This window comes from Wasmannia auropunctata, unplaced genomic scaffold, assembly GCF_000956235.1.
Source record: "Wasmannia auropunctata unplaced genomic scaffold, wasmannia.A_1.0 LD336071.1, whole genome shotgun sequence".
NCBI classification, from domain to species: Eukaryota; Metazoa; Arthropoda; class Insecta; order Hymenoptera; family Formicidae; genus Wasmannia; species Wasmannia auropunctata.
Window position 1 is genome coordinate 1,950,296 of NW_012026819.1, and position 72,089 is coordinate 2,022,384.

General features: G+C 37.8%; 1 protein-coding gene and 2 long non-coding RNA genes across 4 annotated transcripts in view; 1 reads left to right on the forward strand and 2 right to left on the reverse strand.

The window, feature by feature from the left end:
* Positions 1 to 27,787: 27,787 nt before the first annotated feature.
* On the reverse strand, positions 27,788 to 28,906 carry LOC105449914. Its single transcript, XR_974386.1, has 2 exons — positions 28,518 to 28,906; positions 27,788 to 28,373 (listed from the first exon to the last, which is right to left on the reverse strand). It is a non-coding gene; the product is annotated as an uncharacterized LOC105449914 (long non-coding RNA).
* A 14,258-nt stretch (positions 28,907 to 43,164) lies between these two features.
* LOC105449913 lies at positions 43,165 to 58,732 on the reverse strand. Its single transcript, XM_011689373.1, has 5 exons — positions 58,087 to 58,732; positions 50,819 to 51,057; positions 44,762 to 44,902; positions 44,402 to 44,539; positions 43,165 to 43,768 (listed from the first exon to the last, which is right to left on the reverse strand). Exons 1-5 carry the CDS (start codon positions 58,400 to 58,402, stop codon positions 43,565 to 43,567), a joined length of 1,038 nt encoding a protein of 345 aa, XP_011687675.1. The 5' UTR covers positions 58,403 to 58,732; the 3' UTR covers positions 43,165 to 43,564.
* Positions 58,733 to 68,646: 9,914 nt separating this feature from the next.
* The window catches only part of LOC105449912, a 3,483-nt gene continuing 40 nt past the window's right edge, over positions 68,647 to 72,089 (forward strand). The window contains exons 1-3 of one of the 2 annotated variants that reach the window (XR_974385.1): positions 68,647 to 68,945; positions 69,195 to 69,901; positions 71,791 to 72,089. The exon at positions 71,791 to 72,089 is cut by the window's right edge and continues 40 nt beyond it. This is a non-coding gene — a long non-coding RNA (uncharacterized LOC105449912). Of the gene's footprint in view, positions 68,946 to 69,194; positions 69,976 to 71,790 lie in introns of those variants that run through there. The other variant, XR_974384.1, reaches the window with a different exon arrangement.

The window sequence follows — 72,089 nt, forward strand, 5'->3', positions numbered from 1 at the left end:
GAAGATAACGTTTGTTTTCACAAGAGATGCTGGCCCCTCCCTGATGCTATCTTCGCAATCTCTTCTTTTGTCTCTATCTTAATTGCATGCGATCGTTGCGTACGTGCTTGCCTACCGCATTACTTCGACGATCGGGCCTTCGCTGACTGATATATGGCACAATGGAACGACCGAGTTTGTACCTAGGCTCCGAACCAGGCTAAGATGGCACCAAACGTCAAAGCCTGACAACCTCGTTACTTTTATTTTCGGGCCAGCCGTTCGGGCTTTCGTGCCGCGCTGTACGTTTTTTCGTTTCCTCCGCGGGTGTGGGCCGGCTGGTAATTATATAGGGCCCGCCGGCCGACGAGAGCCGACTCCCACTTAAACATCGCACGCGAGTATTAAATATTAATACGTATTTAAATAAACCTGCAATGAAACGAAGACATCCCTCCAGCAGTGGATCTAATCTCCGGCCGCCGAGGCATCGCCGGGCATCTCGTGGTCTGGCTCGCACAGTGTTCGCATACAAGCGAATATGAATACACGCGTATGATGGTATTTGCACTTTTCCCATCGCAGGTCTCTCGCGCCGTTGCTCGTAGAAGCGACGGTTAGATTCACGTCGTTTCTCGTCGGGAGTTTTACATTTTTATTACACGGGACGGGATTTTGTGGCAAGCATGTTAAATACAACGACGATAAAAGATGCGTGCATATATTCGTTGAAACTTTCAAGGTAGGCGGATATATACCAGACATAATAACGAACAAATCGACTGGAGATACACGTATTGTGAAAAGAAAATGACGCATATTTACTTACGACATATTCTTTTCGAATTCGAAAGTACACGTTTTGCGTGAAAAAAAAATCGACTAGTCATCCTTCGGCAGGACGATTGCACGCGATGTTGGGCACGAAAATTGCGTTCTCCAGTGACGTTCTAGGAAAGACCAGTGGTCTTATGGAATGACGTGCAATCGTGAACAATAAGCGAAATAATTGCATTATGCAATGAATTTGAGATTTTATCTAACAATAAGGATTTCCCCTATTCTTGCTGCTGAGCGTTAGAAGTAAACGAGGCGCGCGCGTTGTTTAATTTGCAGTCCTGTGACGTCAACGACGTCTCATTGAATCTTATTAAACCTTAATACTCTATAATATTTTCTGTTATTTTGCACATAAAATTTTCATAATTACACTCAGTTAATGTATACAGGTATTCTTCAATGCGATCGTTAGGCTTTCATATTGGTTGAATACGATACAACGCATAACAATTCAGTATTTATAAATTGCAAGATAAATCGCGCGAAAAAATATTATATACGCCCGTAATGCATTGTTGATACTTGATTAATGAAGAAATGATTTTGTTGCCCCGTCACTAAAGACCGATCGAATGATAGCTATAATTACCAACGACGCGTCAAGATTTGTATCTCCAGGCGCGTTTCAAGTCGCGGTTAAATCTATGTGATGTCAGCACTTAGATCCCTATCCTCATCGCGCATTTAACGCTGAATGAGGCTGTCTGATTCCCGAGTCTGTCGAATACGAAGATAATAATTAATGTAAACAGGACGTGAAGGCGATCGAACAGTCGCGTTTAGCCGCTGAATGCACGGCGGGAATGTAGACTTTAGTACTTAGTTGGATGAGTACGCGGCTGATTAATAACATGGGATTTCTCCTGGTCAATGGCCGTTGCCGTTGCGACTCCTTCACGATGAAGAAACGGAAACGTAAAGTCAGCTGGCGGGATAATCGGAGAAAGCTGATCGGGAAATTTGCTGCGATAATAATTGGCACGCTGGTGCTTTCTTCTACTACAACTGCAGGCACATTCGCAGGCACGAAGAGCAACAAGAATATATGTAATAACAGCAATTGGTGGTAAATGACACGTTGCCCGATTCAATCCGGGACTATTGATTTTCTATCTAGATGCAATCGGTATTCTTGGTAGAATGTATCTGTCGGGTTATCGACATGTTTGTTAATCGTGTTCCAGACTGAACGACTGACGCCGCGAACACTATTATTACTCTATAGATACGAAACACTAATGCGTAATTATTGTCAATGCAGACAAAACACTTTCTCATTTACCAAATAAAAATCTTTTTCGCAAATATCTGCCGAAAAAGAAATATGATAATGTAGTTTGATAATTGTAAATATAAAATTTTTATATTGATTTTCCGGAACAGAGAAAGAAAGACAATATTTTAACATGTGTGTGTATGCGTTTGTGTGTTTGTCAATCAAATACATAATTCAAGTGTAATATAAATATTTTATTATAGAGAGAAAGTTATAATACATTACAGATATTTTAAATAAATATATAAAGTTACATACATAAACAGTTTCTCTTTCATATATAATGTTTATTTAAGTGACTACATTATACTCTCGTAAATAAACTCACTTCATTGATCACTTTCTATCTGTCGTTTGATATAAATTTCACGGTAGAGAAGGAAGCAGGAATGTGTATTTACAACTCCCGTAACATCTGGCGAACATAGTCAACATATTTATGAGCAGCTACCACGCGGGTATATTCGAGTATCCTCTTTCGTCGAAGATGACGGCCGTAAGAGGTGACGTTGATACGCGGATCCTATGGTATACATCCGCATAAATGTTTTCCAGCCAAGCTTGGTGGCCAACAAAAGCGAAAATCTGGAGCCACCTACAATCCCGGTAACCTCCTTGCCCATTGCGAGTGCCCATAGTGTGGCGAGCGTATCGTGAAACGCAAACCCGCTGCGTGTCGCTGAAAGTATGCGTCTGGTGAAGCAAGGTAGTAGCGTTGATACAGAGATATGTAAATTAGGGCCGGCGCAGCGGAGTGTATAACAGAATGGAAGAGGAGAAGAGGATGCGAAAGGCTACGCGCGCGAATCGCTAGGTGCCTTCCTGGCGCGCGCAAGGACTAAAGGATGAGCTCGGATAAGCGCGCACTTTATTACCAGGACGCGCCCACACGACCTTATTAACCTGCTAACCGTGACGTCACGTCATTAAAATATTTCCTTCCTTGCTAGGCGATTCCGTTCCATGTTCTACGGTCTCCAGCGGCGACGATAACATATTAATTTAGTGCCCTGGAACTGCACATTCGTGCGTGTATTTTTTGCAGCTCTATAAAGCAACGTATATCTGATACTTTAAACGATTCCACGATTTTAAATTTCATTGTTGTCATGTTGTGAAACAAAAGATATTAAAAGATTGATATTAGCTAAATTAGAACGTTATAAATTATAAAAATTGTAAAAACATATTTATTTACTGATAATACGAGTAGTTTCGAATATATTATGCACGATTTATAGCACCAAACAGGAGTTTAGTAAAAAAAAAAACACACATTCTCCATAGCAGATAAAAGATACTCAATTGAAAAAATCATTGTATCATTTGTCATGTCGTTACGTGAGACTTGGTAACGGCGTGAGTATCGATCAATTAAACCGGCATCAAAACGTCAGGCCCAATGGCGGTATGCGCAAAAAGAGCACGCGTGCCAAGCCGGTACTCGCTGTCGCCGGCGTGAAATATCGTAGCGGCCGATTTTTACGCGCCGGTAGAGCGTTTTTTGCTCCCGGCAGCGGCGACCTCGGCAGAACGGCAACGGCGAATCTCATTCTTATAACGAGGCAGCCTCGACGATCGCCGATTGCCGCCGGAGGAATAGGTGTAACGCTCCTACCTCACGAGTGTCGTAGCGGGAGTTTACGGGCGGACAGTTATTTGTGCGCGGCCCCGGAGGCGAGAGACGGTCGGCAGACGGAACGGAAGAGCGAGAGAGGAAGGATGGAGAGAAGGGTAACTGCAGCACGTGTGCACACCCCCTTACGGTACAGTACATGGGTATCCCCCCTGTCCGCATTCTAGAGATTCTGCAAAGAGTAAACACCAGGCGTGCGCATGCAAGCGCCATTGTGCTCCTCGCCGCCGCCGGGCCGATTTCTTCTCTTCCCTCGTCTTCGCGCGAGTTTGCGTTCCCCCGCTTCCTTCATCCCCCTGCGACACCCAACGTACCTCGCTTCCTCCCCGTCTCGTCGCCATTCTCTTCTACGTTCGCTGATCTTCGCGGTTTCTTTTTCTTCGCGTCGCCCTCGCCGCGATTACACGCGAAGGCAAACACGACGCTGATTTATCTGCCTGGTCTCAGCGGGGACGCGCGTAATTTACTGCGACTTAATTGCATTTAATTCAAGCGGCGCAACTGTAAATCACAGAGCGTCGCGCATTGCGCGGGTCAGGCACGCCTGTTGTCGATACGATGTAATTACGTCCATCTGCGAGTCCGCGATGAGCATGCAGCGAATGGCGATAGCGATGCCGCACCATGCGCTCGTTAACGGATGACGTATGATTTTTCCTACCAACACCAATCTGTCGCGCGCAATCGGCGTCTTCAAAGCGATTAAAATCTTGGAAGATTACACGGACGTTCTACAGATAATAGGCGCTTATTTTTAGTACCGAAATGGAAAACGATATCGTGTTCTTGGAATATTATTATTAAATTGGTAAATATCAGTTGATTCACAGGGGAGACCAGATTAATTCTTTTAATACTTTCGCACTCATTTTTTATGCATTATTTTACACTTTACATTATCAACATTTAAATCTCTCTCTTCAGGATTTGGATAGGATCAACAAAGAAATGCAGAGAATGGTGATAAGATAAATCGTTAATCGTAATTATACATTGCAGTAAATATTTAAAATATATATAAATATAAAATCTAGAAATTCTATTCTTTAATATAACATTGCAAATTATAATATAATTACCGCTCGTATAAAATGTATAAAACAATAAAATAGAAAAGAGTTAGTCCAATAAACGAGCAAAACTTTTTTGGTTGATTAATTGATACGAAAAATTTTTTAATAATTAACGAATTGATGGAACGTTTTGGCTTACTTAGCCATCAGCCATCATACAAATTCACATTACAATTAAAATTGACATCGACGCAGATGTGTTCTTACGTTTGTCGCAGTTATCAATTTTAATTGTAATGTGAATTTGTATGATGGCTATAAGTAAGCCGAAACGTTCCATCAATTTGTTAATTATTAAAACATTTTTCGTATTAATTAATCAACCAAAAAAGTTTTGCTCGTTTGTTGGCCTAACTTTTTTCTATTGTAACATTGCAAAGTTAAACAAAACTAAATCTTGATTAATTTCAATTTGTTTTATAAAAAGATAAAAAGTATTATATATGAAAATTAGTATCTATTATATAGTATGCGAATTAATTTGGTCTCCCTTGTGTGAATCAACTGATATGTACCAATGTATTAATAATATTCTAAGAATATGATATCGTCTACCATTTCGATACTAAAAATAAGCACTTATTATCTATAGAACGCCCGTGGAATCTTTCAAGATTTTAGTCGCTTTGAAGACGCCGATTGCGTGCGACAGATTGGCAGGAAAAATTTATCGATTATTATCAAATATGATTTTAGATAGAAATAAAATAAAATCTCTTAGAAAATTAAATACGAATTTATTTAATTTATTATTAATATATTATAGTATATTTTATTTAATATAAATCTCTCTTTTGTGCACCGTACATTAACGATGGCTCGTTCGCAACAAGATATAGCGATACAGTCTCGGAATTCGTGCGCAATGAAGATTCGCGCGGTGAGGAACGACGTAGCTCAGCGCGCTTATTAAATTTGCATATTGCAATTTATAGCGCGACGCACGGGCGTCCACCTCCGATCACGATAGTATTGTCCCAACCTCCCTGAGAGAAGAACACGCATCGTCGTGACACTCGGCGCGAGCCAAGACGAAAGTTTATCGTCGAATGCGAACGCGCCGAGAGCTCGCCCGGTTCCCGGGGCGAGTTCGCGAATTTTGAACGTCTTATCGGCTGCCCGTTGTCGGCGAGTCGAGGCGAGCGCGCGACAATAATTTCAAGACAGTCTCCTCGTAAATCTAGTCAGCGAACTGGTACCGCGCCTCCATTATGCGCCAATTTCTCTTATGGGCAAAAAGCGTTGGGATTGGCAACCAATAAGGCGATCTCACGGGCGTTACCAAGCCACGAGCGTACACGCACGTGTCCTGACACGCGCGGACGGCCACGCATGTGCATGATTTTCATTCGTATACGCACACCACGTAACGGGCCGCCCGCCGATCTCGATTCGAGCGCGAACGTCGCCTATGCCCGCGAGAGGTTTCTCGAAGTAATTCCGTATCACCGCCGAACCGCGGCAACGGTGTGTCGCTTTAGATGGCGAGGCCTGACGGCGTGCCGGAACCAGGGTGACTTTCAATACGTTTTAACGAGCTTCAACAGTTTTTTTTTTCGGGGAATCTAAAATCAGATTACGCTTCCAGGAAAGATATACGCGCGCACGCTTGTAACCATAATGACGTTATTTTCGCATAATAATTTTGCGGTGTTAACGTGCGCAAGCACCAGCGTTACGTCGTTACATCCTGTATCGCCACTGTGTTTAATATATTTGTCTTGAATTAACTTTTAGCACAGGATTTTTGGTATAACGCGCGTGTGTATCACCGAATGATCTTAGAAAACTAACGGTGAAAATTAGCATATATGAACTGATATCTAAACGTATCAGAAAGTTCCTTACGACTGTGTAACTACTGTGTAACTATCTAATATTAATTAGGGTTCGTGTACCATATAATATCAATAATTGATTCTTGATAGTCTCAGAATGTAGTAAAACCGCGCTCACGCAACATGATTAGCTGAATACTGTTCGCGAAAAGGTGAAATGTCTCGTCGTTAGTATTTATATATCAATTAGCAATCTCAAATAGATATGAGAAACGCTTTTAATATTCTCATTCCGCGGGAGGAGAACGTACGACTTTTTTTTTATACATAGATAAATATATTTGTCACGAGCTTATATAGGGAATTATTGATATGGTAACGAGTGCGCGGAGTCGCAAAATATCATTAGCGCGTGCAATGGCGTAGAACGGAAAGAGACGGCGGATAATTCGTTGGACGCCGAAGGGGACGTAGGCGGCCTCCGGTACCATTTGTTTTGCTCGAACGCTGCGCGCGCGATAGGACGCGTACTATTCATCTTATCCTTTTCCTTCTCGTCGTTTATTCCTTAAGAAGACCGAACGAGATAGCTGTCGGCGTGTGGCAATATCCTAAGGTAAGATGCAGTATCGCAAAAGAACGGAAAGTTAATCGCGGACGAATTAAAGACGCGTGCTTTCCTTTGTACGCACACACGTTCGAGAGGTCTTTTAGTATTCGCGGATGGCTTACTCATCCTCGTCGAACGATGGAAAGTCGGTGTATCGCAATGTTATCAGGAGTGAAATGCAATAAGATGATAAATTCGACTGATACGGTGACCGAGGTGACGTTAATCCCCGGTGCGTGATTAACTCAGTGTTTACTTTAGTGCGACGTGACGCGCAAATTTATATCCGTTTACTGCCTAATAATTTTGTTAATACAAATGCAAATATTTATCTTCCATGCGGTGTTGTTACGACAAAGGAGTTGTTCTCCGGCGTAACAAAGAAAATCTTTCGGCAAACTTAGATAGTACTGACGAGATGACTTTATCTTATTTTTGCACCTGTTCAACAATAACCGGATGTCGGACAGACTACAGTAAAGTCACTAAAGATAGAAATGAGGAGGTAGTCTGCCGAAATTTTGTATGGTTCCAGAATTTGTTTGTAAATCGATTTTTTTGCACCTCAAAATAAATGAATATTATATCCGTATATTAAATTATCGTTGATAAATATGAAACTAGATAGATAAAGATACTTATTTGATTTCTGCAAAACTATACTTGTCCTTTGATATTTAATATACTTTATTATTGTTTCTAGTTTAGTTAATATTTGGTAAGTAGTTTAGTTAATAATAAATTAAAATTTATAAAATTGAGACGAATAAATAAACTTTTTTGAGCGTACGGATATATGAAAGTATAAATGAGGAATTTTGTGTTGCGTCATGTTTAATAATTACTCTTATGCATTAATATCGAAGTAAGGTGCAGACTGATAGCATTCGTAAATCAGACATAAATTAGGTCATCGAGCGGCACCTTTCGCGGCAGCAGATTATTTTCACCGATCGCGCGGTGGCCTCGATTGAACCTTAGACCTTGGGCCAGATGTTACCTTCCAGGATCTCGCGGATCGATCCCTCAGACGGATGCGACCTTGTTCGTAGGTGCTCCACAAGGTGTAAGGCGGCTCGAGCTAAAAGGGTCGATGACGAGAGAGTTCGGAAATGCGCGTCCCACGTGGGTGAGTTAGTGCAGAGCCATCCTTCCCTCGGCGAGTGCAGTCCTCACTCCGCGCACGGTATCCAAAGCTGAAGGACTCGGTGCGATTCGATAGGTGCCGCTGGCTGGCGGAGGTGTCGCGGGGGGAGGTAGGAAGAAACGATGGACTGGCGAAGGGGCGAGGAAGAGGAAGGCTGGGACAGGACGAAAGCTCAGGTGTTCCGTTTCTCGTGCCCGACTCATCTGCGCGACGGTTTGGCGAACCCGTTGTCGGTGAACCGGCGGCTCACAGTACCCGTCCCCATCTTGCCCCACTGCTGCATCTCACGTCCGTCTGTACGCCCACGCCCCAGGAGAAGTCCTTAAGGTCTTTCTCACAGTCGTACGTTGAACCGTTCGCTGCGTCATATACGTGTTTCTGAGATTTGTAAGCGTGGAAGTATCTCAATCGTATAGAAACATCTGCATTGCATCGTTTTTCAATTTACTTTATTTATTTATTGATTTTAATACATTGGAGCATAATTCAAATATAGATATGAGCGTATCGATATACTGAGTGATTTTGTAATATTTATCATAAACGATTATCGCCGAGGAATGAAATATTGCGAGACTCAAGCTTTTAATTACGCATTACGATCATTAATCGCACGAGGCTTTGTTACAATCCGCTACGTGATCTTGAGAATACAAGTCTCCAGAACAAGTGTAACAAAAACTGCTGGCTGTGAGCGGAATACATGAAAATAAATAGCAAACATGCCTTCGACCAGTTCTTGCAAAATCAATGCGCCAGGTAAAGTCCCAGTGGGTTTTATTAGGTTTCAATCCACATGAGTACTGGCACATGAGTACTGGCAATGCCCTCTCATTGATATGGGCAACCATATTTCTGCTTTGACAAACGATTCTATAGCGGACGTACTAATTACTCCCCACTATCAATAACGTCTTTCACGTTGTGCTCTATACCGGATGTAGCGGAGAATCGATTTCCTCGTCGGATCGGGCCTCTCCTTTGTCCGCGACTGTCGCTCGTTAATTTCTTAGCGCGCGCGCGCGCTGCCCGCGAGCCTTCCCGGGTGTGTAATGTAATAAAATATATCACCTGATGTCGATCGGACCTTAGCCTCCAACAAATCGTACATACGCCAGCGTCGTCGCAACACAAACACTAACCGATGTGCAAGTACGCGTTCGTGGAGTGTGGGTCCATCGCGCGCGGCGTGTGGTTCAATGCGGCCACGGGGCACGGGACATCTTTGAGTAAGGCACGGGCGATTACAACGATGACTGCTCTACATCATACAACTAACGCGGTGCCACGCTATCGCGTGATACAGCATAGTCCTGGACTAATACCGCAGGGGGACACGTATCGATAATATACACGTCTCGGCGAAGCCGGCTGCCTTTCGTATACGCGTAACATATTGCGCCGCGCTAGTGACAGATCCGCCGAGGCGAACACCGTTCGAATATATTGTATATGAACAAGGTATGAAATATTAGTGAATAGGTGCTTAATGCTAACAAGGCGGCAAGCGAGATTGTGCCGCTCCATATACGTTGAAACTTCATAAAGTAAATGCGTCATTTCAACGCGTCATGACTGGCGATCTGATAGAAATGAAAGCGAAAGCGCCGTTGCGTTAATTTGTTCTGCATTGAATAGTCATTTGGATTACTATCTCTCTCAACTTTCCTTATTACACTCTCGGGTCATTTTCCCAAGCACGTTACGACGTAATCTTCAATTTGTAATTTGCAAAAAAAAAAATAAAATGCGACTTTGTTAAGTGTGTACGTACGCCATTTTTTTTTTTTAAAGAAAAAGGAAACATTTATAAATCAATTAATTCTTTGCTTAATTTATTTTATTCTAATAACCTGAATCTTAAATACAATCATGTTTACAATCTGAATACTTAAAAATCACTTCTATTATTTATAATATGCATATTCTTTTTTATTAGCCTCTAAAGTTCTCAATAAATATAAAAAACATATGTCTCTCGTAATAATATCTTCCGAAGATCGTGGAATTTGATCTCGCGTGGCATAGCGTCGTATCCTTCTACGAATATTTCTTTTGGAACACTGTCAAACACGCTTCGGACCGTCGCGGACCGCCCCTTTTGTACGTACCCGCGATCATTACACGCCGAAATCGTCGGTAGGTGCTTATCCTTGCAAATTGTAATACCCACAAAAGTTCCGAGGCGGGTCTCTCGGGCGTAACCCGAAACCGCGCGCATCGAGAACGCTTAGAAGGCGTCCGTGAGTCGTCCGCATTTACGAGTATATGAATATAAGATGGGTCGGGGCAGTTTGCTGGATGCATGCGACGAGGTATAATCTTTGTCCCGCACGCAAGGGGACTTTTTGAAGGAATGAAGGGCGCGAGGTTCCGATGAGAGTCGAGGCTTGTATCCCGTGTATCACGTATCTTGTAATCGATTCTGGACCACGTCTTATCAACTAGTGCAGAGTGCATGATTTACATCAAACGTGTATGTAGCTCTTTAGCTCTGTACATAGAAAATGCACCAGTTTTTTTTTTAGAGGAGTCATAGTTAAACCTATAAAGAGTATTATATACTCCTCATTATTGCTTTTTGCAATTGTAATTTATTGAATTACTTCATGTCGATAAGTCCATATATTTTTAGTGATACTTCTGTAGCTATTTCGTGGTTTTACTGAAGTCGATAACCTGTCCACCTAAGGCAGTCGAGTCATATATCACATCAGTGTCCAAAATAACATCTCGCTCGGCTTTATTGTCCGATTTTAACTTGCGTTTGTCATTTGGCGCGTATTTTCTGGCCGGCCGATTCATAGCCCCGCGTATGTCTAAACGCGGCCGCTTTCGGTTTTACGATCAATCGCGAGTTTATGTTGCCATTACATATACGATCATATCAGACGTACACGCGTCTCGATGCCGCTACGCAGCCCGGTGAATCACGGTGTCCTATTAGCCCACGTGGTTGCCGCCGCTGGAGGAAAAGGTTTCGTCGCTTCTTCGGCGGTTGAGAGAACCCTCGTGATCTTGATCGGCGAGTCAATTTCAGCGCGCCGGGAACGTTATTAAGATGTCGATCGTTGATGCGAGTATTCCTCCTACAGGACGCAGGTTGCATCCGCAATTTACATCGCTGTCCGTTATGGTGTTCACTAGAGTGACAGAAGTAACACGGTTTCCCCGTGGTGCAAAGCTGAAGGCGGACGTAGATGTATCGTTGGCCGATGAAGATCGCCAACGTGCCGTGTCGGTACGCCCGCATTAGGGCGACATCGAAAGTCGTGTGAAAGGAAGATCAGTGAATTGATACACGGAAAGAACAATTTTGCTGGATCCAGATCTGAAAATAATTTGTTCAATAATCAAAATAATTTTGTTGGAAAGTCACAATGATTGCTAGAATATCAAAACGTTTTACAGCAACAATGCTTATAATTTTTAACTTTTATACAAATTATTTTGATGATTGAACAAGAATTATTTTCAGGTCTGAATTCAACCAAATTTTTAGACCTTCCAACAAAATCGTTCTTTCCGTGTATAAATGTCGACAAGTGAATAAAATTTTCGCTTTTTGGATATTTCTGTAGCCATAGTACAAATTAACACTAACAGCAGCGGGTTAATGTAATTAATATATTTCGGATAACTTGGAAAACACGTAAAATAATTTTGTATTGTCTTAATTAAAATTAAGACCTACGAATATATTGCTTTAACCTGAAGTGTCACCGATATTTTCCACAGCATCCGTTTATGAATGGGAAGAATTGTAACGAAGAGAGAACGAGGAAATCATGAGAGGTGCAGTAAAAGGAAGAACGGAAGAGAGCGGACCGACCTCCGCGAAAGTTGCGACGCCGCCGCGAAGGTACGTGATATCATGTCGAGGGAAATTATAATACCCTCGTTTACCGCGGGATACTTTCTACGGCCGACGACGCGTCCGACCGACTGAAGTGCAGAAATCGCAGTTATACGCGCCGACGTGATCCAGTAACAGAAACGTCGTGAAAGTCCACGACGGCGGTCGCGGCGGCGGCGGCGGCGGCGGCGGCGGCTCTCTTAATTGACGGTTTTCCCGAATAATGAGCAGCTGGCGCGTAACCGCGTATCTCGCGGTAAGCGGGATAATCATCCGTCGTTATTAAAGACGGGTGATCGCGCGCGGCGCGGGGTTGAGGGCGCGCGCTCTTGGGCGACGGACTGGCCCATATCCTCGGCGCCCACACGCCGGTCCTCCCCCCCCCTCTGCCCCCCGCCGCCGCTTCGGCATTGTCGTCGCCGAGTTTTACGTCGGGCCATTAACACTTCCCCGACAAATGAAGGGCCCCTTCTCTTCCTGTTCGTGACGCGCACGTCATGCACCGGCACGAATGCAGCGGAGCCGCGCTCGCTGCACCGCTGGAGAGGCGACCATAATGCGACGCCCGCCCCCGGAACGAGTAATTACGAGGACCGCCGTTCGCGGACACCTCGCCTCGGTATGTGTGTACGGCGAATTATGTCGCGGCAGCGTGGATACGTTACGCTCAAAATTCGCCGCGGTAATGAGCGGCGCGGGCACGCGATAACTGCATCTTATGCGTATCTTATGACCCGATTTTATGGCTCGAGGGCCGTGCCCAAAGAGCGACGCTGCCCGTAGGTGGCGGTCTCGCACTATTGTATGCTTAAATGATGCTTAAAATTCCAGAGGGTTTGTACCATACGCCAAAGTCATTTGTCGCTTGATGCGGTTCATGTAATAATATGCATGTAGTTCTCTAGTAGCTTACTAGCTTGGTAACTAATTTATAAAATTGTAAACCTCGAGATACCTAAGCCTGTATTTCCATAGGTTTTTTTTTATAAAGAGAACTACTTAATTTTCAGAAGAAAATAGTACTAGTTTGATGTAGAAATTTTATTTAAAATGATTTAAAAGATATATATGATATTAGATACCTCGCATTACCATAAATATGCAAAATATACTTCAATTACAGTAGTTAGGTGTTATCGTTCGATGATGGTAGAGATCTATTCTGCACGGTGGATTAAATTGTGACTCCTCGGCTAGATATCGATAGTGTTACATTACAAGCGACGCAACTAATGACATTATTTTGGCTAAGTATTAGTTTATTAATGAAGTTATTAATAGGGCTTTGATTACAAACAGAATCCTCGCGGTATAATCTGGTTAGAAAAGTGACTACTGCAATAGCTTACGTGCTTATTAACATCGTGATTATAAACTAATGAAGAAATAAATGAAACTGTGTTTTCCGATTAATGAATCCAATTATATAAATTATAATTTATCGATTATATTGCCGAACTATTGCTCTTTCATGCCTATCTCGTTTTATTGTATACGATCCGTGAGTGGAATATGCCGGTTATAATACTTTCTTTTCGACTATTGATTAACTCACAAGAAAAAAAGATGAAAGCTTTGAGTTTTTATTTGGACATTTATTTTTTTTTATTAATTTTTATATTTTAGAAAATCAGTTTACACACTTACACGTGTCTTTTTAACGCATATTATTCTTACATTATTCTTTGCCAATGCTTTGCATTTTTGTTAAACATAGTTGTTAGTAATGATAATTATTTTCTGCACATTAATTCACGAATAATAAAAATTCTGATTTTATCTGAAGTAATTTATAGCTACAATGCTATTTTGAAGCATCAAAAGAAGAGATTACTGTTATTTCTTCTGATTGTGAGTAAATTTTTGTATTGCAAATGATATTTCGATATTGCTTTACAAGAAAAGCTTGTTTATTTCTTTTTTTTTGGATTGCGTATGTAAAATTATTACACATCTCTTATCGTGTATCCTTATTTTTCAAGTACCAAATTTGGTTCGTGTCAGTGTTCGTATCAGGAGAAAGCGATACATTATTTGATGCTGTATAAAAAAAATTTATTTGTGCATCGAACCGGAGCAGGAACTTATTTTGTTGCAGTATGTTATAGCTTTCTGAAAGCGGGGGAAAATACTTTCATCGGGTTTGTCGATAGTTGTGTAATGACAAGGCGCTCTGGATGCTGCAGTTGGTGCATACCTGTGTAATAAGTAACAAGTGATCCGTGCACATTTTCTGCGCCGGAGAAACGTTAATAACGCAATGTAAGAGGGACCACCACGCCTTCACTCTCTACGATGCAATCGTTGGAGCAGTCAATTCCACTCTGAGAAATTAAAGCCACGAATATTACGTAATTTTATATTTAAAACAAATTTGTGAATGAAAATACAGTACACAAGATAAAAATTTTAAAAGGACAGTAATAATTTACGCTTATAATAAACACACTAAATTTTGCATCTATATATAAAAAGTCAACTATTTATATTTACTTGTTTGTAATTTGATTATCAAATATTAATTAGATTTCCAAAAATATTATTTAATATTAAAAGCTATAAAAACATAATTGAAGAGTTATGAAGATATTTAATTACTGATTTTTAATCGTGTAAATACACTCGTAATTCTCGTTCCTTATCTTATTAAAATGCCATTTGAAACACCTTGTACGTTCTTATACATACCATTCAAATAAAAGATCGAGCCAGTTTGTCGTTATTACGTAATTAGTTGCAACTTTCACTGCAGTTTATTAATTATCAATTGCTGCCAGTTAGTAAATTATAATCGAGTTTAGAAAAAAATGATACATAGGGATTTAGTTCCTATCAGTAATATTATTTATGAGCGGTGTTTTCGATTTAATCACTCCCTCAAGGTTTTTGCGTTAAAACATAGATTCGTGGATCTACTTCTTTAAATATAGCCTGTCTTATCTGAACGTATTGCAATCGCCATTTCGATGAAAATTCGCAAATTCCATTACAATTATTGATTGCAGCCGATAATCACGATTGCACCGCCTATCTGCTCGCGCTTGTATATAGGAGGTGTCAATTACCTGAAGCGACGGCTTAAAGCCTATACCCACGCCTGATAGGATCACAGGTTTTTTTGTTATCGAGGATCACGACCGGCGATCTGACCAGACAGGCCGGCAACACATATCCCCCTAAGCAAGTGACGTCACTCCTTGTAAACACACACTTTGAATTCTGCTTTCCTATACGTCGGTCAATCACGGCAACGACCACGCACCGCTCCGGTGATCCTTGTACATCGTATATCCATTAGATCCCTTCGATAATGAAAGACTACAGATTAATTTGGAAATAAGATGTGATTTGCATGGTTATCCCGCGCGATAATTTATTTTTCAGCGGGGGCTAATAGCTGTGACCAGAACGTCAAGCGGGTTTTGCGAAAAATAAAGCTAGCGGACGAAACCTGTCAAAATGCTTCATTATCGCGAGCTTGTAAAGCGGAATTGGCAAGACGCGTGTCGAAAACAAAGTTTTACTTAGTGCGCGAGTGCGCAAAGCATTCTCAATTATTACGAATACGTTTTAGGCAGACGATTAAAATATAATTAATAAGTGAGATAATGAAATAAAGAGAAGCGCACATGATAAAAAGTCGAAATTTATTCAAATAGTTTTTGTTGTGAAAGTTTTATTTGTCATCAAAAAACGAAGTTCATATTATTTGTCAGTCACGTTCGCATTTTCTTGAAAAAATTACTCTTTGATATTTATTGAAAATATTTTTTGCTATTCTATAACCCGATAATATGTTAATCATTATTGATACAAGTTTGTTATCACGAGCGAATAATAATTATTTAGTAATATTAATTGATAAAGTTAATTGATAACGTCTTTAAAATTTCATTCTAGCGTTAATAAAAAATTTGATTAATGTTTTAATTTCTCCTTTGAGATACATAATAATAATTATTATTTAGTAGGTACTATTAATCTAGTGACACGAGACCGAGACGGTCGTGACACAATGAACTGACAAGTTCGAAATGAATCGTGCGGATACAACCGCGCGTGTGTCTGCCGGCTACCTTTGGTACCTCGTAAAATTAGAGCTGATCTAACCGGACAGGATCCCGGTGGCTCCGGTGTGCCTACGCACAACGGAATCCGTGGCCGATCGCGGCACGGTTATCGGACGTATTGAGTATCAATGATTCACTCTTGGAATCCTCGGCGCGGTGGTCTCTCGATGAATCAACCAGTCGCAAAGCTGATTTACACGTTCCCGAAAACGCGGTCGATAAACTAATATTAGATTTTATTAGGATATCCATGCTATTCGCATGACGTTACCTCCTTAATCGCTTCTATATCTTCTATATAGATTTCGCGCGAATCCTTTTACATGTCTACAAAGTAATATTTTTTTACGGGTTCGGGAAGTTACTTCTTTGATCCCACCGCCTATCGGTGCGTATGTTGATGCTATCTAGCGCAACAATGTAGACAAGTATAAGTTTGTTTTGTCTGAAAGGATTCATTTGGATGAGAATTAATTTAAATTGCATGAAGATTTGTGGAGCCTAAAAAAAAACTGACAGTTTAATAACGTCGAAGATGCAAGGTCAGAAGAGCCCAGAGGCCATTGAAAATATTAGCACTGTTACATAAGATATATTAAATAGAAAATTGAAAAGAAAAAGTATTTTTTATATTTATATTGCCATAAAATTTTTTTGTAGACAGTAACTATCTTCTTTAAATTTTATTATAAAAAGTCAAAATTGATATTTTATTCCAATGCGTATCTTCAATTATTTTGAAAGACGTGTAAGAATTATTTTGGAGAAATAACAAGAACTATTTTGTTTCGATAAGTGTTGAGAACAGATCGCGGATTTTGTAATTCATTAAATTCTTGGGTTTTAAGACGATAATCGCGTATTCCCGCGTCTCATGATGAATCATCCGATTGTAATTATTGCGGCAAGATCAGATACGACTTTCTGCGCCGTTATTTATCTACGAAAACAAGAATCTGGTGCAACATGTGTTTACGAAGCGGGCCGCGTCGAGTGCACCGTATTATATAGCCATGTCCTAATTGCAGCGATCGTCCCGCCTCCTCGGCGTTGACAGGTTACTGATACGGGAAATATCTAAGTGCTATCTATCTGGCGAGCGACGCGTGATGTGCTCAGCACGCCGCGAGAAATGGAAAACCTCAAGCCGGGTATCCCTGCCCGTTATTACTTGGAAAAGGGTCGACTTTTTGCCGTGCATGCACTTGCGGTGATAACGATCATGCAGGTGACATAGTTCGGACGTGCCGCGATTATGTCATCGGTCGCTCCGGGAACGTTGCTGCTATGGTTATACCGCATCAGACTTCCCGTGGATCAGCATCGAGACACCTGCAAGCGTTATCGTCTCAGTTTACCCTCTTCTCCGCTTCCTCCCACCCTCCGTGCAGGAGCCCTTATCGGTGATGTTTACTTTAACTGCGTCATTCATAGCGTTGCACCTTAGGCGTTTGCGAATAATCTCGCCGAGGGGAATCACTACATTCTCATCGGGCTCGTATACAATGTTACTAAGAAATCGGCCTGATAATTTCGTGATTTAAAGTAGTTTATCGTTATCAACATCAATGAGACATAAATAGTTTTGTTATGACGTTTTATATAAGATTATATAAGATTAACGCAATTTTCTGAACGTTTCGATGAAAACGTACGAGCTTTCTGAGTAGAACAATAAAACGAATAGATTTACGATCCAATGCTATTTGGCTGTTACAAGATTGACGTAATAATAAAACAAGATGTCGAATGGAAATAGATTTGATTAGTTATTTATTTTCTACGACATAGACCGAATTGTATTGGATTGCTGTCAGCTTTATTTGTAACATCTTCATGTTATCCGTTTTAAAATATCAGAAATATTTTATATATTTGATATAGTTTATCTGTAAATTCAACTGTTATTAATATTATATGAACATAAATTTATTTAAACTTTTATAAAGATGATACGTAATATCAAAATTAGTCAATGATGGTTTTATTTATATTAAAAATGTTCATATGTTATTCGCTACTTCATGATGTATACAGTGCAGTTATTACACAACCGATACCATCAAAAGCTCAAAACATTCCGAAATACTGAGATCATAGCTACATCGCATCTATTCATCGATCTTGTCAATATTTCGTATCAGCGATTGTTGTACTGGCGCTGTGGAATTTATTATTTGTCATCCGTCGAGTGAGATTTGCAATTATCACTCTGGTAAGCGCGGGGATCACTGTGGAGCGCGGGGAATTTTCTTTATACGGTGAAATATACTTGCAAACTCATTATTTGCTTAGTCCCGGTAAGGTTCACGTTCGTAAGAGAGATATATCAAGCCGAAGTCCGATGACAAGCGACGGAAGCCGCGATTTCTTTCTCCCGACTCACCCGCGAACGATGACGTCGATGCATCGCGAAAACAGACAGCGAAATCCGTCCGGCATTAACGATCAGTTTATTCGCTCGCACCAAGAATAGGTAGGAATGCGTGGAAGGGAAGCTTCTCGCCCTGTTTCACCTGGCAAGTTTACACGAAGACACACCGTGGGCGGTGTTCACGAAAAGAAGTCCACCTGACGTGGTGCTAGCGTGACGAACTGGTTATGCTCACGAAGCGGTACTCGATGTCGCTCTTTGTTTACTGTTTAAACATCTTAATATCGCGCGTAAGTGCTTCATCCTATATCAAACTCTCTGTCTGTCTCCACGTCTTGTCTTTTTCTATTTCTCTCACGCTATTTCTCTTACGCTTGCAAACAGAAGTTTATATATGCCTCGAGATAGTAATCGCGGGGCGTGCTCTCTCTTTGTGCCGACGATTAACGGAGCATGTTATTTGCTATTTGCACATGAACATATACACGCGGATTAAGAATATATCCAACATAATTTAACTGATCCGGCTGTATATCAGATCCGGCCGTATCGCGCCAAGTTGAAACAGAGAAGCGACGCGAAAAGAGTACCGAGGGAGCAATAAAATCTCATTCTCCATCTACCCACACCCAACAATACGCTACCACAGCCGCTATGACGTCATTGTCGTGAATGCATTCACCCATCCCACATTCCTCGTGGCTCTCGTCCCTTTTGAGTTCCCCCATGAGTGATTATCAATATAAAAATGCGGGCCGAATTTTGCACGATAAATCTGGAGGGGCGGAGGAGAGGGGGGGAGTGAGGAGCCGCGTACCGTCAGGAATACCAATCAGCCGGTCGGACTAGATGTTTGCTCCCGATCTGCATAAAGATCGAGGCACGCCGAAAATTATGCCGAAACACACCGGTTACGATGCTCTCGCGATCCATCTCGCTCGACTCACTCGCCCCTTTTCTTTTTATCCGTCGAAGGGTGCGTCCACCGAAATCGTTTTCTCGAGCAGCGAAGTTGGCGCCCTTTTTATTTATACGGACTTTTTGATTATACTTTTCCACACAGAAAAGGAAAAATTCAATTTCTTTTTTTTTTATATCTAAATATATCTGTACATTTTCGTAATTTGCAGATTTATTTAAAATGCATTGTTACGCGGCATTATTTAATATAAGAAGAATAAATTTATGCAAGATGTAATTAGCATGCAAACGAATATCATTGTATTCATTTGCATGTAAAAAGACAATTTAGCAAGTTTTATATAATGGCGATGACTAAGTTACATAATTGTTTAATACTTTTACATATTCGACTGTTCGCATTAATGTGCGCATTCATGGGGCGGTACGCGCGAGACAGGCAACTGTAATCGCGAGTATTCGAAGGCGGTGCCAGGCGGTTTGAACTCTTTCCTATATCCCACCGATGTACAATTATCCAACAGCCGTAGCATGCCGCCGAAGGCGAACATCTGGAGCTGTTCGGGTCTATTTGTCACTGAACGGTCATTAAGCAACGCCGCAGAAGAGAAGTGTAAGCAAGGTGGAAATAATTCTCAGTCGGATAATCGTGCGAGGAAAGAGCGAGTAAGTTGCCGCAAAAACGTAACGCTCTTCTTAGAAAACACTTTTGCGCCGCAGAAATGCCGGTCGTCATAAGTAACTTTCGTCTCACGATCCGTTAATGATTGTAGCGAGACAGCGATCGCGACAAAGATAAACAATTTGGATTATTCAAGAGCAACTTGGCAAAATATCTCTTATTCAAAGATAAGCAAAGTGTCCGTTATAATTATCTAATCTAATAGGGTCTTGAAGAAAAATGACAGGGCCCGAGGCTAAGTCATTAGAATGTATCAGATCGACATTATCGGATTGGAAAGGAGCTCGTTGTAGGTGGAAATTATCCTCTGCGCACTACAGGGGTACAAAACATTAATTTATCTGGTTGACAAGAATTATTAACGTTTCACATTTGATCTCATCTGAGATCTAGGACATATTTGACGTAATATAACGGAATGTATCATACGCACTTTTTTGACTTCTTGAACTAGACATATTGTGTGTGGCATTAATCGAATGGATGATTGAATAAAATATAAATCAAGGTATACAACTTATATCGAAGTTGTAAGAGCTATTTCAATAAACGTAGTTACTATGTAAAAGTTGGAATATAACTCTGATAGAAATAGAAAAAGAGTATCTACAAATTATTGGTCAACAGCATGTTTTTATGGAAAGGCTTTTCGAGATTTTATAAGCTAGTCGTAACAACGTTTTATAGCTTTCTGCATTTTATTTCTCTTTTTTAATTTAATTTTCTAGATTTTATTTGACAAATTTATTAGTTCGTTTTTGTAATTTTCAAAAGAGAGCGTGTTATTTTGCAAATATATATGAGTGTTGCGGATAATGTTTGCATCTTCGTTATAGAATGTGAAAAGTGCAGTAAAGACGTCGATTTAAAATCCCTATAAATCATATGGTACATAAAGAAGTGATACTTTTATAACCCACTTGAGGAGACCATCAACGTTCGAGCGGATTAACTTGATCACCGAAGAATTCATCTACCTGCGGTTTTCAAAAGTCGACGCGCGACCATTCGCTAAATCCTTACGATTGACGCAACTGTCAGGGTTTTTCTTCAATGATGCAAACATCCAACGAGCAACAAGCCTGACGAGAAGTTGCCAGTCGCAAAATGCATACGCGAATAACAGCTGTTACAATATCGGGTGCGTTGCGCGCCATTTTCGGTGCAGGCAAGCCGTATCGTTTAAGTATCATACGCCGTGCAATGAAAGTGGATTAGCATTACGTGTACATTGTCATCCTGAAAAATGTGCGATCGTACATTCGACTTTTCAACGCAGAGGAGATCGAGGCCGACTCAATGGTTCGCTGATTTTATCCTAATCTCTCTTTACGAAGTTCACTTACTCTTTGTATCGCGAATAATCTTAGGGCTCGTCTTCTTTACAAAGTACTTCTCCTTGTACGTGCGATTCCTACAAAGTCAAGCTGTCCGCGCGGCTGCATTGGCATTGAGAATGCAGTTGTAAAAAGTAGATGCGTAAAATTCAAATTAAATAATGCGAACATTACGAACTTTTTATATCGTTCATATAATTTTTATTCCGCATTTTAAGCCTATAAATTAATTTATCCTGTTATTCAGCTATAGAGTTACTGAAAACAGAGGATATATCATATTACTGAATAATTTTTTGTCATTAAATTTTTTTTGTGCTTCAATTTAAATATACCAATTAATTATTATTAGTTATTACTGGTAATGTATCGTCTATGAAACCGAAGAACTCAATCCCCGGTGCATTCTTTAAACTTGAGCGAACACGATAATCGGATTGGAAATTCATGTGTTAGTCACCAGAAGCTAAAAGAACGACGTCGACCTGATTCTGGGGTAAAATTCGCTAAGCGGTAAAAAGTTGTTGATTAGAAAGCGGCGTCTTATAGGGCCAATTCCGAGTTCGGCCGGCGAGCTCTCGTTTCGATACGGGGAAGAGTCTCAGTTCCGCGGGAGACCAACCGCAAAAGAAGACAAGACCGGACGACTACCTTGGTCCAAGGACCAAGGACACGGCGGAGCATGGCGTAGACGGCCACCCATACCGATCCATCCGTGGTCCGGGTTATGTTCCCACGTACGGCGCCCCGGGCAGCGGGTTCTGGCAAAACTTCCAGAGACCCAAATTAAAGCCGCTGGCTGCCTCCTACGAACTGTTCGTGGCCGGTCCATCGATGCTGCATAATTAAAGGAACGTCATGTAATTGGAAGCTGCCTTTGTTCGCCATTCTTCTGCTGCTATTACGCACCTCGCTCCGAATTGCGCGCATTCGCGATCTATCGGTGCATGAGATTGTGAATTTTTAGCAGTGTAAATATACGCGAGTCAAAGTGAAATTACATGAGCAAGATGAATTATAACTTGCACGATACGAACGATAGATAGACAAAATGACGAAAGGCTTATATAGAATTACAGAGGCCTCTGATCTTGCCGTTCCTTTGTCAAGTACAGGTCCGATTCGTGACTGTATAAGGCAGGTCGTCGAATGTTTCAACGATTAAAAAGGAGCGCGAGAGCATTCTACAAATCATAAAATATGAAATATATCGTCAGGAGACCATTGAGTCAGGAATCTATTTGGTTGCGGGCCGCTGGAAGACTCGTGGAAGAATTCGTGTTCGTTTGAAGGGGTTAATACTGGCCGAAACAGCAGAAGACGGCAAACGATCGCGGCTAGTAGAAAAGGATCACCTACTAATATTTTTATTGGCCGTAAAAATCGCGCTGTAACCGAGCATCGGACGCGCCATGAAACGGGATTGAAAATGGGGATACTCGATCGTTATCCGTGACAAAGAAGATCGCTTGGAAGTCGATGATCCCCTTATCAGCGAAGCGTAAGAATCAAGGTTGCTGGCCGTTGAGTGTCGACTGGTTATCCATTATATGCAATTTCTTATTATTTCGGAGATTTTAATGTCGAATTTATAATCGATTGCATTTTAATTGGAATATCGAAATTATTTTGTTGTAAAAATCTCTAGGGATTAAGACAACAGAATATGATTTCCTCACAGTGTGATGCGAAGAAATTATTAATGTATTATTCAAGCGAAGGATAAAATTATATATATGCAAAATCTTAAACATAATAAATAATGCATAAACTTATGTTCTAATTGAAATAAACGAGTTCGTATATAGGTGATATGGTTAAACATTTTATTGATCAATTTATCTTAACGCTACTTAGATTCAATCCTGGCATTTAATCGCCGAGCTAAGCGCACGTGATGGAACTGATGACTTGACGTTGGCATATTTGACTACATACATGTATATTGCGCGTTGTATACGTACCTTCAACGCCAGCCGTTGAGCAACCGGGCACATTGAATCCACGTATTAGTATGTAAATTATGCAGATCCACGAGACTGCATTAATCTTCGATGCATTCCTCGGGGGCGATTTGTCCTATTTTATTTGTTTTTGTTACACTTACATAAGAAAGCAGAATTTCGCTTCCTTATTCACTTCACTTTACATTTCACAGTTATATTTTAGATTAATACGTCAAGTCGTTTAAATGTACTTATATAACGAAATCTTGATTTTATTTAATATTTATGTACAAATTTTTCATGAAGTATTAGTTACATAAACAAGTATAAATAATTATTTTATATTTAATTTGCTTCTAAATCGGATTGAATATTCTTTTGGCAAGAAAATTAATAATTAATATATATGTGTATATAATTATACATCAAGCTATAACAGATTTATGACTCCTTTAAAAACTCTGTCTTCATCTTATTCGAGAGAAATCCCTAACTACAAAAAAAAACATTAAAAGAAATCTCGGGCATACTTTCCCGTAAAGTCTACAACAACGCGACGAGCAACGCAAGCGGAATGAACGCAATAAGTACTTAGTGATCACTTTTCGTGGAAGCGAGCTGGCAAGGACTATCGGCTTGCGACTCTGCGGCACGAGGAAACGATCGCCCATAAAAGTTCTAGGTAACGCGGACCTTTCCCACGATTTATTTAGGTGCTTGAACTGGCTTCGCGGCCCCGTCGCGGGGAAGAGTTATATACATTGTGCGACCTCCCAACGCCGGTCCGCGATCTTCTTTTATGAAATTTTAAATCATTCGATTCGGGAATCGCGCACTATTTATTACCCATTCGAATGCGTGACGTGTCCTATGGGAGATCGCATCCAAGTCGGGCAACTCCGCCTGCACAAACCAATGTAAAATATCGTCCCCGACAGGACGCAGCGAGACGTTTACATGCATCCAACGCAATTTATTGTATTATCATGAAATCTAATTTATATGTCTCGTACTGTGACGTACTACAAAAATCCGACTAAAAGTGAATTTTGCAATCATAGCTGTAGTGCGTATTTTATCGTTGTTTTTTTTTTTTTGTAAAGGAATACATCGATCTATCGATTTGTTAAATTAATATGGATTATACACAATCGGCGACACTTTTGCTTCTTTTATAGTTGAGCTTCTTAAAGCTATCATACTTGAATTATGAAGTATAATACACTTCATATAATATATACTTTTGTATTTAATATTTAATATTTTATTTCTTTAAATAATACTGCAAATAAATTGCAACATAAAATTTAAGAAATCTGAGAACACAGAAATCTTCATTATCGGTTAAGTATTCTCTGATAGTTGCTGTAGTTGTCACGGTGGAGACTCTTTCTTGTATGAAGCTTATATTTGTATTTATATATATTGTAAATTCAAAGAGAGAAAATTAAATTATCATTTATCTGATATAAATTTCTTCCATTAAAATGTAAAACATGTTTAAACAGAAAATACTTTAGAAAATTTATAAAATCTAATTTGACATAAAAATTAAATTTTATTGTTTTCGACTATAACTATATTTTATATAAATGAGAACGTGAATATATATATAAAATAAATTGAAATGAAATTTTAAACAAATTTAGCTTAAATTAGAATGAACACCCAAATATCGTGGAACTTTTTACTTAAAAGTAATTGATAAATAAATAAAATACGTGCAACATATGGCGCCTGTAAAATGCAACCGGATTCTCAGGAATGTTTTCTAGAAAACAAGTTTGAGGAGTTATATTAATATTTAAAGAATAATATATCATCAAAGAACTAATTATATTTCTAGAAGCTACAAGCAATTATATTTAAATGTCAAATTTTATATATTGTATAATTTAGAAACATATTTTCTTATGAAAAAATTATTGAAAAAATTATATCTATCGAAAACCCCGAAATCGCTGGTGTGTATATCAATCATTGCATTATTCTTAATCATTCTCAGCAATACATCATAATAAGTCGTTTATTTTTATTTAAAATTCTCCAATTGCAACGATCCTTCCACTGTAATCAGTGTGCATGAAGGTGACCATCAGTTCCGAAATTTCTCACAGGTTACTATAAATCTGGTCGATCGCGTCGGACGTCTTGGGAAAGTATGCCTTATCTACGTTCTTATTTGGTGTCCGGTGTGTGCTCCGAATGCAAAGCCGCCGCCGCCGAGCCGTTATCGTCGCATAAGCATCTCCCGCGAGGCGGTTTGTTTTATACGCAATTACTTGATGAGTCATTTCTATAATTGGGGTATATTTTTCCGGAATTTATTGACGACGGGGGCCTAGCAGCCAGCGAGATTAGCATAAACCGAGGATGACTTACTCGGTCTGTCCGCCAGCGACGTTTTAACGAGCGTAAACTTGCTCGGCTTTATTTATCGTGCGTGTTATCAGTCTTTCCTACCTCGCATTTTGCCCTGTGCTCCCACAAGCCTTTGTAACCAAAAGAAAACGCGGCGGCGCCTCCGTTTGACATTTGATCGCGCTTTTAACTGACCGAGAAGCTTATATCGTAATCTCGCATATGTAGTGATCCAAGATCATAACATATAATTTACAAATACAAAATGCCTTTTTCTTTCGAAAAATTAAAATAAGATATTTTATTCATAGCCATATATAAACTTCTATCCTCAAGTTTATAAATTTCCAAGTTGCTAGAATCGAAAAATAATGAAATTGCAGCATTAATAATTCTAGAAATTAATCTTTCGTAATCATTCGGGCGAACATTAACAATCCATTAGCGACGACAGGCTGAGTATGGCGGATACTTACTAGAAAAAAATGAATTGAATAAGGGGAGAACTTGATCCATTCGAGGAGATTTCGACTGTGGGAGTTTCAAGTTGTTCGTAACAGCGACCGGTACTTAAGCACGGCACCTTTTCCTTTAGCAAAAGTGCTCATCGAATCCGGGGAGATAAATATTCATGTCTCGGGATCGTTTTCCGTTCGTCTTTTGCGGGGCGTGCATTAGCAAATGGTCAATCTAGCCTCAGGTCGGCCGATATAAACGGGGCATGAGCACCCAAATGCGTACAAGGTCGTTATCTTAACGCGGCACCACTAAAAACGGGAAGAAGCGGCAAGAGAGAGGAAAGGGAGATCGTGGGGAGAGGATGAAAAAAAAAGAGAAGAAAAGAGAGAGGCAAATAAGAGGAGCGGAGGTTGTCGCGTTGGAGAGAAGAGGACTTGGGATTGAGTTGTCCCAAGGTGCCGGATGAATCCTCCGTGAGCTCCTCGGGTAGGTTAGGTATGTTAACAAGTTAGGCGATACTAAGATAAGAATCCTTCGCGATCCTTTGTGGCCTCCACATGGTAACGCGACACCAGAACAACCCAGACCAAAACCAGACCGCCGCGTCGGCTTCTCTCCGGCTTCGCCCTCTTCCATCTTCGTTCCTTCCACCTTGCTGCCGCACTCGCCCTTCTCTGTTTCCTCCTCCGACAACTCTCAAAGAGCAGAACGATGTAGGAGCTCAATGAACACGACGCTGGTAGCCGTAGGCAAGCGCCATTCCTCTCATTCATCCTAACAAGATCGCGATCTGACCTCCACTTTTTCGCTACGCTACTTTCTCACGTCAAAATTTTATCTCCCCTTTGATTATCACCGCATAAGCGTGATATCATTATTACGGTAATGCGAGGTAAACTCTTTCGACGATAATATTTATCATAGTTGATTTACTATCGTTATTACTTAATTAAATATAAAATATTCGATGTCAGCTACTGTTTGCGCAATTAACAAGATTCTGTTGTACACTTTATTCTTCTACATGTCATCTTTTCTATATTAAACCCGTTTTTACATGTTTGCGATTGATTGTCGTGAATTTGCAATTGAAATTTGCGTAAGCACTTAAGTATTGAGTGTTTGACATGTCATGAAATTTCTCTGTCAGTGTGGTGCGTGTATTTACATGCAAGACTTATTCGTTAAGTGCATGCACAACGTACATAACGGCTGTAACTTTATAAAGCTGCTTTTTTAAATTTTGTTTACAACAAATTATGTTACCATGTTCTTTAATTTTCCACGATTCTTAAATTGGTCTTAAACTTGAATATACATATAATGTAAAACACAATAAGTAGCAATCCTCAATATTGTAATTTATGAATGTTAAAATATAACACGTGACAAGAAAAACATATTTAAGTTGTAAACAGTACTTGATTTAATTTAAGTAACAATTTCTTATACTTATTTTATTGGTTTTTTACATGTAGATATTCATAGACAAATAGACGCATAGGCGCTTATATATAATTAGTTATTGGTTATGTTTTGTTGAAGTAATACGAATCTCGATTGATAACATAAACGGTTATATAAAATATAAATTAAATGTCATTGATAAATGGATAATTTTCTTCAAGTTATTTATCATTCTTTAAACGATCGTTACATATGTCAATAAAATAATATAATCTAAAATTTAATCTTTATTTTTAAAATCGACAAACTACCAATTCTCGCGCCGGAGGCGCTTCTTTTGAAATTCGTGATTCATGTTGCAAGGTAATAGGAGCAAAAGAATAAAACATGCTTTTCATAGACCTGCGATCTGAAGAATGTACCGTACAAATCAGGTTTACGAGGCTTGTGGAAGTGTGATCTTTCATTGAGCGTGAACATAGGGCGTTACTAATAAAAAAAAAATCAGCATGTCAGAATGTTTCTCTATTAGCTTTGAGTAGAACCCCTGCGGTGTCGAACCTTTTCTAACTCCGGGAGTCTTGGCCACCTTAGAGCTTTGTGGACTGCCGCCTTCTAAAGCTAACAACATTATGGTTTTTATTAATTTTTCTCTCCTTTTTTTTCTCTTTCTGTGACAACCGGATGTTGAATGGATGTTGATTGTGTCAGTTAAAATGCATGTTTTTTTATGAAACCGTATAAAAAAGTAAAAATTTGGTTTACTGTCGTTGCATTTATGCTTGTTTCGACCAGCACACTTCGTCGAGAGCAGAGAAAGAGGGCGGGAAACCAAAGAAGGTACCCACCCTCGTAGGAAGACGGCATAACTTCACGTCTCGCCCTTAACCTACCTACCCCACCGGCGAGAGATCGTGTGGGATTTTTGAAGTTAAACCGGATCGAGATTATGTGGCTCGATATCGTTCACAACGGCGATGGAACGCGGCCTATTCTTTGGGGGTTAACTGGTTTTGACAGCCGCCGTAGTTATCATGCTTTTATGCATACCGCTCCGTCATCGTCACTTCTACTTTCTTAGACGCTCCTCTGTTATTCAAAATTCAGTATAGCACTGCGTAGTTCGCTTGCAACTATAAACGCCACCAATTTTTTATTATGGAAAATCAGTCAAATATTTTTAAATTTTTTACAAAAAAAAACACAAGCATCGTAATCAAGTAATTATTGATTTTAATGTCAAAAATGTTAATAAATATAGGTACGTGATAAAAACTGAAGATAAATTATTGCAATTGCTCACCTAAAAAAAAAAGAAAATAATAAATGTAAAAAAAATAGAATCCAAGATAAAAAGCAGGGCGGGGATGAAGGGAAAGTGAAGGAGGAAAGAGATCAATCAGGGTGCTGTTGCATCCCTCCCCTCCTCCCCGATAAAAGAAGCCTCTAGTTCTGTTTCTTGCGTGCTCGTGTGCATCCGTGTCCGATCATGTTTCACGAGGTTTTAGTATGTGTCCCTCGCGGGTCCGACAACTCAATAGCCACACACAACACCGAGGAACAAGGCGCTCTCGGATTCGTCGTGTTTGGTCCCCGACGATGAGTCCCCGGGGCTACTCAGGTAGGCCCCAACTAAATGACGAGGATAGCCTCCAACGTCCGTTCTCTCTTTCTCTCTCCCTCTTTCTCGTCTTTTTCGTCTCACCTGAGAGTTAGAATCTTCTGTCGGACACCCCCTAGTCTCACTGGCAGTCGACATTCTCACGCTAATTGGCCGGCAGTGCCCTCCCTGTAATTTCATTAAGGGGGTCTCGTGCCCACGGTGAGTTTGAGACCCCGCCAACGCGCCTGCTCTCCCCCCTCTCTCTCTTTCTCCTTTCCACTAGATCAAATATTTGCCAGGTTTGATGGCTTTACAGAGTCCAACAGAGTCGTGAACCGAAGAATTGGAAGCCGGTATATACCTTGAAGAGACTCATACCGCCAATCCGTCTGAGCTAGACAACCATTCCACTGTTCGATTTCCTCCGTTTAGCGTTTTTTTATCTGTGTCGATCAATAGAGAAAGCTTTTTTGCTTTATTTATTTAAAAGAAATCCATCAAAAATGTTAAAACTAATGCTGGTTATTCAATTATATTAATCAGTTCACTATTGTGTAAACATCTATGTAACGCCTCATCAACCGAAAAAAAGATCACTGTTTGCTTTGATCTCTTACATAATCTGTTAGGCAAATAATATACTGCGACAATGGAGTCAGACTTCACAATGATTCTCCTTGCTTTGAAATCTCTTTGAGAGTCCGACTCCACGTGAGGTCCTGAACGGCACTAAGGCGGCAACAGGAAAGAAAATATCCGAATAATCTACCAATTCTATTGAGAGTCCTAACTACCTCCATTTGTCACCCTTGGTATTCTTTTTGCTTATTTTTTGTTTACGCGTATTTTACTTTAACAAAAATTCGTCATCAATACAAAACTATATAATCCGGGTCCCGGGACAAGAATTATTGATACTTTTCCTTTGAAAATATTATTTTAATAAAGTGATATATTTATTTATACTACTATTTTGGAATTTAGAATGACGAAAAAGCACCATTTGAAGTTTACCTACCAATTATTTGTTTTTTTATCCTTGTATTTGGTTTATTATACATTTAGTTGAACAGTTTTAATTAGTATTATTGCTAAGTAGCTTTTCTAAGTCATTATTAATACGTTATCTTTTCTACCAAAAATGGCACAATATTACTTTTCTTTATTAATATTCAATATCATTTATAAATTTACAATTACTAAAAAGTATTGAAAGTAGAAAAGAAAAATATATGAAAATATTTAATAAATGAAGTTTGCAATAACTAAGTTTTTATAATTTATTTCTCTTATTATGATTTTTATTACTAATTAGTTTAACATATTATTGATAAATTAATTTTTTTTCTGTGATAACAATATTTAATTGCTGAACTCGTTTGACTTTTGTGTAAAGATCAAATGGATCTTCGTGTCGGATCGTGTGAACGAACGATGTGAATGTTGGTCGCCACGAAAGGTCTCGCGAATGGGCGATATACGACTTCCTATCGACTTGACTTTGCCAACAGTCAGCGTCATCGCCGAGCTCACGGACCTCTTTACGGTTTCCCAAGAGAAGAACCACCAGCAAGGTCTCATGGGCGGTCGTTTCGAATGCCTCTTGGTGAACAATGTGCCAGGGTGTGCATACAATTAACCGGCGCGTTGTCGACTTTGCACGTCCTGTGTAATTGCATCGCGTTTTGCTACGTTGTATGAGCCTCCTCCACGTTCTTTTTCACGGTCTATGTGGCCCAAACGTGCCTGAGCATACGATCTGCTTGCTAGCGGAATCGCGAGTGACCATATTCTCACCCCGACAACTGGCGACCATGCATGGATAAGAATTCTTCGCTTAATCGTCGCGTTTCCTCTTTCAAGTGACAGGATCGTAATCTTTAATAAGTAACGTATTTAGTATCATGCATAATTCGTGAATTATTACATGTCATTAATACACAATGTGTAAACTAAGTGAATATTTTATTTGAATTTAATTATAAAAATGTATTTTTCTTTAATATATCTAAAGAGCTTTTATGTATATATAAAGTAAATTTTTAATATTTTGCTATAATTTCATATAGAATGTACTAATGTATTCACAGTTATTTTTTTAATAATCTTAATTATTTTAATTCTATCGGCGTTATATATATATATAAATATAAAAAGTGAATCACAAATTTATGTTATACAAATATTTTTTTTATTATATTATATACATATCGGCGACTCTGATCTTCAATCTCATAAAGACTATCGCATTAGGATGCTTGTAAAAACATTTATTAACGATAAATCTATTATGAGAACCGGAGATACCAAATTATTTTGATGATACGGAAGAAATCTTTTGGGGTATTAATTTCGTTCCATGTAATTTTATAAGTGGTTGGCGCCAGCGGACTGAAGCTTCTCAAATGACCGGTCGGCGTTTTTTTCAGATTGTCGGCAGGTTAAAAATCGAGCACTGTTGTAGATCTCGTAGATCTCGAGAGAAGCATCCGTAACTGACGAACCGTAAAATCACAATTTGCCCGCAGATTATGTTCGCCGATCGCCGAAGTTTGAGAAGCGTGAAACCGAGAGGGTGGAGCGTGACGCCACTTGACGCCGCTACTCAAGTAGCACGTGTATTTTCACACTACTAGGCTTGTTAAAAACGTTGTAAGTTAAAATGTCTGAGAGAATGCATCCAATGTTAAAAAGACACAAGTGGGCTTATATGAGCGAGTTTTTATTATTATGATTTGATAGTTAACGTGATGCTATTGTATAAAATCGAAATTGTGATTATCAATTATATAATTTGCTTGTATTATAAACTTAATTTTATATTATTATTGTAACTAAGATGTATGCAATACTCGACAATTTGTGAATCTTAATTGGTTACATTATATTCTCATGTGAGACATTTATTATAACAAAATGATCTGTTTTTTTTTTGTTTAACATTGTTAGTGTGGATTATTCACATTAATTCTGAATGATTAAAGAATTTCTAAGACCAATCGTTTCGCGCATCGCCGATCATCATCGTTGTTGGCGACTCAAGCTTATCGTCATTTGTAGATCTTTAAATGTCTCGGCGGTTTCAACCAATACAATAATAGTCGACCCTCTTACGGACTAACGAGAAACGAGATTCTCTCGCCACCCAAACACTGCGACCGATTAAACTAATGCATGTTGCATCTGCTATTGTCGCATATAGAACCGATCGTTACACGGAAAGAACGATTTTGTTGAAAGGTCTAAAAATTTTGCTAAAAACAGATCTGAAAATAATTTTTTATTGAATCATCAAAATAATTTGTTGGAATGTTAAAACTGATAAATGTATTGCTATAAAACGTTTTGATATTCTAGCAATTATTTTGACTTTCACACAAAATTATTTTGATTATTGAACAAAAATTATTTTTAGATCTGGATTCAGCAAAATTGTTCTTTCCACGTGTACCATTTCATCAAAATTATCTTTGATTCTTCTTTAATGTTTACGTGTAATTTTATTTTAATTAACGATTTAGAAATGAAATAGATAATACGACAAAGTTAAATTTGCATCCGACACGCGCTATTTTTACTAAAATTAATCTATTATAATTTATTAGAAAAATTATGAAAACGAAAAAGAAAGGAATATAAAAAATTAATATTTTATGTTTTTAAGAACATTGAAATTTTTTCATTAATAATGTTGATATAGTTTTAGAGTATCAATGTTTTTCCAATATAAAATCTGCTAATAATTGTACCACTTTAACATACAATCTGTTAATAATTATACCACTTAATACATTAAAATAATAAAGAATACGAAAGTAGGTACTTGTGTATGAAAAAAATGGAAACTAAAAACAGGAAACAGCGATTTTCATATAATTGTTTTTTTTTTAAGTGGCAATAATAGGTCTTCGTGTGAAAGTTCCAAGTGTATAACACATTCAAATCTAGATGATAGAAGGAAAAAAAGACTTTAATCTCTTCTACCGGGCCGCTTTATACTTTACTACTCAGACCGCTAATATATTATCGCCGCAACTGTAATATATTTGACGTGAGTGTCGGGAAAATTAAAGCAATCCTTCTGCTGATATCGCCGGTGGTCCAGGATCGCGAGCCGAAAGCAGGCCTCTCTCGCATGGTAATCGGAGATGCTTGGATACAAATATGTGCGCATTAATAGAGAGCGGCTCCACAAGGAACAGGTCTCAGGTCAGTTGAAGAGAAAAAAGTATCAATTCGCGCGGATCTAGTCTTTCCCGCAAGTACGAGATGAATTAAAATTTGACTTATTGTTAGATCGAAGAGATAATTTTAACCAACCGTGTTAATTTTGTCGAAATCATGTGTTGCAAATTCATAGAGATATATTAATTGTACGGAAGTCATCTGTTACCTAAATAGAAATTGAGAAGATCATTTTTTTGTAATTAAAAATTTTTATTGTTGCTTAGTAAAATAATTACGTAATGAAACTGAATAAAACATACACTTTCTAATACTTTTTAAACTCTATATATTTACTGTTTAGTTAGATTCTCGAGAACGGAATAAGTGATAATTATTTTGTAAACTAGGTTGTATATAATAAAAGTTAAATATCAAATTACTTATTAATTAATTCTTTGCGCTTCATAAATTTAAAACATTTTATTAATTTTACTTACAAAGACATTTGATTTATTTGTTATATTGTTTGTGAGACAAAATATTTTTTTGTTAAAATTTCAATCTATTTGCCACTCGAGCAGTGAAGATAATGATTTTAAGTAGTAAATAGTCACGTCTTATTAAATCGTTCTTGATCACGATTATTTATTCAATGCTGTCATAAAAGACTTTACGTTTACTTATTCGCCAACTGTTAATGAAAGAAATATGATTTTGTATTGCGGGAAATAACTCAAAGAGCTCTATATTATATTGAATGAGTCTTTTTGATGTGGTCTACAGAGGACTATGATTCCGAACAAATATGTCAATGAAGGGCTATACATATACTTTCTCTTTTCATACAATCAGCGAATACCTGATAGAGACAGCTAACCGTCTTTGCTATTCATTCTCTTTTTTGGGGGATATTCCTACTTCTTGAAGGGGACACTCATTTCTGTTTAACACAGAGCTCACCGGCACAGCTTCCCGAAGTAAGGAGTGGGAGGATTGAAAAAAAAGGATGAGAGAGGGTACAAGACGGGATAGGATAGAAGAGGACTAAGACCCCCCACGGTAAAACCTCGCACTTTCCCACATGTGGGTGATCTCGTTTTATCCTGCCGACAAGGTCTCTCCTCACCTATGCATATTTTGTGCCGTGCTTTCGGAAGATAAAGCCATCAAGAATGTCCGAAAAGCCGAGTTGCTCAGGAAAAATTTAAATTTACATAGATATATAAGTTTAAATTTATTTTGCGATGTTTCTTCTTCATTATTTTATCTGTGCTCGTTTATGTAATAGTGGGAAAATGATGGAATTATTAATAGAAGAAAATCTCAAATCGATTGGTTCGAAATTTTTAACTAACTATCAAGCGCTCGATGATTCGTTTAAATAATACAAATGTGATTTAGTCTCACAATCAATTAGGTCTCACGAGCCTGCGAAGTATACCTGCTCGACAGCAGCTTTCCTGTTTCGACCGGATATAACGTGACTATTTGGAATTCTTGTCGGTCATTTCGCGAATGTTAACATCTGATGGTCCGACCGTCTACAAGATCAAGAATTAGATCGATTTATAACTCAGAGCAAAATGAAATGTTCGAAGATATTAGGTGACTGCTGTATAGTCTTTCTCGCTTGGTTTTATTGCTTTCACCTTGAGTTAGTTTCCGATTGTATTTTTTCGAATATCTAATGTATCATTTTTACAGAACTGTTATTTTTATTATTAGTCTCTTTCAATTGTAACAGTTAAATAGGGTAGACCTTACAATTTTTTTAGAATTGTCATCTTCCGTTATCCATTCATTGTCATCATCGACAATAATAAATTATTCTGTATCATTGTATTTTTTCTAAAAAGAAAAAAGATAAGTCAGAATCATATTTTAAAGGAAAGGCAATTTAACAATCGTTTTTTTGTAATATAATTTTTTACTGTCTTTAATGTACATGTCATAAACTTAGAAGGACACGAAGATGTATATCAGAAACTTTGGGTAAGAATGGGAACATTAGACGATATCCTTGAAATCAATTACCTATACAAATTCAGACGAACTTTATGATCCGTTAAGTTCGATAAATTGTTTTTATGATAATGAATATATAAAAGTCTGCAAATTATATGCGCCTTATATGATTATATTGCTTTGCGAATAATTAATTCAACTATTTTACGAAAAAAACCGATAATGTAAAAAAAATGCGATGAAATAGATACTTCAAGCAAACAGATCTTTCTGTACAATATTGTACAAAATTATAACAAAAAAACTCAAGATTTTAAAATAGAATATGAAAGAATAGAAAATCTTTATTTATTATTTGGTTTGTTATGAATTCATATATTTGTCATTTTCACAATTTTGCGCTTTTTATATTCATATCATAATTTTTTTAAGCTGCTAAGAAAATGTCAAGGAAATCAGAGCGCTTGGGGGGGGGAGGGGTGGGAGAAGGAAGGGGGAGAACGTTTCTAATCAGTGAAGAATCGTCGTGGTTGCACGTGTGCATCCGAGGGAACGGCAGTAAGGGTGTCGCCGTTCGAAAAATGAGAATGCATTACCTCGACGCCTTCTCTCAGAGTTCTCGGCGAGATCGACGTTGGTGGCTCGGCGGATAGCACCGGCGTCTGGATCTGGACGCTATTACCAAGGCAGAAGCGACCAAGAGAGCGTTCCAGAAGCGCGATGGGGAAGAGGGCTCCTCTCCTCGCTCTCCGGCGAGGCATTCCAAAACAAAGAGCCGCGATGCTGGTTCAACGGTGGACAATATGTAAATCAGTGGCTGGCCGTGGTCACGATGTCGCGACCTCGCCGTCCCGCTTCGGGCTACCTTCTCAAACCTTCGCCACCGCCGCCACTACCAGCTCGACTACTTCCCCTAAGAGTCTAGAAGATGTGTAATCATGCGTAATGGTCGTTGAAGCTTTCGTTTGAAAAACATTACGGTGGTAATTGAGAGAAACAGTGAGGAAGATTTAAAAATTATTTTGTGTGAAATAGAGATTTTATTTACTCTTATACTTATTAAATATATAATAAACATTTAATTAATATTTAAAATGTTAATCTACAAAAATGAGAACTTGATAAATTTAAGTTTATATAAAATTTCTGGACTTCAAAAAATGTTATCCTAAAAATGTATCCCATTTTTTTAAATTACTTTCTCAGTGTGCGAATGGTAGGTACTTCTACAAACATCTCTTTTTACTGGAATGTATGACGTGCATTAAACAAAGCACTGTTATAACGCAAACGTTGCACGATAAGTCACTCTCTCGTAATGCACTTTACATAACTTTCAAAAGCGACCATGTTCAATCAATTTTGGTGCATCGTCTGAATTGAAACCGTCTCCATGCGGATACGGCTGACGATGACGCATGCACCGGTCAGGATGGCTTTAGTTCCCATGCATTTCGCGAGAACGATCGACGATATACCACGACTCCACGGCCAACTTCTTGATCGCTCCTATCTACGGCAATTAGCTGTTAAAAGTGTTCGTGTGTTTCACCGGTTATCGCCGTCCCACCCACGTGCCCGAATCCGCGCGTTATCTCGCGACAAAATGCATCTCGTTCGACCGGAACAACTTGCCGAAAACGATGGCCCCGAGCTGCCGTGGTAAAAACGCCGTCCGTGTACAAGAGCGATATCGATGTTGCGAAAGAACGGTATTTCCATAATGCCGATCGTCCCTCTTCATTCGACGCTACGGTCCTCCTTTTTCCTTTCTTCCGACCGATATCTGCGTCGTGTTCATTCTTCTAGGAAGCGGTCTCACAGTTCCCATGAACGGTACCTCTTTTCTCTGAAGCCATCTTACCGTTGACCGAGAGAAAACGCGTTGCAATCGCTGACACGAGAAATAATTCTAATTTGCATCTCTGTATCTCGAATTTACGTATTTCCTATTTATAATGCAGTTAATATTTAAAAGAAGATGCATTATTTTGCATCTTTCTTTTCTTTTTTTTTGAAGTATTCATTCTGGACAGATGACAATTTACTTTGTTGCATTTATTTGAACATTTTTTATACGAACGAATATGTTTATCCTTTTTAATATTCTGCACATAATTATATTTAATTATATTTTAGCAGAATCTTTTTCCAGCAAAAAAAAGATTGATACGATTACATGTAAATTTATTGATTGAGGAATATAATACATATTATTTATTACATATTGTAACGTCAAATAATTTTGTCTCTTCAACTATGTAATAAAAAAATTATAAGTAAACATGTAATGAAACGTAATATACGTATATCTTGAAAACGAATAGTTTTCAAGCAATTGCCATTAATATCTATTTAGCTGTGATGAGGGACGTCCACGCGTTTCGCTGACGAAATAAGAATAGACCGCTTGTACTAGCCTATCGGCTAACAAGGCAAAATTAGTCGTGAAATAAATCTAGACTGTTTTAGAACAGCGGTATCCATAGCAAGAGGGCGGGGGATGGAACCTATTAGCGCAGCACCGCCCCTCAATCAGCAGTAGTTAAGGATGACCGTGTGCCATGTTCGTTTTCCTTAGATTATTCTGACTGGCAACTACAAAAGATCACTTTCCGCATATTTATTAGAAAAAAATCAAGTACGATTATTTTATAAAAAGAATATTCAAGTGCAAAAGTGTGTACGAATATATAAGTAGGTATATTCGTATATATATAGGTATGATTATCGATTTTATACCTCTTCTTGTAAATATTTTAAAATAATAAAATAATTTCTGTGTAACAATATTATGTAAGGCGCCAGTAAATATTTATATAATATATAATGATAAATGAAATATGTGTGACATTTCGTTGGCATAGTCGATTGTCTGCTTCCAAGGATGCCGCGGCAAAATGCGAGGACTACTCAACTTTTGGAGCCTTTTGTCTCGGCATTATTGAAAGTTGTCTTGAGGGTCACTAGGAATATAGCGGAGGATGCCTTCAGGGTATTCGGGAATGGCGACGAGGCGAGGACGAAGAAGGACAGGGCGAGTTACACAGCGAGTGATGAAGAAGAATGAATGGTGAGTGGCGAAGACTCCCTGTGTAGCTGTCCATGCGGGCGCACTATCCTAATTACAACGAGGTCTCGTGTATTTCTCCTTTTTTCGAGTTGAAAGGAGCCGAAGTATTTGCCCGAGGCAACGGCAGGGGCTAGATTCCGGACCACTCTCAGGACTCATTTGGAGCGAAGTGCAAAAGGATCACCGTCGGCACATCGCCGCCGGTTGATGGAGCAAACTGAGAAACGTGAAAGAATAGTAGTAGGAGAAACGAAGAAGAGGTAAAGCGTGTTCCGTAGGATAAAAAAACGTCGCAGTTTTCCCAGCCATTCATAGCGTTGACCGATCTTTTCGGCCTCTTCTCACGTCTCATTCATATCTTGCCCTAGAGATTCGATCGTCGATCCCTACCTGCGCCACCGGCGAAGACACTGGCGCACCATTCTTCTTTGACGCTCTCTCCGATGGTATGTATGCGCCAGACTTTTCGAATTCCATAGCAGGAGACTCACCGACCGCTATCAATCGTTTAGTATAACAAATACATTTGTAGATAGAATCGGTATCGTCTGATGCAATTACTACAGTGCATTATTTATTGCATTGCACAATTAATTGTAGTGTTATTTGTGATTGACAATTGTTACAATAAATATAATCTATATTTTGATGATTAATTTTTATTGTTATTAATATACATACATATTATATATGTGCATATATGTATCATATATGCATAAATTGTAGTAAAGAATGCCCAAGAAAATTATTTTTCAAATGGAAACTTATAGCAAAAAAAAATTCTCTTTGAATTTCTCCTTATTATTACAGCCTGAAGAATATAGCTCTTTTTTTCTACACTACAAGCACAATTATTTCAACTTCTAAAATAAAATTCTAGAATCGTATCGCTCTTCGGCTGTCAAACGCAGCGTAGATGGGCTAACGATCTTAATGGCTAGGCAAAACATTGACACCTTGGCGGCGCTCGGGAGACCACCTGGATGAGGATAAAAAGGGACGGCGGGTAGGGATTGTTAAACACAGAATCAGCACGAGAAGAAGTGGAAATCCTTATGAGAAAGTAAGTTGGACGAACGATGACAATGAGCTAACATCGTGCGCAAACACGGCGGCTTGGGACAGAGCCGTACCCGGGCCGATGATCATGTACTTACGCGTTTCCTCTCAAACACCGACGACGTCGACAGCTCCGGAGACACGGCATCGGACACTGATCATGGGAAAAGGTAAATCCCGTTTGGTCAGGTTGAAATATTCCGAATGCTCGAGCAACACGTGCCAATGATCGAAGAATTGCTTTGCTAATACTACACTTATTAAAAAGTAAATAATGAAATGTGCAAGATAACATAACTAGAAAATTGTTAGGAGCAGAATTTATTATATGTCAAATAACTGAATTTGATTAGTACATTTTTTTTTTTAATGAGGATTTCGAATTCATTTCTTCTTAAAGGAAATCGTATTGAGGAGGAAAAAGACAAGTGTTGAAATAACAACGCTAAGATATCGAACGGTCTTTGGTTTAATATGCTACAACAGAACGGGCATTCTGAGGAGAGAGAAGCCCGTATCCAAATTACATATTCATACATAAAATTATAATTTGCAGTTTATTACTATATTAAACTATATTATCAGATCTTTTGTGTACAATATATATGAAGCGATCGCACTAGTTAATCCGAATTTAATTTATCTTGTGTCGCGATATATGGAACGCGATTATCCTATCACTAAAATTTTATTTTTACGGTCCTGCACAATATCTCCTTATTTACAATTATCGGAATCATTTAATTTAACAATAAGTGAAAACATTTATAGACCGTATACAACTTTTGCTGGTAATCGTTTATATGTTCCATGCATTTTTACAATCCAGTTGTAGTGAAAAATGAGACAGAGAGATCAGTTCGAAGCGTATAAAAATTATCCGATCTATTTTAGAAAGTAAATAGAATATTAATCAATTTTTGAATCTTTAGTGTTACTTTAGTTTTTGAAAAAAAAACCATGCTTCTATCAAAATTTGTAAAATACTTTTGCGATATTTTTAGCCTCTCTAAAAAGAATACTTATAAAATAAATTATCTTACTGGTATATACGCGCAATATAAAATATTATAATATTCATAAAAATCTATAAACTAAAGTTACATTAATTTAAAATAATAAATAATAAAATAGGAATACAAAAAAGTAATGATCGAAGTTTGAGACAGAAACATTTAGCTATTCTTTCTCTTTCTTTCACTTTTTCTCTCTCTCTGTCCCTTTTTTTCATCGGAACGGAAGCAAGCGTGGATCGATTCGGAAATGAACAATTAGTCGCCTGAGGGATGTTCTAGGATGCATATCACAGACGTGATGATAAGAAAATAAAAATATATTTTATACGATGTATGTGTGCGTATAAATAATGATTTACGCATTAAAATTGCGTCGATGATATCTCGAACTTGTACATATGATTTACACGTTGCTACTGATGTGGAAATTAAGTATGACAATACACACTTGCGCTTTTATTTGCAGATGATCGCACAGTTACTTTCTATTGTGACTGATCTTTTAGAAAAGATGGTCACGCGATTGTGAATCGTAAGTACCAAAAAAATTCTTCTGGTATTAGTTTTGAAGACTGCAAGGGCGTGTGGATCTGTGTATATATATACATGTGTATGTATATGCACACATATTAAGACATGATTCAATTAATTTAGAAATTTATACAAATATTTAAAATGGAGTAGATCATGATATAAAAATATATATCATTCGCGTTTAAAAAATATATATTGATTGTCATAAAATAGCATCACTGATGGATTCATGAATAAAATTATAAATTTGATTTGATGAAGAAAATCTTCATGTGAATATACCCTGTTGCCAATAGTCTTCAACAGTCTCGTACGTTATAAAAGTCGATGTCAGCGTAAAAAAAAAAAGATCGTGTAAAGGAATATTTTTTTAAAAGAATTAATATCGAGTAAAATATAATACTAGAAGGATCTCATTTGTGAGTGATATAATTGTGATCAAAAGTGCGAAATTAACCAGCCTCATTAAGTTTCTGATTAGAGTTCTCATACCCTGCAAAGGTACGTCAAGAAGAGAAGCAGTAGCAACAACACGCGACACACGACATATAACGATGTCGTGTGAAGATGCGTTCTTCTCCTTTTGCACGATGATAGTAATATTGTGATACTGTAACTCCGTACACACAAGCAAAATAATCGCACGTATGTACGGGGTCTTAATTGTGATATAGCCTTCTCTCTTTCATATACACTAGGCACTTTTAAGCTCAACTAGATACTTTAAATACAATTAATCGGAGTGTAAAATCTTTATAAAAATAAAATAAATAATCTGAATAAATACGAATATACTAATATTACGTATATAATGTATTATATATAATATAATATATGTGTATATTATATTATATACAAACATATATATACATGTATATAAGTAGTCAATAAATTATTATATAAGATTGTGGAGTATGAATCGCTCGCGAAGAGAGGCCTTTTTTTTAATGGTGTTGTGGGATTTTTATGTGCATAATATAACACATACACGCGCATCTAAAATTACGAGAGATCTAAATTACTGCGAGGTCCAAAATATTGCGTTTCATTATGAACCTACAGCAAAATTGGATTTCTCCCTATTAACTATCTTCTTTTTCAGTTTATAATCACTTTTTGTTTCACGCACTGAGCATAGACCGCCTAATGTTAGATATCATCCGTGTTTATATGTTTAAATTACTAAGCGAAACATGGATAACCACGCTAAAGAAATCAATTTGAAATATTTTGTGAAATTTACATGTGACAATTTTTACTTTCATCGATTCCAATCTTACGTATTTTTTGTACTTTGCGTAACAATCACTTAAAGTAGTAGTGATTGTTATAAATCTTATTATTGAGAAATATTATTTGGAAAAAACTTGAGTCTACTGAAATCAAATCAATTAAATCGCGGCCACATTCAATGTTAACAATTCGAAAGAGGAACGTATCGAGATAACGGATATTACGTTAGATTGTAAGACAAGCGTGACATGTAAATGTTATCTCGAGAATTATTTTACGTTCAACGTTAAACAATTGAGCCGTTGAACCTACATTTATCCCTACTTTCTTTCCCATATTTAAAATCAAACATGTACGCGCGTTTGTTGGGCATCTTCGCGCGAAATCATAGTTTGTGTGGTATGTGAATATGCATGATTATGACTGCTTTTCTTTTAGGAAAAAACAAGTGAACACAGATTAATACACTCGTACACACTCGAATCTTATATCGTGCGTATGATCAAACGAAGTGCTAGGAGCTGATCTGCGAATGTATTCTAATAATTATTCAATCGGACAAGAACTCTCCGACTCTTTTGCCGAGTCAAAAAATGTCGATTGAGTTTGAACAAAATTGTAAATGTAAAGCGACGTATGTTGATTTGTGTCGACTGTTTCTTAAAAGGAAAGCAGCCTGTGTAAAGGCCGTGAATTGCAACGGCGAAAGCCAGTGGACCAATAACGACGCGGCTTTGTTTGTTTCCGTTTTTTTTTTCTTCATTCTCTCCGGTACCGCACGAAGTACCCATTAAAGAGTGTCGAAAAGGGTATGATGAGGTGTCGGGAGCACTGATGGCACTTCTATCTCGAAGTTATCATAGAAGCTTAATGCAGTCATTGCGATGCGGTATATCGGTCGGTTCGACAATATCAATCGATCCTCATCGTCGATACCAACAAATAGCCCGATCTTTCTTGAGGCACATTTTCATTAAAATTGTGCCCTTCTAATGATAATCAGAAGATAGTCCTTTCTGTCCCTTTTATCTTCTTCCTTGTATCACCTCGGGAAAATGGAGCCTCCAGTCGACTGTGTTAATTTTTTGAGATGAGAGATGACGAGTATCGCCTAGTACCCCTTTCTCGGCTTTCGTCATGCGGATCTTCGGGATTGCGCAGATTACAGGCGTTGGCGTAGGTGCGAAAATACTTGTACCACGTACTCGAGGCCGTTCATATATTCGCGGAAAATCAACCAGTCGCGCAGATCGCGGAACGTCATATCCGTCATCGTTCGGAAATCAGACGTCATGACATCTCGAGTGACATCCGGCCGTCGCGTTACGCTACGCTCTTCTAAAGCAACTTGGATCTCACAGAGAACCTGAGAAAAGAGAAGCATCAGAACATTAGAAGACGCTTGTAATATTTGGATAATATTTTGTGGATGAAATTTTTTATAAAAAAATGAAGGCACTAAAACTTTGCTGTCTTTAACATCTAAGCGAAGCTGTTCTAATTTTATCTAATTGTTAATTTGAAAAGTTGACCGTCACAAAAATAACATAACTTGTAAATACGAGACTCGAGATAAACATTGTTAATAATTTTCAATAAGCTAGGCGATGACTGATGTCTGCAGTGATCTTTTAGAATTTGTGTTCTCGAAGTCGGCGATGCACGTTAAACATAACGAAAAAACGCAGGAAACTCCAATAGGAACTTGAGCGCGCCCCATTCACCGGAATGGTCGATAAAATGGTAGTTAGCGACGATCTTTAACGTTTCAACCTTTACGTAAAACGATCGTAAAACTGGGCAAAACGTCTTTTATCGTGCTTGCAGCAACAGAAGGTAGAATAATTCAGGCTAATTGTGCCGATGTTATTGTGAAAGTCGCGCGCAGCAGTTCTTTTTTCTTCATGCCGTGCGCCGGGAAAGAGCGACAGATCGAATACTCACGGCTCAGCATAATTACTTAGCAAGATAACGGATTTGATCTCGAAACTAAACTTACCGCTCGAAGCTTCCATTCGGCTTCCGTGAATTTCTGATGATATTTAGGCTGATAGTCCTTTTGATCCAAGACTACCTGCTCCAAGCCCACCGCATACTTCTGCATATATTCATACGCGTCGACGAGAGACGTGTTAATCTGAAAATATATAAAATTCGAACGTACTGTTAATCGTTCATAGATGCGTGTAGTTATTCATACACAGGTATATATCGTGAAAAAAATACTTATATGTTTATCAGAAATGTGTGTATATATTTTTTTTGACAAATTATTTTATTCTAATAGAATATCAGCGCGCGATAACTACGCAGAGAGATAAAGTGACATAAACTAATGTTATTGATGGGCGTCACGTACATCCAATTTGTTCAGATGCTCGGGATCCAGTTCCTCTCCCAGTTCTTTGGGTATTTCAGTTCGTGTAGGCAGCCAATCGTAATGACTTTTCCTCCACAAATTGTGGACGCTGGCGAAGTCCGTCTTGAAGGTTTGTCTGATCTGCAAAATCATAGAAGAAAAACGTGGGCACGATTAGATGCGTCGTTTCTTTCAAAAAAGGAGCCGCAGCATCGAAGAAAGATATGCGGGACTATCATGTTTCCTCATCGTCGTCCTCTTAGCGTGTGCAATCTCGCGGAAATTTGAGAAAAATTATTCCGCGTGGGTGTCGCGTTATTGCTATATCGTTCTGCATATCTCTCATATTCGTTACGCGCGGGAATAGATTAAGGTATATAAAGCGATACGTGACGCGCATGTGCAAAAGCATGCGTCGCTGTCATTTTGTTATAGGCTGTAATCGTGCTTATTTATTAGCACAATGTTAAACAATAAATAACAAGTTTTAATTAGTAATATCATTTTTTATAATCATATACGCTTTGATACGATATTGTACGCTCTTTTTGTTGAAAAAATGTTCTTTAAAAAAACAGAAGTGTATACAATTTTATAGCAAGACAGCATACGCAGCAGCGTTCGCCGCTTCTGTATCTTGACAGCGGTGTGTCTCACTGTCACTTTATATTGTCACTTCGCGAACGGATCACGGACTAGTGCACCGCGGTGCTCTTATTGTATTTCCAGGTATCCGCCAATTGTGCCAGCACTATTGCCAGCGCAAGTACCGGCTCGCTCTCGCGTTAATTTCTCGCAGCGAAGCGACGCCACTGGATGTCAGCGAGTTTAGTCACCGATTATACGTCGTGCAACACCTCGTACACGATCAGTCTCCCGATATCCCTCGTTCCTGGTACGATGAAAACGCAGCCGGCCGTGCGAACCGCCGCGTGAGTAACGCACGTCAGTTCGTGCCGGTTCTCTATGCGGGAGAGCGCGTGCCACGAACGGTTGCGGCGGCGGCGGCACGCTGACTTTTCGGGAATACCCGAAAGATGGGTCAGCTAACAAAGGCCAGCTTAGTCCTTTACCCAGAAATTGCTTGGAAACTCGGGCGCCGGCCCGAGACAGACTAATTGTCCCATCAGGGATCGCTTACATCGAGCGAGTCATTATGAATCATCCGTTGAGCCGGGAAGTGCCGCGAGAAATAGAGAGCGAGGGAAACATGCCACAGCTTGCGTAACATATTGGAAGTCACTTCTTGCGTTCCATTTTCATATCGTTCGATATAGGAAATTCTTGGCGTCAAATTTATTAGGAAACTAATAAAATGCTATTGTAACAGTTATTCTATTTTGGTGATTTAATGATGCGCGTTGGTCGGATTATATGTTCTGGAGTCAGGAATCGGTGAAGTGACGGTTTTGAGAAAAAATCTTTGTCTTCACGTTAACGTCTTTTAGGCCTTTATTCCGTACTCGCGTGACTTTCTCTCTGCGACTGTACAATTCGATGTCCTTTACACGACTCCTCTTTCTCTCACCTTTTTCGGATCGACTGCCGGAAGTCCCCCCACTTTTAAACGTTATTTTTTTGTTACTTGATTTATAAAAAACAAGTCATTCCTTTGTCCTTTTGCCAAAGCTGGGGACATCCGCGCTAATCGATCCGATTTTGTTTTTGCGTTTGACCCGCTGCACATGTGGCACACGTGTGTATGCGCGCATGTACAACTGTATGTCGACCTCTAACAGGAATCTTCCTCACGTTATCCTTCATTTTCCAAATTCAATCTATTCGAGGCTGTGCGATGCAATCGCCACACTATGAAATGGGATTTTGTCGGATACTGCATAATAATTACGTAATTTTTATAGCATTTATGCTTCGCGACGCATTGACGTTTTCAGTTCTGTGAGCCTTCGAGGCTACGTGGAATAGGTCATCGGCCTCTTATTATGACAAACAATTGTGATACGATCTTTCAAGACACTTAAACAACCGTCGCACAAAAGAATTCTCGGTGTTAACATTTTACATTAATAGATATTATCCCAGTAAATAAGTACGCACGCGGAAAGATGATTTGATCTTATATATTGATCTGATATCTGGATTGTTTTCAATGTAGATAACGCATTGCATGCACCATTATCTCGGGCAGGAATGGAAATATATCATCGTATACGATATTACTCTCACTACTCTCGTGCGACCTGCGAGTGCGATAATACCTTCGATCGCAAACAACATTCCTGAGTACCACGCTGCCAAGAACCGCGTATTGCGTAGCTTGATAAATCATATTATCCTCGAGGACTGTTCCGTCTAACGCACATGAGACGCCGCGCGTCGTAAAAAAAAACGAGCTTACGAATTCGCGTGCAGGTTAATGAACGAAAAATATCGGCACGGCCAAGTGGAAAGTGAGCATGTACGTGACGACAAATGGATTTCGAAGGCACGACAGCGGCGGAAATATCGTGGCTGATGGCAAGGGTAGCCCATAGAAAGGCGGCATCGCGGTAGTCATTCATTAAATTCATTCCCTCGTTATGGCATGTTCGATCTCGTGTACCTGCGGGCACTCGTGCGCCGATCAGCGATCGGCCCTTCTCACGCCCCGATCGTTACGAAAGCGTCCAAGAGGATACATAGATATCTTTTAGACCCATCACTTTGTATCGATAAAATATTAAATACTCACCGGTGGCCGGCCACCAATTGCGTCATCGACCTGTTATTGCTAATATAATAACGATAACCGCAAAGTTTCCTATATATAGGCGTGCTGGTATACATAATGAGGAATCTGATGGGTAATTAAATGTTAATTACGGAATTTTACGGTAATTTTGTGTAAGCAGTCCTCTAATAAATACATTAGCGAGACCTACGCATCTCTACCTATACGAGTGGAGCTCTCCGTTGTCCGCCTTTCCTCCTTTCAGGTGCCGAAAAGAACTCGTTTTCATCGTCGCGTTTTATGATGTGTTGGTTACATTCACGTGGTGGCTCTCAGTCTGCTCGAGAATCGATACTTCGCCTTGTTTTAATGCGATACGGAAAACGAGCGCCTGAAAGTCACGAAGTTCCAACGCGCGCGATCGCCGTGATCTTTGTTTCACGCTTCGAAGCGCTTGAATATTCTTCACACATTTTCGCTGCGAGATATATAAATATACGAAAGGAGATTGTGCGAGAGCGAGGAACGAGCACGGGAAAGGTGGTAAAGCGGAACAAAAAGGGTAGAATGAAAGGAATTGTCGCTAACAACCACTGGCGGCGGACAAATCTGTGGCGCGGGTCTTTTGTGCCTCGTAAAAGTCTCGTCGGCCACACTGGAGCACGAATAATCGTAAAACCGGGCTGGAAGCTGGCAGGAAGTAGGCTGGCAAGAATAGGTATGGTCTCCGCGCGGCGCTGCCGAGGACCCGTCAAAATCAATTAGCCTTTCAGTCTTTCTTCTAGCGCGGCTTCACCGCTGTACCGCTTATTAGAAGTTATAAAATTTCGATGTGATAGCTGCGAGAGTCGATCGAGTGGTTCGCGATATCGACGCGTCTTATAGAAATAGATTTCTCGATACAGTTAATAATTTCTAAATGCTCTTGACAAATTCTAGGTAGCATTTTATATTGATTGAGCAGTTTGTTGGATTCCCCTGACATAGAAACATTGCGTCAAGTTAATTCCGATCTTTGTGATTAATATTCATGCGAATCCGTTTTTATGGACTTTATAAAGTGGGGCATTCACACGACAGTCACACGCGTCCGGAAAATATGTCATCGCGCAAAGGAACGAATGGACGTTGAAATACAGCAGTAGGACTACCATGATAGGAGATATGTGTCGTATGAATCGAGACGAGTACATGCACTGGCAGGTTGTATATCCGGTCTGGGCTTTAGTATGCAGGCGGTGTGCCAGTGTGGCGTATAGGTGCCCATCCGCGGTGGAGAGGGGCAGCTTCCGATTCTGATTTATTGGAATTCTCCGCTTCCGATATTCTATTCGATTCCTTCACGTACTCGCGTCTGCACACGCGCGAAAATGTTAGACGTTAGCCATCGCTATCGCGATTTACGAATTGCAGACGGTTGAACTCGATTCATGAGTTGTTCAAACGGCGTATATAAAGAACAATGAACCGACGTAAACGATGAACGGCAGAAGGATGAAATGCAACAGATAGATCACGATGTTGATGATTACGCTCTAAAGATTTTCAATTATCCCGGAAGCCTCTCTTGGAAGAATAGTTTCGTCCGTTGCAAAAGAGATCGCGAGATTCACAGCGGACTTCCCTTCGCGTTGCGTTCGCGTCACGCGCGCGAAAGATACATTGGCCGTGAGACTTCCGCCGTTCTCGGTATCCTTGGCTAATCTACTCCTTTCTCTCCCTGCCGGTAGACGGCCTACGCTGAACCGATAACGAGTGTTGGACGGTGAAGACACTGGACCACCAGACAGTGTGTCGCCGCAAGTCGATATCAGCGGAGGAAGGCGCCCCTTTGGAGCTCTTAGCCTCGCCGCGAGCACATAGCGGAGCGGCGAGGAGAGAAACTTGATTCTTCCCAGTCATCATGTTCACCTATGACTTCACTCCTTTTCCATGCCCATCTTTTATATGTCGCAAGTGGCGAGGTATTTACACGTGCGCGATTTATTGTCTTTCTCGTCAAGGGTAGAAGCGAGCCCGCGGCCGGTATGATATCGGATTATGCGCTGACTTAGAAAACATCGGTATCCGGTATCGCCGCGCAATGATGTAACGGGAACGCTTTTTAACCGCCAACCAGCCGGAGCCCCAGGGCAAAACGGACCCTATAATGCGAAGAGACAGAAATACCCTTTCTCGATGCACGCGACGAATGCTAATTTACTCGGTCATATACTCGCTTCGCCTAGGTAAACACCGTTCGCGCGCGAGCGGAGGACGGTCTTTGTCTGGTCTTAACTGATGTTGTTCGCCGATCAATCATGCATGGGTGTTTATTTCTTGGGTACTATTATTTGGCGAAACGCAATCGTTTAGGAGTTAATGACTGGCGCTTTCCCGCGTCTTGTTTTTTTTAGAAATTTAAATTTTTTTTACGTTAAATGTCTGAATTTTCTTATATATAATTGAAACACGCGAAGTCGACAAGTGAAATTGCGTTTCAAGTGGATTACACACAAAAATATCAGACAAACTTTCTTGAAAAACAGATGAAGTTTCGAATGCAAAACATCATCTCTGTGTTTCTGCGGTTTTCGAGTCAATCTCTTTTTTTGGATTGCTCCTAGAGAGAAACCTTGAGAAACCGCTCGGGTCTGGTGCGTGATTTATTGTCCTTGGCCATAGAGATAATAAGGTACGATTGGTTGGGAAGATTCTTTCGAAACAAAAATTTCTCGCTGTCGTATGTATCTATCTGCCTCATAAAATCGATTACTATTTCTAGAATTTAAAATACAGACGCAACTTTAAGATGCATAATATTTGAATAAACAATTTAAAATAAAGAAGAGATGATTATCAAATTGTTAGGTAAAATATGTAAATAAAGATTTTTCAATTTAATATGAAATTCATGTAAATTTAATTAATTTAATATGAATTTATTACAATTTGAAAGAGGAGAATTGTATTAAAATTAATTCTGCACATCTATTTTGCAAATTTAAAGTAAGCTATAATATTTATTTTTAAATGTTACATTTTTACAGTAGGCAAAAATAAAATTTACGTAATGAGACGTTTTCGATTAATGTAAAGACGCCGACACGATTTATAAGGTCTTTGGGATTTTCTTCAAAGATCTATGATCGTAACTCGTGGAACTCTGCGATCGAACGTTTGGATGACCGGAAGTACTACCATAACCGCCTTCCGCTCGAGGTTCCCTCACTCTACTCGATCTCCTCCCAGAGGTCACACAAATAATTATCGAGGAATTGATAAGCTTAATTTTTCAATATCGTATCAATATTGTATCAACGTGGATTTCAACGTGAATACATACGGAAAAAGGACGACAGTGCGAAAAAGAGAGAAATATGTAAGAGAAACATTCTATTACTTACAAATTCATCTCTAAAAAGTTGCGCATGCCTTAACGCCGTTTTCGCTTGGAGTACTATTTGATTGAGGAGATCATGGTCCTCCAACTGAGCAATGTCCGGATTGGAGCCGTTTGTTCGTAATTTGGTAGAGACGCCACAGGGATTTACCCATTTCATATCATCCGTTTTGCTCGGGGAATTCATTATTGGGGCACTTCGCGCCGAAAGTACTAGTAGGATCACCAATACACTGCCTAACCCTGAAAACAAAAATAGTCACTTTAGATTTAAAATATAAATGGCAAATAAAGAGCAATGGGCCAAACGTTCTTGCTGTATTAAAAATATATTTAACGAAAACTGTTTTAGCGTTTAGCTCTCTTGCAATAAGAATTTAATACGTAAAAAATTTTCATTAAAAATATATTATATATTGATTATATCTTCGTATAGAATTTCTTTCTCGTACGTTTTGGCTTCGGTCTTTCTTCAGCGATGAAATACAATATCAATAATTTATTCCGTCAATATGTTCCGCAATGTGTAAGATGAGCTTCCAATTTCAAGATTGAAAGCGCAAATGTCATCTGTATTAATAATGATGTTGTAAACTTTTTATAACTCTAGTTAATATATTAATATATCAATATATATATATATATATATATATATATATATATAACAATTTTGAAACTCATGTATTCACCATTACGAGAACAAATCAAGATGCGTAATATAACAATTAATAATAAACACGCAGGAATAAAGCGTTCTAAAACGTGTTGAAAGATAAGAACGTCTTAACACGTCTGTTGTCACGTTTAGAATGCTGTCCGACATGTGCATCCTCGTGATAAAAATCAAAATATGTATATAAATATAAATAAAGGTAACAATATTATGAGGGCCACACAAACACAATTACACCAACATTATATTTATTTAAATTTCGTTAAAATCGAGGCATATACATGATTTAAAAGTTCTGTGTCAGATTGTAAATTGAGGCTTTCCTTCTGAAGTTTTATTGTTTTAAATTGAAGGGTCAGATACAGTATATGTTATTTTAGATTTCTTGTTCCAATTTTCTTATTCTGTTATATCGATCGGTGTTACATATATTATAATTAAATTATCGATCGTAATATAGAAACAAATTTTATTCTACGCTATTAAAATGCCACTTCAATAACTAGTTAATTAAATGTTAAAATATTTAAATAATATTTAAGGAGAGTTGATGAGTCAAGCTATAAATTATTTACGCTGATATCTCTACAAATTAATTCTAAATATGTTATTCCTAACGTAGAATAATAAAAATCCAGTATGTATCTTATATGAAAGGACTTAATGAAATTAGTTCCTCATGGGAGGAATTAGCCATAGGTAAAAAATCTGGACAACAATATAGGAAAACTTCGATAAAATTTGCGTGAAAAGTGATTTGAAATGTGTAAGACTTGATTGCAACATTATTTTTATTTTAAGCGATGTTTAAAACTTTGTCTTTCTTTAAAACCTTAAAACAAAGAGAGAAAAAGAGAGTTATAAGCTTCGATTGTAAAGTCGAAATAACGTTTTATTGATTCAATCGGGCCTTAACAACTTGTATTTATTTAATTATTTGTTTAGTTTTTTTACATTGAACACGATCGTATTTTAGATTGAAACGTTTGTTTTTAATATATGGAATAACGTATAATTTTAGAAGAGTATATATGTTTAGAATTAATTTCTAAAAAATATTAGCACGAACAACCAGCTTGGCTCATCAGCCCTTCTCGAATATTATTTGATTTTTATTACATGCGCCTAAATGAACTTGTAATTTTTTAAATATTTGAGTTTTTTAGATAAAATGTGCAATTGACACAGTAGAGATCGAGAAAGAGAGAAAGTGCTTCCATTTATGCATCAAATAATCAGATTAGACGTATTTTTCTTTTTCATTTCTTAATGGTCACATTTGTCTCGCCGTTTAATAACACATTGTATATGCAATGATAAGTCCTATAAAGATCGCGGAAATAATTACGTTAATATAGCTCCATCGATAAGATCAGTAGCGGCGAACGAGTGCCATTCCGCGATGAAGATTAACTTGTGTAGGGGCATCATTAACGGAATTGTCTGTGTCTTAAAAAAAAAAAGGAAAAGCCGAAGATTGCTCAATGTTCGGTGGTAATCACGATTTGACGTGAGAGCCGCGAGATGCCTGCGTGAAATTATCATTGAGCTTCCGGCTCATTGGCCCTCCGTTTCCACCCTCGGGGACTCACTCGTCGATAGTAAGCGCCTAAATGGTAGATTCCGATCGGGACCGTCTTATGATCATCCGGCAGTTTCAAGATCACCGCACGTCGAATTACGTCCCCGCGAATTCGTCGTCGCATTATTACGCGAGTTACGACCCTTGATGAGGGGCCTCGGATCACGTGCAGCGATACGACGACAAACCATCAACAGTTGCGTACGCATTTGAAGGATGTATAACGACGGGAGGCCACCGCATACGACGTGTTGTCTGCATTTAATCCGTGTCTCCCCCTTCCTTCCCCTCCCTCCCTTTACCGCCGTTTCGAAAGGGTCTCAAAAATCGACTGATGCATATATCGAACGGAAACTGCTAATGTAATGTAATGTTGATTTGAAGTTAAATCGGTTTTTCATAAGCATTCTACATTTGCCAGTATTATAAATTCTATCAGTTGCTTGCTGCATATACTTATATCGGAACGTCTCTTCCTCCTCTGAAGTCAAGTGTAATCTATAATAAGCAAATTAAACAACAAAAAACTGCTTTTTTTATTTGCTTTTATCATGGACAATGTTTATCCTGTTTCGAATATTTATTAGGCAGTATCAGTAATATGGTATTTCCCAAAGATATCGAAGTATTGAAGAGATAAAGTTTTACGTAACTTCAACTTTGACTCTGTCTTTTGTTGATTGATTTTATCATTATTGTTTGGCAATATGTTTCGAACATTTATGAGGAATTATCAGTAATATGGTATTTCCCAAAGAATGAAAAGATATTGAAGAGAATGGAAGTTTTACATTTCGCTCTTCAGCTGTCTGATTTATATCGTTACGTCGAACGGGACAAACCAGGCGCGCGACCGAAAACCGGAGGTGTACGTCGTACCATCCACAGGCGCTAACGAATTTAATTTTAATGTGCATGAGCAGCGCATGATGCAGCCGACGGACGCGCCGTACAAACGAAGGGAGACAGAAGTGCAGACGGAAAAAGAGCGAGATGTAGAGAAAACGAGGAGCGGGACGCGGGGCATGGGGAGACGCCTCGAACACTTAACGCATATTAATGAGCGGCTCTTAAGTGCGTTCTGCGTTGCGATGAGAGAGCAATTTGCCGCAGGGAAGTTTGCGCCCCAAAGTGACGACGCAAAACCGTGTCGGTCAACGGCGGCGACACGTTGCCGTAATTTTTTAACGCGAACGCGCCACGATACGTTACTACCAGTTTACGAAACCAATCGCAAAGACGCGATAATTGCGTTAATTGCGCGTCTAATGTGTGCTGGAATCCGCACTTTAATATTATGGATAGGCTACACAATCGCGCTTACGCGATACGTGAAATTACACGGAAAGAACACTTTTGCTGAATCCAGATCTGAAAATAATTGTTGTTCAATAATCAAAATAATTGTGTGCAAAAGTCAAAATGATTGCTAAAATATCAAAACGTTTTATAGCAATGCTTATCAGTTTTAACATTCCAACAAATTATTTTGATGATTTAATAAAAAATTTTTTTCAGATCTGTTTTTAGCAAAATTTTTAGATCTTTCAACAAAATCGTTCTTTCCGTGTAGAAATGAACGGGTTAAAGTTAAAATCACGTGAATTTTTGTGCGTATTATTGTTGCGATAGCGCGTGAAAATCTTTTTTTCGTAACTATAGTTGCATAACACACGACTGTGACAGTAGACGCATATTTTTGCTTTTTCAGCACAGGCAGAAGTGAAGAAGAAAAGGTATCGTCGAAGGACTCGAAGGGGCAACAATCCTAGCGGAAAACGTCCAATTAATGTCTGCTAATGATGTTAGTAGAAACACGTGTGCTTGCAATTTATTTTTCGCCCATATACGAAAAAGACCGTGTCTCGAGAAACAGCCGTTCATACTGCAAGTATTTTTATCGCGCCGCAAAGCTCGCAGTGATCCACGTAAATGATCTCGGGCTATCCACGAACGTATCTCCTTACTCGTCGTTCAAAGACAACGTTTACTTTCTCTTATTTCTTTAATTACCCTGCCTTCTTTTTTCCCCCCACTCTCGGACGTTTAATTGCTATGCGATTAGAGTTCCACGATCGGTCAAATTTGTCAGCGGAGAAAGGGATACGGTGATATAGGTATATACTTTCAAACGAGTTCTTACTCTCGAGAAGAAAGAGATTCAAAAGCCGGCTACACGATCTTGTGCCGTTCAAAACTTACTCTCGCATTTACCTAATCCAGGAACTACGCGTCGCGAATTTAATTGTTTTTCGCAGAAATACGTCGATATGCCGTATGGCGGAAAACTATTGTTCTCAACGTACTATTACTGGTAAACATTACTTTTTTGACATATATTTGTACATTTGTCTATCCATTATGTAACAAATATTCCCTTAATCTACACGATCTCTAAAAGATCTCTAAAAAGAAAACCTAATTAAATATAAATATTTTTCGCAACTATATATATTATTTTTGTCAGTCAAGAAAAGTTCATCCTTGGAACATTTCGCAGATGATGAGCTTTGGTATCATTTTACCCTTTCTTCATACTTTCTCTGGTGCCGTCTACATATCGCCGATACACTGCCGAGGGCCTACCTCAACGACGACTCTCAACGACGGCGTTCCATCGAAATTCCTAAGAACGCCGCGGCCGCGTTGAAAAAAGTATGGCGCGCAAAGCCGGTGAACACCGGTGCAAAGCGCATCTCTGCTGTCGGCCAACAAGAAAGACGGTGAAAAATGCGGTAATGACGCACTGTCCTCGCATTGCTTGCGACAATTATACTCCATTACGCCCGACCCGCTACTCCCTTTTCTTCCGTTCGTGTCTACGGACCGAAGCACGTTGCGGTAGGTCGCAATACGCGACGCGCATATATGTTCGACAATTTATTATAGATCATTCTCTGTCAAGTTATCATCATAAAAGAATGACATTGATTTAGTTCCTACTGTCGTAAATATATGAAATTGCATCGGCTTGTTCCGAAAAGTTTTGTCTGAAAAGTTTAAGAATATAAGAGCGACGAAACACCGTACATTATATTATCTAAAAGTACAGAAGTATTTGTGGATATTTAGCCGAGATTCCTAAAAGATGATTTACAGGTTCATCTTTTATCTTTTCACAGTTCGTAGAATCTAAAGATTTAAACCACCTGTAGGACCTTCGCTGTTCAACAGGTGGGCGGACGGAGGCAAATATACCGCACGTCCTGGCACGTGCCGTGTTTTGAATTCATTCCGGGAAATCCATAGCTCCTATATATTATATACGCCCTTTTCGAGTTTACTGAGAATTTGGAAGAAACAGATAAGACAATAGGTAAATGAAAACGTATAGACTTAAGATTCGCAAACTTGTAAACGAAGAATCGATAAGGAGGACCGTTACAAGGCGGATGACTAATGCCGTTCATCGGCATGCTCGAAAAAGTGACGTCAAAGTCGCAAGAGAGAATGACATGAGCGACAATGAACCGAATTAAAAAAAAAAAAAAAACGTAATATCACGTTTATACATTATACATTGCATTTTTTTTATCTTACGTGAAAAAAAAAATTTATTTATACCCGTATACTTCTACCCAAAATTTCATATTGAAAACATTGCTTAAAATTAATTTAGAAAAATAATTAAGATTCTAGTTTATGCAATATATTTTTTATACAGTGATATTTATCAATCAGAAGCAATTATCTATAATATTATCTATAATATTATGTAGTAGATTTTAGTATTATAAAAAATTTTGTGGGCATATTAAGAGAAGTACGTAAAGAATGACACAATATTACGTAAAAAAGTTGCAAAAATTATAATTTTTATAAGTATTAAGATAAAAAGTTTGAGATTTCCATTGACAAATGAAGAAAATAAAATCACATATATTTGTAGACCGGTCAATATACTTAGAACAGTATTCTCTAATGGTATTTCACGAGACAAGTGCCGTTTAATGATTAAGGTTTTGAGACACACGCGGGTTTTACCGTCAGGTCATAATCCACTCCGAGTGCAGATTTACGAGTCATAATCAAGTTTATTGATGTTAGCCGAGTAATAGGATTCTCGAGTTTCACTTTTACATACAAATCGGTATTTCTCATTTTTCAGATAGTGACTAACGTTACACGGAAAATCACGGAAAATTTGGCTGAATCCTAGAGGTACAACATTTATATCCGGTAGATACACTCGCGCGCCAGTCTATATTATTTCCGCGTCGGTATTGCGAAAGGTTAATAAGGAGTAAGGGATATAAACAACTAGCTTGATGCAAATGAAGCAAATCCTGATATGATTTCTAAATCAATTCGGAGAAAGCCTTGCAACCGGAAAGAGGATGCAACTTTTATATTGACAACGACCACGCTGCAAAGATAGAACGGTACGATGCAACAGCCGAAATATTATTAAAATAATTACGTAATGCATTTTGCTGCATTATCACGACCTCGAATCAATCGACGTAGCATACTGTCTGTATAAGAACACAATAAAGATTTTTTTTATGTGACAATCAACCTGAATTCAGGTTGTACCTGCTACAATCCGTTTTATACGTAAAGAACGATTTTGTTGAAAAGTCTAAAAATTTTACTGAGTATAGATCTGAAAATAATTTTTGTTTAATAATCAAAATAATTTGTTGGAAAGTTAAAAATGATAGGCATTGCTATAAAACGTTTTGATATTCTAGCAATCATTTTGACTTTCCAACAAAATTATTTTGATTATTGAACAAAAATTATTTTGCGATCTGGATCCAGCAAAATTGTTCTTTCCGTGTATATTACATTAAAATAAATATATAAATATGGTGCATTAATTGGCAATTTGTGAGTTTTTTAATTAATTTTTCTATTTACTTGTAACAAATAATGTTAATTTTGCCTTAATGTGTTCAGTATATCGACGTTCATTTGCATGCGCTCGTAATTACCGTTGCATCTAGTGCTTGCTATGTAATTTGTAGTTGTATGTGTGTGTGTGTGTGTGTGTGTGATAGTAACTTCGACTTACTTAGAGATCTGAGTATGTTGAAGGATGCGTTAGAATGTCGTGTTCTCCGGTCGTGATAAAATGTTGGCATGAGGTGCGAATCACTCTTTTTCTCTCGTTTAAGCGTTTTCGCAGTTTGCATCGCTTTGATGCAATGACGTCTCGCGACGATGTCCTGATATTTGGTCTGTTGCAACGACGACATCGTCGACTTCGATGTCAGCGCGTTGACTCGCATGGCATAGTCATGTACCCGGTGGGACGTAGTCCTCTGATCACGGGTGAGTATGATCTCCATTGGTATCGATTGATCCTCTATCGCGTTCTTCACAATCATCGTGATCGCATAACCACTATCACGCGGACACTCGCGAACGCACAGCCTTGAGGCCAGGAGTAACGCCGCGCCGGTTGTATCCTTCGCGGGTCTCTTCGCGTCAGCGATGAGTATGTATATATATAAGTAGTAGATACACGTGCGTTATATACATATATGTCTACGTAGACACATATATAGACACGAATGCCGCGGACGGTGCGCGTGTGCTCCAACGTTTCTTGTCGCACCGATACGCCACCGATTCCGATTCACCTGAGGGGGTTGTCACAATCGAAAAACAGTCTGCACAGATTCACAATCCGTTTGGCACTGGTCCCAGCACACGCGATGCACTGATTCTTATATGAGGGGGGCAGAGGGGTTGTGGGATCCTGTGAGAGAGCAAGAGGGGAGGGGGGGTGGGTGCTTGATAAGGTGGCGGGGATACTCAAGAAGAAGAGAAAGAATCAGAGGGTGCGAAGAATCATACACTGCTAAGGGTGCGTTTTTCTCTTATTTCTTTTGCGCTTCTCTCTCTCTCTTCGGTTGTCCCCTTCCTTCTGTTATACTTCCTCGTTCTCGATTGTCTATTTCCTTCCTTTACCGTTTTCCCACGCCTTCACACAGGTCTAAGTTTCACTTTCTAATTGAAAAGGTAAGTTTGCTTTCAAAAAATGCTGGACGGTCACTGAATGATTTGTCGTATCCGAGGTGCGAAGGAGGAGACACGCGGTCAATCCAACGAATAGACAGGTTAAGAAGGCGGGCGAAGCAAATCGTTCGTTTGTCGTTATAGTAGGAGTGAGCTTGTCTAAGGGGAAACGGTATAGTGATGGTCTATCCGTCTGCCTTAGACGTACGTATAGATCGCCTCTCGCTGTCGTGCAGTCTCTATCTATTGTATTCTCTTTCGTCCCCTTTCCTCCTTCTTTTTCTTCCTTCCTCCCTCTTCCTTCCTGTTCGAACGCAGCTCTTTCACTCGTTCTATCACCTCGTGCGCCCCCGGTGTATGACTGTCAGTGTATGGTACTGGCCACTCCGTCGACCGGTGCCTATATACGATTGTAAAGTCACCGAAACACGTGGCCCGCACCCCGCTTTCGGCCAATCCTCCCACCATTTTCGCCGTCCCTCGATCACCCGCGCCACCTCCTTCGTCATCCCTTCTCCTGCACGTTGCGCGGCTTTTACCCCCCACCATTACGATCTGTGGTTCAGGACTCGCGACCAACTCATTCATAACTCCCCGCGACCACCTTGGTATCCACTCTTTCTGTCCCCACTATGTGTACGTAGTAGGCGATGCTAACGTCGACAGTCGATCTGCCGTACATTGTAGTTTCATCTCTCGAACCTCTCTGATGATGGTGATCTTAAGCATCACGAAAGGATACTAAGATTTATTATACTTGGTAATTAATATTTTCAAAAATTAACTTTAATTTAAATATCACGAAAAGATAATTTTGCTTATTTATAATTAATTTTAGTAACTTTTTAATTTTATAAATTATCTTTTTTTTTGTTCTTTATATTTTTGTTTACTTGGTTCCATTTTATTTAACACACACGAGAGTAAGAGTTCTTAACGTGAAGTTTGTATTCGAATTTCAGTGAATTTATGGAAAAACACGAAAGTAATTTTACTTTCTTATATCGTACAAATCAACGAAATTTTATTCATTCAAAGATAATTATATAAAGATAACAATACTGATATAAACGAAGTTATCCTGTGAATTTTTATAGAGAGTATTATTACCGTTTAATGAAAGAAAAGTAATTAATGCAAGCGATATTAAATGAGATGAATCATTCAGAAAATTCGCAAAATTCCGCATAAATACCGAGTATGACTTATTATTTAATTCGCTCGATCACAAGGCCTTGCGTTCTGCTCGCTCGTTTGTAGTCACCACGTGGTCCGCACGCTAGCTATTCGAAACGTAAAGAGACCAAGTTCTCACACGAGAGTATTAGCCATGTTTGTCGGTTTATCTTGCCGCGTCATCTCATTAATACCGTCACAAATACCGAACTTTTCCTCAAACTACGAAATTTAATTAACTAATTAACAAAGAAATAACTTGTACCAAATAATTTTTTTCAACAATTTTTTCAACAGTTTCAATTTGAAAGAAATATAAAAAATTCAGGTAAAATAGTTGAATAAACATTTTGAAATTTTTTCCTTATTACATATTTTCCTAATTCATATGTAATCATTTATTTTGCCAAAGTATTTTTTATAAGCTATTATATTTTAATATTATATTTATTATAATTGATGACATTTTTAAAAGTAAGCACTTTTTAAAAGTAATCAACATGATATTAAAATAAAAATAGAATTAACATAAAAATGTTTAATTTTTATATTGAAATTGTAATTACGCGAAAAGTATCCTCGTTGGCACGTGAACGCTTTTTCAGTCTTCATATCGCAGAAATGTACGTAGTTGATTCATGTTCTTCGTAAAAATCCTAACATATAAATGTATTGTTACAGATAAAATGAATCTGTCGATAAAAGTAATTATAGCGTAGGAACATTCCGCCTGTAGAGATGAATGTGTGCGTCAGTAGCGCGGCCGTACGCGCGATTCCGCTAATTGTCGACGAAGGCGTGACACCATTCGTTATCCCCCGGTCGAGAATCTCGTACGTCTGTAGCATCTTCGTTATCATTGCGAAAAGTTCATGGCATTAATGAACAATGTTAATAATGGTAGGTCGCGATTCTTCGTCATAGCAACGTCAGTACGTGTATATACGTTTCCGTAGACACAACAATGATGTTGATAGTATTGATGATGACGTTAACGATAATTATTACCACGTTTCGCCGTTTTCACTGCACAACAGTGTCGTTGTCAGATCTTGACATTGTCAGATTAAAAAGATCTTCAGAGTCGAAGTTGGTCTCAAGAACACATGCCGTACGGAATGTCACTTTTTAAAAATGTAAATATACTCATATTTTTTATCCTGTTCAATAAAATAGGATCTTGTACACATGATGTAAATGTTTAATCTGAAATTAGCATCTAATCGTGACTCATGAGTTTTACACACTGTTGGTTTTTTCTTCCATGTTGTATAGCTAATCATCGAATTAATCATCAAATTTGCAAAATTGATCAATCGAACTACACCCAATAATAATTTTTTTTTTTTTGTAGAACGGAAAGATTTTCACATTTCCACCTGTGATCAAGTGATCCAGGTTCTCCTCCCGCGCTTCGAATTTTCTCACCGTGGCGCACACACTCCCCACTCAAAACTGCGTTCATATCCTCTTTTACCTCCCACTTAAAGTCAGTGATGACGTCTCCTTTCACTAGCGCTTGAATGCTTACGTACATTCATACCTCTGAAGTTGGAAGTATGCGGCACGCTTATGACAAATCGGCCGTACTTCCGATACTTCGAAGGATTTTCTCAGAACGGGCGCCGAATCCTCGAGGCAAGATAGGACTGACAAATATTTTTCGGAGAATCTAATCCATTGGTCCCCCGGATGCGGTCAATTGTAGTTACACGAAGAGATTCCGGGGAGATTTTGAATTAATTATTGTGATGGAGTTAATTATATACATATAACATGCACGCTTGACGTTGCGTAACATGATAAATTAATTATAATGATTATACGATCATCTTCAATGACATAAGCTGTATTTTCATCCGATCATTGATTGATCATTAAACGTAAAATAAAACTGCTATATATTAATAAAAATTGTTTTGTTAATATAAAAGTTTGAAAAGAATTTTTATTATACATATATGTGATATGATGTCCGACTTGCATCAATCGCCCGAAAAGCAAATCATATGAGACTTATAAATTTGGAATCTCCGATCACATCACGTAATCAATGAACAGTTTAATGAATTCTCTACTTTTCTTAAAATTGTACTCGATTAATTTTCGATGGATTAGCTTTATTTAATCAAATTTTTAATTATTACTTTTAACAGTTTTCAATTATTGATAATTTTTCTAATATTATCTTGTTAAAAATTATTCGCTAAAATAATCAATAATTTCTATATGATTTTATGAATTATAGAAAATAAAACAAATTACAAAAAGTTTTAAGTATTATCTATATTCAGGAAACAATATTTCGTATATCGCAATTAATTTTTGAAATTTTTATTTGTTATTAATAGAATATTAGAAAAGTCAATTTAATTATTCAATCATATATTAATTTCTTTTATTTCTCAGATACCGGCTGATATTGTAATTCTTTTTCATATTGTTCATATATTGTGTCATATTGTTCATTTATATAACACTACGTGTACATATATGTTTTTCCAGAAATACTTATTTATTTAGCGGTAAGGCGATTAAAATTCGCATTATAATTATGAACTATATATTTATCCAGATTAAACCTGCGAGAATAATAGTAGATTAGAAGAAATTTTAAAAGCGAAAGAAATCTCGCGTATGAAATCTCTTGAAATTCACAAGCGATTAGTCTCTTGGGTTACTTGGAAAACTGGGATTCAGTGATACATATACCTGTAGATTTTTTGTTGCCTTAGATTCGGATTTTTTTACAAATAATATTGACCTATCTAAGAATTTTTTAAATTTTTTCTTAGTTTTAGTTTTCTTAGTTTTCTTAATTTTTTCTTCAATTTTTAATGTTTTTATAAAAAATAGCGTTTTGCTAATTTTGTAATTATCATTTATTTGTAGACGATATATTGATGTAAAGACGTTCACGTCATCATGATCCGACAAAATGCAACTTCCGCTGCATGACCATCAGTAGAAAGCGGCAGTATCAATACTAATTATTGTTTATACACATAGAATTAGTAAAAATCACGAGCCATCATTGACAAAGCAACATGTCACACGGCACGAAGGCGTAGATGCCGAAAAGAGTCATCAATAAATGACCTAGATTAACAAAGCGACATATACTATTACAGACGAATTAAATCGATGAGAAGAGAATATAGAATCTGTCGAGATTTGGTATATGCACGCGCGCGATGAATATATTACCTATATTTAAATACCATTTCAGTCACAAAAAAGATTCTTATTTTATATATTTTTTAAATTGTTTATGTTAACGTATATAAACAATACTACAATTAATAATGTATTTTTTGTATTATTGTTTTATGCCAGATATCTCGAGTATAGATTGAATATATTTAAATAATATATGAATATTTTAGAAAAATATATACATTTGATGATGATAGTTTTCCCTCGTATATCTTTGTATAGTTTATCTATCGAGAATTTATGAGTGTCTTGCACATCATTTGCGCATTTAGTTAATAAAAAAAACGTATGCGAATGAGACATTGGGAGAAGCATTTTAATTTGAAGGATGCTCTACGTGACTGTCCTCATGGTTTCGTCTATCAATTTGACATAAGAGATCACGCACTATGCAAAGTCACTACGTGCTCGTAATACGACGTGATGAAACAGTATAGAGAAAGATGATGTGATTAAAAACTGCGTGGATACTACGTAAGACGTGAGCGCATATGTACGTCATATCATGCATGAGGAAGTGTCTACAGAAATTTATCCTCAATAATAAATAACACGTTAAAAGTATTTCTTTCTTGTTTATTAAATTCAAACAATCTCTATAATATTAAGTTTTCTGTGTATTTTTTCATTATTTAAGAGGCAGATCCTGAAGTAGATAAAAAAAATCAAAACTTGGAATTTGATCCACATAAAATTTCTCTTGTATTTTGCCCACATAAAATGTATTATTGCACCTTGCTCTATCGTTTTTTATTTATCGCACATGATACGGTGCCGGCGCGTCCCCTTCTTCGAACGTACGTGATTTCCTAATGAGAATGCAAGGATAACACATTGCGGCGTGCATATATTGAAAATGTGGACAGTGTACTTGAAGAATTTTCAGATGAAAATATGTTTTCGCAGTAGGCAAACTTGTATGAATTTTGATACATCATCATCCTGAGAATTGTAATATTTGAACAAAAATTCTGCATTCCAAAGTAATTATTTTCTTTAATCAAAGTAATAATTTCCTATCACTGATTATATGATCTTCCATATTTCATTTAATTTTTGAAAAGAATATTGCAAATATTCTCGCGGGAAATATTACGCGGATATTTATTGTAGACAAATAACACACATAAAAGTGATAAATGATTAAAAATTCTGTTATATTCAGATTGACGATCTGTTTTTCTCTCTGATTCTCTTCGCGCAAACCATGTTTGTTCCTTCAAAAGTGGCGCTAATCATCTGAGATGGATGGGTTCATGTTTTAAGAAACCGACCGTGATTCGTGACGACAATACCATATATATTTCCTGCCAGTAATATGTATGCGTTTCCTTCCGTTTAAAGTTTACGACCGGGCTAGAGAGGAGTTAAGTGGTGACTGGACCGAGTTTACGCAGAAAACGCGTGGCGGGTCGCGTGGCCCGCAAGAAAAAAAATGAAATGAGAGCCAAGCGGAACGTCCTGCTTAATTAATGAGTCAAACGTGATCATTGTTTCGCTAGAAACGCACGCGTTTTCCGCCGAAAATGGAGTGCGCGATGCGTACGCAGGCCGCGTGTGACGAATCTATCCTTGCCGGCTTCTACAAGATTGACACATAGGACTCGTTACTTATGGAAATTAGTCTAATTTCGTATCGCGGTTGGCCATTATGCTCGTAGTCACGCATCAACGCGCGTAATGCCCATCATCATAACCGATAATCACTTCGATGGAAATACAAGAGGAGAATCGCGGGAATTGCACGCACACCGAACACGTGCGCAACGCCGTCGGATGGATATCGAGATATTGTTTCTCAAGGCAAAAGGGCTCAAAACTGTGTAATGTAAATATATATTACAAGCGTATTCTCAACCGCATGTGTTTCAATCGCTTGATACGATGATACGAAAAGAAAAAATGTTCTCAATGCAATATGAGCTAACGATTATGATTTATATTGCAATTATATTACATTATTTATATTATAATATTCATATAAAATATTGATTGATACAATGTATGTGCATATGATATATTTGCGAAATATCAATTAGACTTTATATTTAAATAAAGATATCTAAAACACGACAGTATAATCAATAACGCTTTGCAATATTTATGTTTGCAAAAATTTACTGTCCTGCAAATTTTGCGAACTTTAATTGCAAAAAATGCAGATTTGATTTGCACCAGTGTCTAAAGAAAATCATAATGTTTCTTTGCATGAAGATTTTTTTTATTGGTAATTTAGTCTTCAAAAAATGTTTGGCGACAAAATTTTTATCTTTTAATATTTTAAAATTTGTGTAATTGTTCTCTAAATCTTATTTCGGGATTGTAATACAATTGACAAATACTACAGCTACACGAGTTTTAAAAAGTCATGTATTTGAATAGGTGATTTATGATAATGATGGTATGATTTATGACAAGTTTTGTTCGAGCTATTAAAAAAAGAAGTTTTACGCACAAAAAATTTTTCAAAGCAAAGTAGACAACTTCACAACAAAGTAGACAATTCAAAATTCCTGACATTGAGACAGTTTGAAGACTTTGTTTTGAAGAATTTTTTATGCGTAGTTTTGAAAGAAGCTACACATTTAGACAAAAATAGGCAAAAAACCAAACCATAATGACCTAAACAGAAACTGAAATGCGGAGTTAATCTCTAATCCTTGCTCCATTTCTTTGCCTGAATGAGGTGCGATGATCGCTTTAAGGTATGCAATGGAGATAAAAATTGAACATTTTTTCAATGGTTTTATAGTTTCAAAAGTTAAAGCATGTTTTGAACATTTAACACAATTTTTATAGGATCTTTTCCCGCCTTTTCGTGTCTTCTGTTATTTCGAAGACACTGAATTTAAATGAATAGACGAATACTTGTAAAGGATAAAACGCGAGGTGGATAGTAATGGCTGAAGAAAATATCTTTAGTCGAGAATCAGAAAATTCTCATATAAATCTATAAGAATATCGAAATCTTTCTACGCACTTCAGTACGCGTACTTCAACTATTCTCACCTTTGAATCCGGATAATTTTATCTCACAGTTTAAGCAAAGGACAATTTGTCAAAAACAAACCCTTCTATCAAAAAATGCTTCACCGATTTGAAAACAATATTTTTAGTCAAGTTTTTGATATTATTACTGGGACGAGACCTAAATCTACCAATATAATCCAGAAATTTTGATACAATTTTTTATTAGTGTGCCTCTTTTTTAGTGACCAATAATTGATCAGGAATCTGATTAGATTTTGCGTAGTATGACAAGGAATTATTTGATGTTTCGCACATTATAAGAACAGTTACAAATACAAATTTTTACTTGAGTTTGTGTGTTTATATGTGCAGATATTTTTTAATTTTCAAATTATCAAATTATTATCAAATTTATACAATGGATACATTTTTTAATAAAAATAAATCATTTAACGAATAACTGAATGATAATTAGTTAGTAAAAAGATTCCTAGAAATTTAAATAAAAAATTACAAATTTAAAATTAAGAGTAAATAAATTGAAATAAAAACTGCTATATATGTAAATACATATAAATAAAATATTCAAATAAGAATATGTATTTGTAATTGTTTCTATAATATGCGAAATATCCAGTAATTTCATGTTCTATTACACGATGTGTCTTTTTTAGTGTCATCCATTCTCATATAGCGTCCACTACAGCATTGAACAGCCGTCGTTATAATATATATGAGACTTATTTAGAATATTATTTTTATAATTAATGTTCTGCATAATATTAATATTTCATTTTCTTCTGCAAGACTTATAATAGCAAGGTAAAGTACCCGTAAGAATGGCGCGTATGTCACGTTTACGATTATTTACATATTTGGTGTGGCGTTCTGGATCTTGCGTATGAATCATTAATTCTGACATGCGAGGTTTTGAGTCATTAACAAAGCAACTAATAGAGTAACATGTTCCAATTCTACTTTGCTTATACTTAGCATATTTCTACATACATTTTAAGTTACAATAATTTTTAATCTATGAGATTACTATTTATTATATTAGAATTTGAATTTTCCTGAAATAATTGAAAGTTAAAATTATTTATAATTTTATGTATGTATAAACAGTTTTTTAAGACTGATGATATATATATATATATATATATATATATATATATAGGTATATATATATATATATATATAAAGAAAAATCCTTGTAATTTATTATTTAATTCTAAATTAGATTGTGCTCATGGGCAGATCTTTAAATTATCGATTGCAAATAATCACATTTGATGAAGAAATAATCAGAAAGCGAGAGAAAAAGAGAAAGAGCGAGAAATTATTAGAGGTAACAAGCTAAATCGACTATACATCGTGGTATTCGCGATAAAGTTCATTGTACTCGATCGAGTACGATAATCTCGCGGTGGAGAATACAAGAGGATCTCAAGCCGTAACCGGTTAAGATTTTGCGCGCGGCATTACGCGAGCAAGCGCATTCGAAGCGCGTACAGACGCGCGCGCTAAAAAACGGCATTTAACCGTCCAAAGTGGAAAAGACGGGTGTAATTTTTTGAAGGAGGCAATTATCGATTCGTGTGGTCCCCGTGATGGCAGGAGTTACAAGAAGCGGATAGAGACATCACATTCCATTCGTACAAAAGGCACGCCGGAATCGATACGGACCGGCGTCCTTTCGTTTTCGCTCGTTACCTCTTGCTCCCTCTACATTTAATCATACAGGGACCACCCAGGGCCTCTCCACTGTGATAACGTTTAATACCTGCGTGGTTCGAGAAGACCCGGAAAAAATAAACTGAATACTACATAAAATAGGACAAAAAAAGTTCTACGAGATCTGTTTTTAAGTCACACAAAGATTTACTAATAATATTTATGCACACTCCGACGACCCATAAAATGAAGTGTGAAGGATCCTGTGGCGAAGGGTTTAAGATCATTGCGTAAAGAATGCACAAACTTAACGATGAAAATGTTTCAAGAGATTGTGCATTAAATGGATAAATTGCAAAATTGTTGTTTTTCGCGAAGTGCATCATTATTATTTTTCACTATTAATTTAACATACAAAGATTTTACGCGATTAGCAATAACGAAATAATTGGATTATTAAATCTATTTGATATATTTTTTTAAATTTCACTGAATATATAAAAAATATCATGGTTCTTACCATTCTGAAGAGGGCGGAATTTGAAAATTTCTCGATACACAATATCAATAGTCATTTATCTCAGCATTCACAGCATTGGGTTTGTTTCATCTCTCAGGAGGTGCGCTGGTTAACGCGACTACCGACGGAAGCACTGAGTATATTCCGACAAAGTACAAGAGGCCACGAGATAATCGACATGCCACTTTATCGTGAATTTTGTGACGATGTAGCAGCACAGTTGGAAAAACCAGAGTTCGATGATTGGCAAGATTCGTTTACTTTCACGAGCCAACGATATTATGACACGCAATGAGAAAAACAAAAGGGTGCGCGTGACGATACATCGGAGTGTATAAATTCTTATCTGGCAGGTCTGTAGTAATGTTATGATTATCGCACAATCAAATTGTTTATGTGTATATTGTTTGGTAATATATGTAATAAACCAATTTTGCAATACGTTATTATAATTTCAATATGTCTATACAAAAACGAAAATAAGGATTTAATATAATTTATTTAAATAAAAGAGATTAACATAACGCGAATTTTAGCTTACAAAAATTATTTTATAGTATTAGATTTTTAAAAATAACAATTAATTTCTCTCTTTTTTTTAGACAATCAATTCATGAAATTAATATAAATTGTGCAAAAAAATTGATTCCATTGCTCGATTTCATTAACACTATCTGCAAAACATAAATCATTACTTAGAAATGTGTGATACTCTTTGCTGACATTCGGTATATATTGAATAACAAAGACGCATTTACTGGATGTGCGTCAATACGTTAACGAAATTTTATTATAAATATAAACTACGATATCTTCTCGACAAGCTGTTATGTACGTTAACAATATTCCTCTGATGTTTCGACATCTTACGCGCGATGACGTTCATTAAAATATGCGTTCAATATCGAAAAATAAAATCGTGCTGTAGAACGTACTTCGTCGTTTGAAACTCACGATTATTTTCAGCATGTTATAACGCAGATCTTTACGCACGAAGTGGCACGCGATTAAATAACTTGTGATTACATTTAATCATTGCACTCAACTTTGCGTTTACGCACTATAAATTTCAGTAGCATTATCACACATTCGTATACGCCGTATAACATCTTCACATGGAATCTATCAAACAACTGGAAATCATTAAAGTGAAGCGAACTATTATAGTGTGAAATGATGCAACGATTCAGACAAAGATGTAATAATAACGTAGATGTAATGATAACGAATTCAACCACACATTTTTTTCTAACTCAAGAACAAGATCTGAGTTGTTACGAACACATCTATAAATATCGTTATATTTAATGTGAGTTTGGACATTATTATATTATTCTTACAAATTATTTTAATAAACAAACATTAATTATTTGAATAAACAAACGATTAAATGTTCTTTTAAAATAACGACAGCATTTGTACAAGATTCATACATCTTAAAATGAATTTATAATTCAAAAAACTGCTTACGTTTATATAACACCGATTTTAAATATTCCATATACATGAAAACAAATTTGTTAGTGAATTCTATTAATATTAAATAACCGTAATGTGAATACAATATTAATATATTATATAAAATATTTAATATAATATAGTCGAGATTTATAACTTGTATCATATATTTAAAGTAAAAATGCATGAAACTGAAATATATAGATAACAAAATATTTCTTGTTGCATATTCAGAAAGTATTTTTAAAAAATTGTTTAGAATTTAATTTCACAGATAATTTTATTTATTTTGATTTTCTTAATTGCTGATATTTTTCTTTTGCATTAGATAATGAAAGAAAATTATGAATTCTATTGTTAGCTTAGAAACTTCATATTCTTCGGATATTGCCAGTCATCATTACGCCAATCTTGATATGTAAATATTATCTCGTCTACGCTATTGATTACTAATTTTCTTGAAATACCTAGCAGTATAAATAGCATCGTTAATCCATCTCTTTGCTCACATCACTTCCAGAAAAATATCTAACTTTTATCGAGAACTTGCACTAATGTAACTTAATATCTATCATGTTCATTATTTTTTCGAGGAATAATCCCGAAATTTTTTTATTTGCAAAAGTATAATTAAGAAATTACTTTTACACAATCAAGATTAAATAAAAAAAAATAAACAGTTTTAATCGAGCCATTTTATCCTCAATAATAAAAAGGCGGAAACGAATTTTAAATGTAACATATTTGTAAGGTTTCTTGCGGTTAGGTATCGCGAGAAAGAACGTAAGACAGGTATAGGCAATTATCGGGATATATGTATTTCGAGTTATAGTTAAGCACACGACTCGCTTGCGCAGCTGCTTACAATAATCTGCTGATCGCTAAAAAACCTTCTCGCGCCGTGCGCCCTGGCCGACATCTGGTATTGCTATTTACTCTTCCTTATTTGTCGCTATTGTCCTTCCGATTCCAATAGCGCGCCTGCTCATCACGTGTTCACTCGCAACTCTCCCTCTGCCGATCACGTGTACACTCGCAACTCTTCCCAACAATATTCAATCATCAATATAATACTGGCGCCCCATACTTGATATGTTATGCCAAAAACAGGAAATACATTCTCGACATGCTGATCGGTCTTTATCTAACTCTGGTTCCGGTCGAAATCGTCTGACTTTTGGATTGGATTCCGACTCTCGAAACTGCACTGTCGGTTTGACAACGAACTGATGCCTTGATGTGCTATTTTAGTTAGTTTCAAGTATACCATAGCAAGAGGGGCGCACATCTTAAACTTAAAGTGCATCCTCGGCCGTGATTGCCAGACATTGAGTTACGAAGAAATGTTTGCGTGTAGATAGATTGTATATATTTTTTGATTTAAATAAAAATGTTTTATCAATTGTTCTATTATCCATGTGCACAGTATCAACATTTATACCTGAGTATCACATGTTAAAGTCTGTATTGCATAATGTAGCGTGAATTAACGTGACGATATAGAAAACTGTCGTAATATTAAATAGAATTAATGTCTTTCAAATTCGTAATCACGTTATAATTTTTTTTTCTATTGTGCAGGAAAGGCTGCCAGATTTATAATTCAAATGCAAATGACCTTACAGATTTACGCGAATAATCCAGATAGTGTGAATCAACCCTTAACTCATACTTCCTCCAATCTTTGATTCACGCACGCCTTCGTCTTGTCTGGTCGTAACTGTCTGCTATTATTTTTAGCGCGTGATCACTACGCCGCGCGAACACGAAAAGAAACAGGGAGGGATCGTTTGTAAGACGACTCTAATGCCGACCGTGTATATTAGGTCATCCCGCGGGCTTGGCTTGCATAATTATCGGCTCTTCTGTCACCAAAGGCCGACCCGCGTATAACACCGTTGCGCTGCTCTTACCGCACCTACAGCCGCGGCACTCATCAGCGTGGTATGCGTAAAAATAAGCACTGTACATGTACGTTTGTGTGAATGTAACTCACGAGATTGTACATTAATTTAAAAAATTTCTGTTCTGTCAGATAA

Bases quoted from the DNA above. Each gene is read 5' to 3' on its own strand.
- LOC105449913 (XM_011689373.1), bottom strand. From the start codon at position 58,402: ATGATTGTGAAGAACGCGATAGAGGATCAATCGATACCAATGGAGATC. The intron at 44,903-50,818 runs GTAAGTAATAGA...ATGATTTTGCAG, and splicing joins AACTTTTTAGAGATGAATTT to ATCAGACAAACCTTCAAGAC. The intron at 43,769-44,401 runs GTAAGTTTAGTT...CTCTTTTCTCAG, and splicing joins CCGAATGGAAGCTTCGAGCG to GTTCTCTGTGAGATCCAAGT.